The 72,089-nt window shown below is 41.4% G+C and overlaps 1 protein-coding gene across 1 annotated transcript; it reads left to right on the forward strand.

The window, feature by feature from the left end:
* Positions 1-21,752: 21,752 nt before the first annotated feature.
* Positions 21,753-47,066, forward strand: LOC148114000 (E3 ubiquitin-protein ligase TRIM39-like). Its single transcript, XM_087893606.1, has 10 exons — positions 21,753-21,957; positions 23,260-23,280; positions 26,229-26,249; positions 29,197-29,217; positions 32,166-32,186; positions 35,134-35,154; positions 36,677-36,697; positions 38,126-38,146; positions 45,087-45,119; positions 46,394-47,066. Exons 1-10 carry the CDS (start codon positions 21,753-21,755, stop codon positions 46,957-46,959), a joined length of 951 nt encoding a protein of 316 aa, XP_087749732.1. The 3' UTR covers positions 46,960-47,066.
* The last annotated feature ends 25,023 nt before the right edge of the window (positions 47,067-72,089 follow it).

Below are 72,089 nucleotides of genomic sequence, written 5' to 3' on the forward strand. Positions count from 1 at the left end.
TCGATCAGCACCGCTGCCAGTAAGTAACTGATCCTCCTATGTGTCTGGGCATGCAGGCAGCTCTCCATCTGGCTGACAACCTTCCCCAATGCCTAAGGGGTCTAGGACAGCATCGTCCTCAGCCCCTGGTATGCCTTCCTGTCAGACAGTCCCAAATCCTCCTCCTCCTCTTCTCTGAACTGGCCTCTTAAGGGGGGGCTTTCCTTTCTGCTTTGTGAGATTAAGAAAAAGAAATTGGATTGTAAATGACATTTTACAAAGGGAAAGTTAGACTTCTGGTTGAAGACCTATGCACAGACATAGATTTTAGGAATGTAAAAATATGGGAGGATTTAAATCAGTTCATCAGTAAGCTGCTAAGGAATGATAAATCTTACAAGGATTTCTGTGTACAATGAAGGTAATCCAAATTCGAAATGTAAATCAAATTGCTACAAAGTTATGCTTTTCCTTGAGGTAATTATTTTGATTTACTTTATTCCTATAATAATTGTAGATTTCTCTGTTTTTGTTTTCAGATCATTTAAGGGATGAAAATGGTAAGTCCAATAAAAGCTATTGGCAGTTTCAATTTGGATTCACTAAATTAACTATTTCTTTGCAGAAGTCTCTTACTTTGGCATAGGTAGACAAAATCCATGTGTTTGTTTGTGAAATTTCTAAGCAACTTGATGTCACTATTGAATCACTCAATACAGAAATGGATCTATGATTAAATTAAATTTTATTATTTCTGTGCATGGATTGCCACCCTTTACCCTTACCCCGTCTAAGGATAAACCACAGAAAGCTTCAGGATATAAAACCAACCAATATAATCCAAATCAATCAAACTAGAAAAGTATATTATTTGATCTTAAATTAGTTATAAGGGAAAGAAATGACAAATCTTACACGACAATAAAAAAATAGAATGGTGGGGAGGAGCTTTGTGGATCCCTGTATTTGGTGAAATATTGAATATAACACAGGAAAGAGTAACTCCTTAACCTAAGTTTTACATTTCTCCACTCATTTAGCCTTGCTTGCTTTTCATGCAAAATAAATCCCTATTTAGTTTGAAATGTGTGCTATGTGTAAAAATGATTCTACTTTCCTTTGCAGATCAGTTAAAGATAGAAAGGGGTAAGTATGCTGAAGATTCTCAGTATTTCAGATATGACATGCCTAATAAATTCATACTTTGAGGAACCTTCAAGCCTCAGAGTTTTCATTGCCTTGGGTCTGGTACTTGGAACTCTGACACTAACATGACTCTCTAAATAAAAAAAAATCAAGAAGTTCCCCATGCTTGTGGGACTGCTGTCTGGGGTCCTGAGCTCTGGATGCTTACCCGGGAGACTGGGTAGTGGGAAGAATCAGGGAAGATGGAGGAGAAGATGGAGGAGAAGTCTACAGACACCAGTGGAGCCATGGGAACTGGAGAAGCCTGTGGAGGCAGCTCCAGGAGCCTCGGTTTCCCCTTGGCAGGCATGTAGGTGCACAAGGCAGTGGCAGAGGTTGAACACCAGCTAGATGCCCGGCCCAAGGAGCATGTGCCCTTGCCATCAGCTCAGGAGCTCCACCAGTGGGGTGATGGCTCAGGAGGCAGCCCTGGATTCCCAACACACCAGGAATCAGTGAAATGGCCGATGGACCAGGAATAACTCAGGTGTTCCAGTCTTTCTGGAATCAAGGAGCCGCTCCTCAGAAACAGAAAATGTGTCAATCATACACCTCTACAAGAGGAAAGGGAATCGACAAGTCTGGGATAATCATAGAAGAATATCACTGCTTTCCATTGCAGGTAAGATCCAATGCGACAACTTCAGCCTCCTCATCAAGATAAAGAAGACCGAAGTGGTGCATCAGCTAACACTGAAAGCCCAACACTAAGAGCCCACCATTACAGGGAAGGGACAAAAGCTGCAAGCAGTGGACCAATTTACATATCTTGGCAGCACCCTTTCCCATGCAGTGACAACTGACATTAACTATAGAATCCCCAAGGCAAGCTCTGCATTTGGCAGACTACTGACCAATGTGTGGGACCGCCATGGAATAAGCCTTGCTGCAGAGCTCAAAGTCTACCGAGTAGTAGTGCTAACTTCCCTGATGTATGCCAGTGAGACTTGGACTGTATACAGGAGGCACATTAGGCAATAGAACCACTTCCACATGACCTGCCCCATAGAATTCTGGTGGCAGGACAAGGTGACAGACATAGAAGTACTCTCCAGAGCAGGCCTGTCATCAGTTCACACCCTGCTGGTGAAAGCCCAGATGCACTGGGCAGGCCATGCTGCAATGATGTCAGACCCTCACATCCCTAACAGCTCCTCTATGGTTGGTGAGCTGTCTCAAGGAAAGCAATTGCATGGGGGACAAAGGAAGCAATACAAAGACACATTGAAAGCCTCATTCTAGTCCCTGGATATCAACACCACTTCCTGGGAAACCCTGGCACAAGATTGATTGACATGGCGCAACTGATCCACCAAGGCTGCCAGACATCTGAGGACAGAAGAACTATCATAGCAAAAGAGAAGCAAACACTCAGTGAACACAAAGGCAAACCTGCAAATGCTGCAACAATGGTGCCCACATATGTCTGCCCAACATGTGGCAGAACATTTTGTGCCGTGTAGGCCTTACCAGCCACCTGTGGACACATCGTGGTCAGCCCACAACCTGTGAGATGTCAAGGTCCTATTCAAACACGATGGATGAACATCATCATCAATATGGAAAAAATTACAAAATACAAAGACACGTTGGGAATGGTAGAAGTAAAGAAGGTGAACAATGGATATGTGAATTGATTTATGTTAACCTAGTAGTCGGAAACTGCCCAAAATAAAATATTCCAGGATATATTTCTACATACTGGAAGCCAGATCAATTCTGTATTGTGAAAGTAAGTCTATAATCAATGTATGTTAAATCTGGCACATAATTTGATTAGATGTCAATTGTTATTTCCCAGGTGGTCAAGGCAAGTTAGGCCTCTACTTGGTGTAGAGTTTGTCTCCCAGTTGATGTCAGGGTAGTTAAAATTCCTCATTACTATTGTGATATGCTTCCTACATATCTTAGTTAGCTGACTAGAAAAAAGTTCATCTATTTGCTCTGTTTGGTTAGGTGGCCTATAGTATACACCCATGGCAATATCATTCCCCCACCCCTTTAATATTGACCCAAATGCATTCAAGATAATTTTTGTCATTGTTGTGCTCTCTTTCTGTAGAGATGTAGTTCTTTCTTATATACAGTGGAACTCGACCTCCTCTTTTATTTGGTCTATTTCTTTTAAATAATTTAAATCCCTCTAGCTGTATGTTCCATTTATGGGTTTCATCCCACCAAGTTTCCATAACGGCAACAATATCATATCTGCCTCATTTACTTGAATTTCTAATACAAATAATAATAATAATAATCAATCCTTTATTGTCACCGCACAACATATGTACAATAAAATTGCTCAGTTCCCCCTGTTTATTCCTCATACTCTTTGCATAGTTATAAAGGAAAGAAATGACAAATCTTACAAAACAATAAAAAAATAGAATGGCAGGGAGCAGCTTTGTGGATCTCTGTATTTGGTGAAATATTGCATATAACAGAGAAAACAGTTAAGGCTCCTTAACCCAAGTTTTACATTTCTCCACTCATTTAGCCTTGCTTGCATTTCATGCAAAATAAATCCTTATTTAGTTTGAATGTGTGCTATGTGTAAAAATGATTCTACTTTTTTGCAGAGCGGTTAAAGACAGAAAGCGGTAAGTATCCTGAAGATTCTCAGTATGTGAGTAACCGATTAATATACAAAATACACAGGAACAAAATGTATTTAACTGAAGTTTGAAAAAGAATAAAATCATTCAAAACTTAAAACAACTTTACATTACTGAGCATTACCACTCAGTGAAGGTAGCATTGCCAACTGGAGTTGTAAGCACATTTGGTTTTCTTCTTTCCCGATCAATATTCATGGGACATAAGGGGATGGAGCTAAGATAACAAAGAAGGAACAGATTCTCTGGCAGTGGAATTCTGGGAAGTGACTTGGAGTTTCAAAGGTTGAGAAACAGTGGAATAGTTCATAATTTAGCTACATGATTTATCTTTACCCTTCTTTATTTAACAAATCCTTTTGATTCTCCCAATGGACAAATTGCCATTTCAACTTATAAAGTTTTGATTTTCAGGTTAAATATTGCAAAACACAAGAAAGAGTAAGCAAATGCAATTCAAGGGTTAAAATAAGAGAAAAGAAAGGGAAATGCTGAGGAAAAATGTGCAATTTAATTAAGGGCTGAAATCAGATTATTTTACTCTAGAGAAATTTGGGAAAGAGTTGCTTTTAAGGCAATCACTTTCAAAGAACTGAAGGTAATCCAAATTAGACATGGAAATGAATTTCCTTAACAAATTATGCTTTCCTTGAGGTCAGAATAGAGCTGGAAGGGACATTGGAGGTCTTCTAGTCCAGCCCCCTGCTTAAGCAGGAGGTCCTGAATACCAATTCAGACAAATGACTCTCCACTCTCTTCTTAAAACCTCCAGTGATGAAGCACCCATAACTTCTGAAGGCAAACAGCCCCACTAGTTAATTGTCCTCACTGTTATGGAGTGCCTCCTTAATTCCAGGTTGCTTCTTCCCTTGATTAGTTTCCATCCATTATTCTGATTGGGTTTATTCATAAAAAACCTGAAGGAATCTCATTTTATTTTCAGATCACTCAAGGGAAGAAATTGGTAAGTCCTATAAGAATGAAAAAGCATCTTCAATTTGGTTCTCTACATAAACCAGTTCTTATGTTGGGAATGGTAGAAGTGAAGAGGGAGACCAGCGTCAAGGTGGATTGATTCGGTTAACCAAGTAGTCAAAAACTGATTAAAATAAAATATCCCAGGATATATTTCTACATACTAGAAGCCAGATCGGTTCTGTTATGTGAAGTATGTCTATAATCAATGTATGTTAAACCTAGTACATATTTGATTAGACTTCAATTGTTATGTTTCAGGTGGTCAAGGCAAGGCAGGCCTCTAGAAAGTTATTTATTTCTCTTAAGCAATGCTCTGGCCAATGGTCTTCCAACCACCAGTAAAACTCCACCCTCATTCTACCCTGAAGACAGCCATTCTCAATCCCAAAAACAACAGGCTGTATATTGTGCATAGAGTAGGAGTGTGTTCATAGGGCACACTCAAGGGTTCCAAGTCCAAAGCACTAGGCAGGGTCCCGGCACAACTCTAAGGCAGTCCTCAGGACAAGAAAAGGGTCCTAGAGAAGAAGCAGAAAAAATTCTTAAATTACTCCCTTATACAGGTGTTCCTTGTGAGAAGGGGTAGGGTGACCTCTTTCCGAGTAGCCTTGCAGCTCTTCCCTGGCCTTGTCTTCGCTCCACTCTCCTTGCCCTTGGATCAAGTGGAGTAGGTAGCTGTTCCTCATTAGAGGAGATTGGCTGCCTATGAACACCACTGACAGTAAGCAGCTGATTGTCCTCTGTGTCTGGGCCTGCAGGCAGCTCTCCAAATGCCTACAGGGTCTAGGACAGCATCATCCTCAGCCCTGGTGTTTTCCTCCTCCTCCTCCTCCTCCTCCTCCTCCTCCTCCTCCTCCTCCTCCTCCTCCTCCTCCTCCTCCTCCGCCAAACTGGCCTTTGAGCTTTTCTTTCTGCTTTGTGATCTTAAGAAAAAGAAATTGAATTGTAAATGACATTTTACAAAGGGAAAGTTAGACTTCTGGTTGAAGACCTATGCACAGATACAGATTTTAGGAATGTAAAAATGTGGGAGGATTTAAATCAGTTCATCAGTAAGCTGCTAAGGAATGATAAATCTTACAAGGATTTCTGTGTACAATGAATATAATCCAAATTCAAAATGTAATTCAAATCGCTACAAAGTTATGCTTTTTCTTGAGGTGATTATTTTGATAATTGTAGATTTCTCTGTTTTTGTTTTCAGATCACTTAAGGGAAGAAAATGGTAAGTCCAGTAAAAGTTATTGGCACCTTCAATTTGGATTCACTAAATTAACTATTTCTTTGCAGAAGGCTCTTATTTTGGCATAGGTAGACAAAATCCATGTATTTGTTTGTGAAATTTCTAAGCACTAGAATGTGACTTGATGTCACTATTGGATCACTCAATACAGAAATGGATCTATGATTAAATTACATTTTAATATTTCTGTGCACGGATTGCCACCCTTTACCCTTATCCTGTCTAAGGATAAACTGCAGAAACATTCAGTATAGAAGACCAATTAATGTAATCCAAATCAATCAAACTAGAAAAGTATATAATTTGATATTAAATTAGTTATGAGGGAAAGAAATGACAAATTTTAAGTAACAATTACAAAAAAATAGAATGGTGGGGAGGAGCTTTGTGGATCCCTGTATTTGGTGAAATATTGTATATAATGCAGAAAAGAGTAAGGCTCCTTAACCTAAGTTTTACATTTCTCCACTCATTTAGCCTTGCTTGCTTAAATGCAAAATGAATCCCTATTTAGTTTGAAATGTGTGCTATGTGTAAAAATGATTCTACTTTCCTTTGCAGATCAGTTAAAGACAGAAAGGGGTAAGTATGCTGAAGATTCTCACTATTTAAGTAACTGGTTAATTTACAAAATACACGGGAACAAAATATATTTAACTGATGTTTGAAAAAGAATAAAATTATTCAAAACTTAAAACAACTTTACAATACCTAGCATTACCACTCAATGAAGGTAGCATTGCCAACTGGAGTTGTAAGCACATTTGGTTTTCTTCTTTCCTGATCCATATTCATGGGTCATGAAGGGATGGAGCGAAGATAACGAAGGAGCAACAGAGTCTCTGGCAGTGGAATTCTGGGAATTGACTTGGAGTTTTGAAGGTTGAGAAACAGTGGAATAATTTATTTATTTTATTCATTTATTTATTTTCTCAAGTTTATAATAGATAATATAAATAAGTATAAGCAAGAATTGAATACATAAAATGAATACAATTAAAGGGAACATTAGGACAGGGACATTAGTAATGCTGGTTCTCTTATGCACGCCCCTTGCAGACCTCTTAGGAATGGGGTGAGGTCAATAATAGACAGTTTTAGGTTAAAGTTTTGGGGGGTTTGGGATGAGACCACAGAGTTTGGTAGTGCATTCCAGGTATTAACAACTCTGTTACTGAAGACATATTTTCTGCAATCGAGTTTGGAGCGGTTCACTTTAAGTTTGTATCTATTGTGTGCTTGTGTATTGTTGTGGTTGAAGCTGAAATAGTCATTGACAGGTAGGACATTGTAGCAGATGATTTTATGAGCTATGCTTTGGTCATACCGAAAGCGGCATAGTTCTACAGTTTCTAAACCCAGAATTTCAAGTCTAGTGGCATAGGGTATTTTGTTACGAGCAGAGGAGTAGAGGACTCTTCTTGTGAAATATTTCTGGACATGCAAAATTGTATTAATGTCTGATATGCAACGCGGGTTCCAGACAGATAAGCTGCATTTGAGAATTGGTCTAGCAAATGTTTTGTATGCTTTGTATGCTCTGGTTAATAGTGTAATATTACCAGAGAAGAAGCTATACAAGATTAGGGTTATAACCCTTAATGCCTTTTTGGAAATGTTGTTACAGTGGGCTCATTTGATATGAGTACTCCAAGGTCCTTGACAGAGTGAGGGTCATCTATAAGGTCATGTCCAGTTAGCTTGTAATTAGTGTTCTGATTTTTTTTGCCAATGTGTAAGACAGAGCATTTGTTGGTTGAGATTTGGAGTTGCCAATTTTTTGATCATTCCGGCACAAAGTCAAGGTCTTTTTGAAGAGTAACAGCATTGTTGGTAGTGTTAAATAGTTTAACATCATCGGCAAAGAGAACACAGTTACTTATAACATGATCACAAAGGTCATTTATGTATAATATGAAGAGTGTTGGTCTTAGACCACTTCATGTACCACTGAATCAAAGCTTTTACAGAAGTCTATGTAAATTGTGTCTATTGCTTTGCTCTGATCAAGATTTGTAGTCCATATGTTTTTGCAGTGTAGAAGTTATAGATTACAGGAAATTTTTTATCTGAAACCAAATTATTTATTAGAGAATAGATTGTTTGTTTCTAGGTGGAGGTAATGGAATGGTTGATGATTGATTCCATGATTTTACAGGTGATGCAGCATAAAGAGATTGGTCTGTAATTTTCAACTAGGCTAGGGTCTCCCTTTTTGAAGATAGGGATGACCATGGCTAGTGACCATAGGTTGGACAAGGAGCTGGTCCTGAAAGATTTTTCAAAGATTATGCTTAGGGGTTCTGCTATAACAGTGGAAAGCTTTTTAAAGAAATATGCACATAGTCCATCATGTCCAATAGATAGAGATGGTTTCAGTCTATGTAGTGCCTTTTCAACATTATCTTCTGTGAAATCTATTTGTGTTAGATTGTTGTAGTGATTAGTAGTACAACTAGGGAATGTTGGGCATGAGCCATTGCTGTTAACAAAGACTGAGCCGAAGAATGTGTTAAAGAGGTTTGCTTTAACTGCTTCATCATTGCATTCTTTACCGTTAGGTCCTTTTAGGGGTGGGATGGATCTTGAGTCTTTAAGTTTGTTGTTTACAAAATTATAGAAGGCAGGATTGGATTTCGTGCGCAGAAGGTTTTCTTCTTGTTTGATGTGGTGATTGGTGCACTCAGTCTTTATTTGGTGGCATATATTTTTGTAGCAGCTTTTAAAGTTAGCCAGTTTTGTTTTTTTGCCAAAGGGATTTTTTTTTTTTTGGATTGGAGCTTTCTTATTGATATGGGTAATTTTTTCCCCCTGGTTTTGGTGGTGATTAGTGGTACATATAGTTTAATAACTCTATTGACTTCAATCAAGAAAATATTATAATGGTCTTTGGCAGTGTTACAGTTAGAGAATAGAATTTGCCAATCAAGAGATGAGAGGTCGGTGTCTATGAGATCATAGTTGGCTTTTTTGAAGTTGTAGTTGGGTATCCCATTATTATTGTGATTTTTGTAAGGGCATATATTGAGACAAAAGTCTATCATGCTGTAGTCACTGTTGGAAAAGGGTTATTTCATTTGTAGTCCATCAATTGAGTTTAAGCTGTTGCAGAAGATGAGGTTGAGGCAATTGTTGAGTCTAGTGTTGTTAGTTACTAGTTGATCGAGGCCAGTGGTGGATTTCAAATTTTTTTACTACCGGTTCTGTGGGTGTGGCTTGGTGAGCATGGCTTGGTGGGCATGGCAGGGGAAGGTTACTGCAAAATCCCCATTTCCTCCTGATCAGCTGGGACTTGGGAGGCCAAGAATAGATGGGAGTGGGGCCAGTCAGAATTTTTACCATTGGTTCTCTGAACTACTCAAATTTTCTGCTACCGGTTCTCCAGAACTGGTTAGAACCTGCTGAAACCCACCTCTGATCAAGACCTAGATTAGTAACAACATTGTATAGGGTTGTATGGATGAATTCAGTTGTACATTCATTTATTGTCCAATTAATAAGAGGGTATGGGCAAGAGGCTGCACATGTTAGTAGTGTACTTAACTTGTTCACATGTGTGATGTCATAGTCAGGGGCTCTGTAACATAGTAACATAGTAAGAAATGAAGTGTGATGTTTAAGGACAGTTCACAGACGATGGTTTCTGGAAGAGCAAGTTCATGTGCAACTTGAATATTTTATATATATATATATATATATATACACATACATACACGTGTGTGTGTATGTGTGTGTGTGTTTTCTCAGGTTTTCGCAGGTGTTTGTATGTAGGTCTTTGGTTATTCGGGTCTTCTCCCATGTAAAATTGGAAGTGTCTTGGCGACGTTTATATAACTTATATATATATAAGTTTTCACGGGTATATATGTGTGTACAGTTAATATCTCGGGTTTCTTCCTGTGTAATTGTAAACATATCCCTAAAAGGGTAGTAGCGACATTTCGATGAAATCACATTCGTCATCTTCTGGCTGAAGTTCTCGGTTTGGTGCTTATGGGCAAACTGTGTGATCATAACTGACGTTTTTCTATGAAAAGAGGCAAAAGTGTATTCTGATTGGTCGACAGTGTTCTTGTATTCTGATTGGCTGATGACGTAGGTGTATTTTGATTGGGTGGAAGCGCTTTTCCTTGGTTGTGGGTTAATGGATAAGTTATGCTGAAAATGGTAGCAACACAGGCATTATGAGGAATCTTTGATCTATGGTTTATATTTTGTGTTAAGATTCGTCTGTCTATGAGAGCAGGTTTCCAAATAGTAGGCAAACGGGAAGTGTCATCACGTTTATTCATACAGTATGGTCTTTTCTCTATTTCAATGGCCTCTCTGATTATTCTGCCATTGAGATGTTCTATTTTTGCCACTATTTTTGTGTTATTAAAATTAATATTATGTCCTGTGGCATTTATGTGTTGTACTAATGATGATGTGTGTTCGTTTTTTTGTACTGAATTTTTTTATTCCTCGATGCACACACTCATTTTTCTGTTGGTCTGTCCAATATATGTTGAGGGGCAGGAAGCACACGGGATTTCGTATATGCCTTGATCTTCTAATTCTATTTTGTCTTTAGGGTTTCTCAGAATAGACGATTTTATTTCTACAGAACCCATTTGATGTCAGTACGTTAGTTAATGTATATAATTCTGTTTGTAAATGTGCTTCATCAGCCAGATGTTTAGTTCTTGTGGTTAATGTTTTGGCAATAGAGTTTATTTGTGCTGGATGGTGATGTGATTTAGCGTTGAGATAGCGGTTTGTATGTGTCTTCTTTTGATAGATGGTATGTCCTAACGTGCCATCAGATTTTTTATAAATTAATACATCAAGGAAAGGCAACTTATTTTCTGATTCTATCTCCATGGTGAACTTTATTTTGGGATGGAGACTGTTCAAATATACTAAGAAGTTTTCCAGTATATCTCTTCCATGCGGCCAGATCACAAAAGTGTCATCAACATATCTAAGCCACAATTTTGGCTTGTTAACAGTTTTTTCTAAGGCATTGGTTTTGAATTCTTCCATGAAAAGATTAGCGATAACCGGTGATAATGGTGATCTCATTGGTGCACCTTCTATTTGTTTATATCTCTGTCCTCTGTGTATGAAATATGTGTTGGATAAACTATATATATATATATATATATATATATATATATATATATATATATATATATATGTAGGTCTTTGGTTATTCGGGTCTTCTCCCACGTAAAATTGGAAGTGTCTTGGCGACGTTTCGACGAAGTCTCATTCGTCATCTTCAGGCTGGTGTTCTCGGCTTCGTGCTTCCAGGAGCAATGTGAGATCGCAGCTGTCTCTTCCTTTTAACTGCTAGTGGGGGTGTGAGCTGATTGGGTGGGAACTTGGCTGTGTTCTGATTGGGTGGAGGTGTGTTCTGATTGGTTAGGGGCTTGGCTGTGCTCTGTTTGGGTGGGGGCTTGGTTGTGCTCAGCTTAGTCTGAGTTGCAGGGGGATTTGAGCTGGTGAGCTGCGTTGTTGTTGTTTGGCTTCGTGTTTGTGGCCGTGCGAGCTCTTCATGGTGGGTGTCAGTCTGCTTCATGTATGGATTGGAGGGGTTTAAAGTGGCTAATGATGCAGCTGCGGTTTGGCTTCTGGTCCTTGGTCGTGGCTCATTATCAGTGTGGGTTTGAGTCTGCTTTCTGCGTGGATGTGTGGTGATGACATCCTGTGTGGCTCTCGTGAGTGTGGGTCTGGTGTCATTCGTCGTGTTAGGGACTCGTTTGTCAATAAGGGCGGGTTTCCAAATGGCTGGTAGGCGGGAGGTATCGTCTCGTTTGTTCATGCTGTGTGGGCGTTTTTCTATCTCGATGGCTTCTCTGATTATTCTGTTGTTAAAGTGTTCAGTTTTGGCGATAGTTCTGGTCTTTTTAAAGTCAATATCATGTCCTGTGGCTTTAAGGTGTTGGACCAGGGAAGAAGTTGGTTCCTCTTTTCTGACTGAGTTCTTGTGTTCTTCTATGCGTGCACTTATTCGTCTGTTGGTTTGTCCGATGTATGTGGTGGGGCAGGCGGTGCATGGGATTTCATATACTCCTTGATTTTCTAACTCAATTTTGTCTTTGGGGTTCCTTAGGATGGTGGATATTTTTCGGTTTGTGCAGAATGCTGTCTTGATGTTATGTTTGTGGAGGATTTTGCTTATTCTGTCTGTGGTGCCTTTTATGTATGGGAGGAGGGCTTTGCCGTTTTCTTGTTCTCTGTCTTGGATTTTAGTGGGGGTTTTCTTTTTGGATTAGGTTGGTGACCTTATTTCTTTGGAATCCATTGGATGTTAGTACGTTAGTGAGAGTGTGTAGTTCGGTTTTTAGGTGTTGTTCGTCAGCTAAGTGTTTTGTTCTGGAAATGAGTGTCTTGGCTACAGAGTTGATCTGGGCAGGGTGGTGGTGTGAGAGTGCGTGCAGATAGCGGTTTGTGTGTGTTTTCTTCTGGTAGATGGTGTGTCCTAGGGAGCCATTGGATTTTCTGTAGACTAAGACATCCAGGAAGGGAAGTTGGTTGTTCGCTTCTGTTTCCATGGTGAACTGTATTTTGGGGTGTAGGCTGTTGAGGTGTGTGAGGAAGTTGTCCAGTTTTTCTTTCCCATGTGGCCAGATTATGAAGGTGTCATCCACATATCTGAGCCAGAGTTTGGGTTTGTGATCAGATTTTTCTAGAGCTTGGGTTTCAAAGTATTCCATATAGAGGTTGGCAATGACAGGTGAGAGGGGTGATCCCATGGGTGCTCCTTCTGTTTGTTTGTATTTCTGTCCATTATAGATGAAGTATGTGTTGGATAGGCAGTGGTTGGTCAGATCTAAGATGTGCTTGGGAGGGTTATATTTGTTTTGGATAACTGTCAAGGCTTCTTTGATTGGTACTTGGGTGAAGAGGGATATGACATCGAAGCTCACGAGTAGGTCACTGGGCTGTAAGTTTTGTTGCTTTATGATGTCTATGAACTGGAATGAGTTTTTTACGTATGAGGTGATGGATTCTGCATAGGGCTGTAGTTGTTTGGCGAGAAATTTGGCTAGGTTTTGTAGAGGTGAGCCTATGGAGCTGACTATGGGTCTAAGTGGGGTTCCTTCTTTGTGTATCTTGGGGAGACCATAAAGCTTAGGGCATCTGGATGATTTCTCTCTGGGTATGATTCTTTGCTGAATCTCTTCGCTGATGGGAGAGGCTTTTATTTTGGATCTGGTGGTTTTTTCCAGGTAGGTGGTGGGGTCTGTGTTTAGGGGTTTGTATATGGAGTCTTGGAGTAGGTTGGTTAATTTGGTTTGGTAGTCAGATGTGTTCATAACCACCGTGGCATTGCCCTTGTCTGCTGGTAGGATTATTATGCTGGTGTCTTCTTTCAGGTTAAGTAGTGCTGTCTGTTCCTCTTTGGGTAAGTTACTTTTGGGTGGCTTGCTGGTGCAGAGGATGTTGGTGATTTCGAGTCTGATTCTGTTAGCGTCATCGGGGTTGATTTTGGTCAGGCTGGTTTCAACTCCGCATATAATGGTTTCAGTGGGGATGCTTTTGGGAGCGACTGCAAAGTTGAAGCCTTTGGAAAGGACATTGGTTTCGGCTTTGGTGAGGATCCTATCTGAGATGTTATGCACTGTTTGTTTCATGCGTGGCTGTGAGGGTGGAGGGGATTGTTTCTGGCGTTCTTGTAGTCTTCGGAGTTTGTTGGTGTGTGTGTCTGTCTTGAGGGTGGTCTGTGTTTCGGCTCTCCAGACGGCAAGTTGTTTGGATTTGTCCCAAAGTGCGGGGTGGATCTTGTTGCTGAGTTTGAGGTGAAGTGTGAGGAGATCCTTGTTGATTCGGTCTAGGAGGAATCTTTTTCTGTGGAGTTCATTTCTGATTAGGGCTAGTTCTGTTCTTTTCAGAAAAACTATATATATGCAAGTCTTGGTGTATTCGGGTCTTTTCCCGTGTAAGATTGAGAGTATCTTGGCAACGTTTCGGCAGAATCTCATCTGCCATCATCAGGCCTGTGCAAGGGTTCTTTAACAGCAACAGCCGTTACTGTTTCAAATCTGGTGCTGGCAGCATGCTTTGTTGGGATGGCCCCACCTCTTCATCCTGATTGGTTGGGAGTCCCAGTCTGTGTCTATTGGCTTGGCTTCGGGTATATGGTTGGCTGTTCTCCATCAGGTGGCAGGGCTTCATTTGTGGCTGGCTGGGGTATGTTTTGGCTGGAGGTCACAGGGTGTGTGTGTGCTTCTGGTATGTAGATTTTTCTGTCTGTGGGTGCTGGGACTCATTTGTTGACAAGAGTTAGTTCCAGATGTCTGGTAGGTGGGAGGTATCATCACGTTTATTCATGTTATGGGGGTGTTTTTCTATTTCGATGGCTTCCATAATTATTCTCTTGTTGAAGTGTTCAGTTTTGGAGATAAATTTGGTTCCTTCAAAATCAATTTCATGTCCTGTTGTCAAAATTCATGTCAAATTTGATTTGAGAATAAACTGCAGAAACCTTCAGCATAGAAGATCAATTAATGTAATCCAAATCAATCAAACTAGAATTGTATATAATTTGATCTTAAATTAGTTATAAGGGAAAGAAATGACCAATCTGACACAACAATAAAAAAAAATAGAATGATGGGGAGGAGCTTTGAAGATCCCTGTATTTGGTGAAATATTGTATATAACACAAAAAACAGTAAGTCTCCTTACCCTAAGTTTTACATTTCTCCACTCATTTAGCCTGCTTGCTTAAATGCAAAATAAATCCCTATTTAGTTTGAAATGTGTGCTATGCGTAAAAATGATTCTACTTTCCTTTGCAGATCAGTTAAAGTTAGAAAGAGGTAAGTATGCTGAAGATTCTCAGTATTTCAGTAACTGATTAATATACAGAACACTTTGAGAACAAAGTGTATTTAACTGATGTTTGAAAAAGAATAAAGTATTAAAAAAGTATGAAAAGTATTAAAATTAAAATGACTTTACAATACTGAGCATTACCACTCAGTGAAGGTAGCATTGCCAACTGAAGTTGTAAGCACATTAGGTTCTCCATTGTGAGGTGGAGACAGCAGCCAGAAGTGGGTTCAGCTCGTGCAATCAGAGGAAGGACTGAGCCTGTCAAAGCTAAATCCCGCCCCCACTGCTAGGGGCTCCCAGCTTTGCTCAGTCCTTCAGACTGGACTGCAGTGTGGAAATTTCTCTCTAGTCAATTTCTACCTTTCTGACAGATTTGTCTTGAATTTTGGCTTTTTTTGACTTTGGACTGTTACCTGACTATTCTCTGCCTCTTGGACGTCAGCTTCGTTTACCAGCAATTGCCCTCATCTTCGTCTAATTGCTCTCTCTTGGACTGTTCTTGACCCTGCCCTTCCTGGATCAGTAAGTGGGGCTTGCGGAGCTTCGTGCTCCCTTGAGGGAGACTCTGGTCGCTTTCCGGGCCAGTTTACTCGCTGCGGAGCTGCTGCGCTCCCCTTTGCCTGCCGCGCCGCCATTTCGAACTGCGGAGCTGTTTTTAGGCCTTTCTGGGACATGTTATCGCTGTGGAGTTGCCGCGCTCCCCTTTCAGCTTCTGGTCAGTGAGTGGGACTAGGGGAGCTTCGCGCCACTTCGAGGGAGCCGTGAATTAATTCTTCTGGTAGGCAGCGGCTGTGGGGGCGTCTTCTGAGCCGTTTGATCGCTGTGGAGCTGCTGCGCTCCCTTTTGCCTGGCACGCCGCCCGTTTGAGCCTCTAAGCTGAGGGGAAAGTTTTTTCCCATTTTAAAATTGCTGCTTGCCGTTTGTCCTCTGGCTCAGCTGATTGTCGGGCCTAGCATAATTAGCAGGTCCTTGGCCTTTTCGCTCGCCCTTGCCGGCTGGAGCAGTTCTGCCCCGTTGCTCATTACCACCTAATTAAATTCTGTTGTGGTGGAGTTTTTCATGCTCCCATTGCCTCTGGGGCTCAGCCGCCATTTTGTGGGTCAATTTGGTGTGCTTGCTGTGGCGGTTACTGGAGGCCTCCAGGTTGTAACATTTTCCTGTAGAGGCTTGGCCATTTCCATTGCTCCCAGGACATTATTGGCTCCTGCTTTAACGCCAGTCAGTAGGGTGCCTTAGTTAAGGACCCTTTACCTCTCGAAGGTTGGTAGCTATTTTATTGAAAGCTGTCCGGGAGCGGCCATATTGATTTATATATTCAACCCATCATACCTAAAGCAGTGGGGAAGAGTAAACATGGCCGTAGGGCCACAGTGCGGCAACAGTCCCTGGCCATTCATAGGGATGTGGGGACTGATCCCTTGGCAGTTTCCGCCAGCCCAGCTACCCATGAGTCCACAGGGTCCCAATCGCATCATAAGGGTTCCTCATCGGACCCTCCACGGGCCCCCCACCGCAAGGAAAAAAGTTCAAAACAGCCAAGTGAGAGGGCCAACAAACATCCAGCTATGATCCCTAATTCTTCCTTATCTGGGGTCAGTGTCCATCGGTCTCCTCCTACACCGGATCAAATTTCACTACAAGACTGTCCTCTGGACTATCATAGTTCGGATTTGTGGGGTGCTGTTCCAGTTCCTTCTCCTCTGGCTCCTGTTGCTCCGGCTCCAGCTCCTCCCACGCAGCTGCCGCTGACCTTATCTTCTGTTCCGGTCCGTACTTCTTCGGAAGTCGGACCGGCTTCTGGCCAGATACAATCAGTGCTTAATACTGAGGACATTCAAAAAATGATTGCGGCTGCAGTACAGCAATCTTTGGCTGCCCATAAATCCTATCGATCCAAACGCCCTAGGAATTGGTCCGTTCCATCTGATTCCTCTGTATCCTCGGATGGGGATGAAGAAAATGAGTTATTATCTAGAACCGATTCTCATTCTCCTGCTCCTTCCTGTGTGAGCCGTCCTTCCGCCTGTGAAGATGTTGAGTTTCAAGAGCCGGAGTTGTCGGAAGATGAGGGACTTCCACCGGACCAACCCCCTTTTACGGGTCTTTTCCCTCAGGCTCTAATTAAGTCCCTACTATTTAAGGCAGTTAATGCGGCTCAACTTGGGACCTCCGCTCAATCTGTTCCTCCTATGTCCGAGAATGCGCTAAATCCCTTGTTTACGGAGCCTCCTAAGCCTGTGACGACAGTTCCTACTCCTCCTCTCTTTTTGGATGTTATTAAAAAGCAATGGTCCTCTCCTGCTTCGGCTCCTGTACCATCTACTACAGACAGGAAAAACTTCTCTGTTTCTTCAGAGTTGTCCTCACTGCTTCAGATCCCCACAGTAGATGCTCCTGTTGCGGCCTTGCTTTCCCACTCTACGGTTCCTGGTGATCCTGAGGCGAACCTTCGTCCTGAAGAGCGTCGATCCGAGCAGGTTCTTCAACGAGCTCATCTTGCAGCATCCTGGGCCATCCAATCAGCCACTACGGCCTCCTTTTTTAATCGTTCAACCCTCCTTTGGCTCTGCCAACTTCAAGACAAGCTCGCCAATGAGGATTCCAATTTCAAACAAGACGTCAATAAAATCGTGGCGGCAGTACAGTTTTCTGCGGATGCAACATTAAATGCAGTTCGCTTCGCTTCGAAGTCCCTGGCGTCAACTGTAGCAGCCCGGCGCCTGGTTTGGCTGAGACATTAGCCAGCTGATGCCTGCCATAAGTGGCGTCTGGCCTCAGTTCCCTTCCTGGGGAGGAAGTTGTTTGGGGACCTGTTGGAGGCTTTCCTGATAGAAAGTAAGGACAAAAAGAAAATCTTGCCCACTGTTTTCCGTAGAGGGGAATCCAGATACTCTCCGTTTCCCTCTCGTGCCCAATTTCGCCCAGTGGACGGGGGTTCGGGATCTTCCCGTGGTATGGATAATTTTGTTCCTAGACAGAGGGGGTTTCAGGACAGGCCCGGGAGAGGCAGGCCCTTTATGTCTAGATGGCCCTTTTGAGGGGGAGGGGTCATTCCATCCGTCGCCATCGTTAGTAGTGTCCCTAACTTTCCCGTGGGCGGCAGATTGGGCCGTTTTGCTGCCATTTGGGAACGCACTACTTCAGATTGCTGGATCCGAGCCTCCATCCGATCGGGGCTGTCCATTGAATTTGTCTCCACCCCTCCTTCTGTTTTCCTCCGCTGCCCCCGCTCCGGTTGCCCTGAGCGTAGAGCCCTCATGGATTCAGCCATTAACCACCTCCTCGCCATTAAGGCCATCCAACCTGTGCCTTTGGATCAATTGGGGCATGGTTTCTACTCTCGGGTCTTCCTTGTACCTAAGTCCTCGGGTGGGTGGAGACCGATTCTGGACCTAAAACGTTTGAACCGATTTGTAGTTTATAGAAGGTTCAAAATGCAATCTTTACCCTCTATTCTTGACGGCGTTCGGAGGGGCGATCTCCTCTGTTCAATTGATTTAACTGAAGCATACTTACATATACCCATTTGATCTTCCTACAGGAAGTTTTTACGTTTCTACTATGCTGGAAAGCTTTGCCATTTGGTCTTTCCTCAGCTCCCCGTAGCTTCACTAAAATATTGGCGGCTTTAGCCGCTTCTCTCAGACTTAAGTCAATTCATCTCCAGTGTTATCTGGATGATATCCTTATCATGTCTACGTCTCTGTCTCGAGCCTACTCTGACCTTCACCTCACCATTCGGACCCTAGCTGCCCATGGTTTTTCCATTAACGTGGAAAAGAGCGACCTCGTCCCTTCTACTAGGATCATCCACTTAGGGACGGTCATAGATTCGGTCGAGGGTAAGGTTTATCTGTCTAGGGAGCGGCAGGAGGGACTGAGGGCCCTAGTGACTCAAGTCATGTGAGAGAAGAGGGTCTCGCCCTTGTTTCTCTCTAGATTATTGGGGAAAATGGTTTCTGTTATTGATATTGTTCCCTGGGCCAGATTCCACCTGAGAAGCCTTCAGTGGTTTCTTTTGCCTTTGCAGAAGGCGGGGAAGGGTACCTCGTCGACCAGAGTTACCATCCCCAGGGAGGTGTTAGCGTCCCTTCGTTGGTGGCGCTCCCCATCCATCTCCAAGGGCAGTTTTTTCCTGGACCGTCACTGGGTCGTCATCACAACCAATGCCAGCAAATTCGGCTGGGGCGCTCACTGCGAGACTCAAGTGGCTCAGGGCACATGGTCGGCCACCGATGCCTCCTGCAGCATAAACTGGCTGGAACTATGAGCCGTCGTTCTCGCTCTCCAGGCTTTTCGTCATCTGGTGGCCGGAGCGCATGTGTTGGTTCTCACCGACAACGTTTCAACAAAAGCCCACATAAATCGCCAGGGGGGCACCAGGTCCAGGTTGCTGATGTTGGAAGCCAGACGACTTTGTCTTTGGTCGGAACACCACTTGATCTCCCTGAAGGCGGAACATATTTCGGGGGAGGCGAATGTACGAGCGGATTGGCTCAGTCGCCAGTCGATAGACCAATCTGAGTGGCATCTGAATCCCTGTATCTTCCAGAAGTTGGTGAGTCACTTCGGCAAACCTATTGTGGACCTATTCGCTTCTCCTCTGAATGCACAGCTCCCCAGGTTTTTCTCCTGCTTCCGGACACCTCAGGCGGAGGCAGTGGATGCTCTACGCTCCCCCTGGCCCCCGGGTCTGCTCTTCGCATTCCCACCGATTCCCCTCCTTCCAAGGGTCCTTCGGAAGGTTGTTCTGGAACGGGCGGAGATCATCCTCATCGCCCCCCATTGGCCACGGAGGTCATGGTTCGCCGACCTAATGCACTTATCAGTAGCTCCTCCCTGGACACTTCCGTGCCCCACCGATTGCCTCAGTCAAGGGCAGATCCTCCATCCAGACCCACTATGGCTGAGACTGACCGCTTGGAGATTGAGCGGGGTGATCTTCAACGAGACAACGTCCCTCCTTCCATAATCCAAACTATCCAAGCGTCACGCCGGCCCTCCACTAATAGGATCTATTCATTGACGTGGCGGGCGTTTTGTACTTGGTGCTTCTCCCAGAACATCTCTCCACTGGAAGCTTCCGTGTTGCAGGTCCTGAGGTTTCTTCAGGCAGGCTTGGACAAAGGGCTCTCACCCAATACCTTACGGAGACAGGTGGCGGCGATTTCGTCCGTTTTGACTCCTAACTCTCTCCAACCTTTGTCTCAACGACCCATTATATGGCATTTTCTGCGAGGAGCCACCAACTTGTCACCCCCGGTCATTCATAGATATCCCACTTGGGACCTTTCCCTTGTGTTGAACTCTCTTACTGAGTCACCATATGAACCGTTACGCACGGTCAATCTACGCCTTTTATCATACAAGGTTGCCTTTCTGGTGGCCATAAGGTCTGCTCGACGTATTTCGGAGATCGCTGCTCTTTCTATGAGACACGATTTGTGTGTCTTCCATGTGGACCAGGTTGTGCTTCCACTCGACCCCACATTTGTACCTAAGATTAACTCTCCTTTTCACCGTTTACAGGAACTGGTTCTCCCAGACTTCTGCCCTCATCCGTCTTATCAGTTAGAGTGTCGATGGCACATGCTGGACGTCCGGAGGGCTCTGCGGATCTACTTGACAAGGACTGCAGACATTCGTCGGTCTGAGTCATTATTTGTGTCCTTTCTTCCCGCTTCGCTAGGTACTAAGGTGTCGTCGTCGACGATTGGACGTTGGATTCGGTGCACGATCGCTATGGCGTATGAACTGCGTTCCTTAACACCTCCTGCCACGGTGACAGCTCACTCGACGAGGAGTGCGTTGACCTCTGCAGCCTGGTCTTTCCAGGCTTCGTTACTCGAAATCTGCAGAGCGGCTACCTGGACCTCTCCTTCCCCCTTTGTTCTGCATTATAAAATAGACAAGTATGCTTCGGCAGAGGCGGCCTTCGGGCGGAGAGTTCTCCAAAGAGTGCGGGGTAACGGGGAGTTGCTTGCCCAGACTGTTCCCTCCCTAGACCTGGGACACTGATCTTGGGTATGTCCCACTTCTGGCTGCTGTCTCCACCTCACAATGGAGAAGGGGCATTGGTCCTACCTGACACGCACCTTCTCGTTGGGTGGAGACAGCAGCCAGTCCCACCCTGTCAGTCTGGATATTGATATGTTTGTTCTTCTCTTTTTGTTGTTCCACACGTTAAGCCTGTCTTCGTCCTTCACAAAGCTGGGAGCCCCTAGCAGCGGGGGTGGGATTTAGCTTTGACAGGCTCAGTCCTTCCTCTGATTGCACGAGCTGAACCCACTTCTGGCTGCTGTCTCCACCCAACGAGAAGGTGCGTGTCAGGTAGGACCAACGCCCCTTTTCTTCTTTCCCTATATATGTTCATGGTGTCAGCCCTAAAGCCATTTTTAACTGAAGCCATTTTGGGTGCATCTTCAGGGCTGTCACAGCAAGGCCATAGCAAGGCTGGTTAGAGCAGTGGGAATGTGAGGGGGAAGATAGAGATAGCTGTAGGATATGTAGCCAATATAACATTCTTTCCTGTGGGAGCCAAGGACTCTCTATCAGATGTTGGAGAAGCATGAAGAAAAGCCAGCCGGAACTGGGACTGTGACCTGATTGGACCATGTGGTGGATGTATGACCTGGTGGGGGGGCAAAGATCTTTGAGTTTTGATTGGGTGGGGAAAACCTTGGGTCCTTCAGAGTTAGGTTTTCTCCAAATGTGCCAATATGACATTCCTAATAAATTTATACTTTGAGGAACCTTCAAGCCTCAGAGTTTTGATTGCCTTGGGTCTGGTACTTGGAACTCTGATACTAACATGACTCTCTAAATAAAAAAAAAATCAAGAAGTTCCCCATGCTTGTGGGGCTGCTATCTGGGGTCCTGATCTCTGGATGCTTACCCAGTAGAACGGGTAGTGGGAAGAATCAGGGAAGATGGAGGAGAAGATGGAGGAGAAGTCTACAGACACCAGTGGAGCCATGGGAACTGGAGGAGCCTGTGGAGACAGCTCCAGGATCCTCAGTTTCCCCTTGGCAGTCACGCAGGTGCACGAGGCAGTGGCGGAGGTTGAACACCAGCTAGATGCCCAGTCCAAGGAGCATGTGCCCTTGCCATCAGCTCAGGAGCTCCATCAGTGGGGTGATGGCTCAGGAGGCAGCCCCGGATTCCCAACACACCAGGAACCAGTGAAATGGCCGATGGACCAGGAATAACTCAGGTGTTCCAGTCTTTCTGGAATCAAGGAGCCGCTCCTCAGGAATAGAAATGCGTCAATCATACACCTCTACAAGAGGAAAGGGAATCGACAAGTCTGGGATAATCATAGAAGAATATCACTGCTTTCCATTGCAGGTAAGATCCAACTGATCCACCAAGGCTGCCAGACATCTGAGGACAGAAGAACTATCATAGCAAAGAGAAGCAAACACTCAGTGAACACAAAGGCAAAGCTGCAAATGCTGCAACAATGGTGCCCACATATGTCTGCCCAACGTGTGGCAGAACATTTCATGCCCATGTAGGCCTTACCAGCCACCTGCGGACACATCGTGGTCAGCCCACAACCTGTTAGATGTCAAAGTCCTATTCAAACACAATGGATGAACATCATCATCAATATAGAAAAAAATACAAAATACAAAGACATGTTGGGAATGGTAGAAGTAAAGGTGAACAGTGGCAAGGTGGATTGATTCAGTTAACCTAGTAGTCGGAAACGGCCCAAAATAAAATATCCCAGGATATATTTCTACATGCTGGAAGCCAGATCAATTCTGTTATGTGAAAGTATAACTATAATCAATGTATGTTAAACCTAGTGCATAAACTGATTAGATTCTATTGTTATTTCCCAGGTAGTCAAGGCAAGTTAGGCCTCTACTTGGTGTAGAGTTTGTCTCCCAGTTGATGTCAGGGTAGTTAAAATTCCTCATTACTATTGTAGTTCTTTCTTATATACAGTGGAACTCGACCTCCTCTTTTATTTGGTCTATTTCTTTTAAATAATATAAATCCCTCTAGCTGTATGTTCCATTTGGAGTTTCATCCCACCAAGTTTTCATAACGGCAACAATATCATATCTGCCCTCATTTGCTTCAATTTCTAATTCAAAGAAATTCAATCCTTTATTGTCACCGCACAACATATGTACAATGAGATTGTTCAGTTCACCCTGTTTATTCTTCATACTCTCTGCATAGTTACAAAGGAAAGAAATGACAAATCTTACAAAACAATAAAAAAATAGAATGGCAGGGAGCAGCTTTGTAGATCCCTGTATTTGGTGAAATATTGTATATACCGCAGAAAACAGTAAGGCTCCTTAACCCAAATTTTACATTTCTCCACTTATTTAGCCTTGCTTGCTTAAATGCAAAATAAATCCCTATTTAGTTTGAAATGTGTGCTATGTGTAAAAATGATTCTACTTTCCTTTGCAGATCAGTTAAAGATAGAAAGCGGTAAGTATGCTGAAGATTCTCACTACTTAAGTAACCAATTAATATACAAAATACACGGGAACAAAATGTATTTAACTGAAGTTTGAAAAAGAATAAAATTATTCAAAACTTAAAACAACTTTACGATACTGAGCATTACCGGTCAGTGAAGGTAGCATTGCCAAACTGGAGTTGTAAACACATTTGGTTTTCTTCTTTCGTGATTCATATTCATGGGACATAAGGGGATGGAGCTAAAATAATGAAGGAGCAACAGATTCTCTGGCAGTGGAATTCTGGGAAGTGACTTGGAGTTCCGAAGGTTGAGAAACAGTGGAATAGTTCATAATTTAGCTACATGATTTATCTTTATCCTTCTTTATTTAACAAATCCTTTTGATTCTCCTAATGGACAAATTGCCATTTCAACTCATGAAGTTTTGATTTTCAGGTTAAATATTGCAAAACACAAGAAAGAGTAAGCAAACACAATTCAAAGGTTAAAAAAAGGGAAAAGAAAGGAAAATGCTGAGGAAAAATATGCAATTTAATTAAGCTCTAAAGACAGATTATTTTACTCCAGAGAAATTTGGGACAGAGTGTTTTTAAGGCACTCACTTTCAAAGAACTGAAGGTAATCCAAATTAGACATGGAAATGAATTTTCTTAACAAATTATGCTTTCCTTGAGGTCAATCAGAATAGAGCTGGAAGGGACATTGGAGGTCTTCTAGTCCAGCCCACTGCTCAAGCAGGAGGCCCTATACCCGTGATGACGTACCTATGGCATGCATGCCACAGGTGGCACGCAGAGCCATATTACTGGGCACTCCAGCTCAGCTCTGGGGTGCATGTACGCACCGGCCAGCTGATTTTTGGGCATTCTGTGCCCACCAGAAGTAGGGAAACAGGCTGTTTCCTGCCTCTGGAGGGCCTGGGAGTTGGTGGGGAAGGCCCATTTTTCTTTCTGACCTGGCTCAAGATCCTCTCTATTTATCTGGGAAGGGCGAAAACAGCCTTTCCCACTCCCTTGGAGGCCCTACAGAGGCTGAAAGGGGCCATTTCCCAACTCCCAGTGGGACAGGAAGTGACATTTTGTGCTGTCCCCATCCTCCAGAGACTCCTAGAGAGGCCCCTAGAGACTCCTAGAGAAGATCTGGAACCAGGTAAGAAAGAAAAATGGGCCTACCAGGCCATCATGTGCCAGGAGTGGGGGGGAGAAAGGGGGAGGTTGCGCACGCATGCACTTGGGCACGTGCCCGTGTGACCCTCCCCTGCCCCCCCTCTCCTGGCACGCGATGGCAAAAAGGTTAGCCATCACTGCCCTATACCACTTCAGACAAATGACTCTCCACTCTCTTCTTAAAACCTCCAGTGATGAAGCACCCACAACTTCTGAAGGCAAACAGCCCACTAGTTAATTGTCCTCAATGTTATGGAATGTCTCCTTAATTCCAGGTTGCTTCTTCCCTTGATTAGTTTCCATCCATTATTCTGATTGGGTTTATTCATAGAAAAACCTGAAGGAATCTCATTTTGTTTTCAGATCACTCAAGGGAACAAATTGGTAAGTCCTATAAGAATGAAAAAGCATCTTCAATTTGATTCTCTACATAAACCAGTTCTTTTTTTAAAAAAATATTTTATTGCGTTTGTACACGAATATAAAATAACATTTCCATTAATATCGGATGTGCAGTGTTTATACATATATACAAAATATATACCTGGTGTCACTTAGGCTACTTTTTCCTTTTATTTAACACACCCTTTTCTCTTTCTTTCATTTTATCATTCATCCATTCATACCACCTTCCCCACACAGTATTATATTCTGAATTCTCATCATCGTTTATTTCATGGGTTAGTTTACTCATCTCTGCGCACTCCAGTATTTTGCTAATTATAAGTTCTTCTGGTGGCAGAGCTTTCTCTTTCCAATATTGTGCGTAGGCCAGTCTAGCAGCTGTGATTATATGTAAACCAGTTCTTATGTTGGGAATAGTAGAAGTGAAGAGGGCAACCAGCGGCATGGTAGATTGATTCGGTTAACCTAGTAGTCGGAAACTGATCAAAATAAAATATCCCAGGATATATTTCTACATGCTGGAAGCCAGATCAATTCTGTTATGTGAAAGTATGACTATAATCAATGTATGTTAAACCTAGTGCATAATTTGATTAGATGTCTATTGTTATTTCCCAGATTGTCAAGGCAAGTTAGGCCTCTACTTGGTGTAGAGTTTGTCTCCCAGTTGATGTCAGGGTAGTTAAAATCCCCCATTACTATTGTGACGTGCTTCCTACATACCTTAGTTAGTTGACTAGAAAAAAGTTCATCTATTTGCTCTGTTTGGTTAGGTGGCCTATAGTATACACCTATGGCAATATCATTCCCTCCCCTTTAATATTGACCCAAATGCATTCAAGATAATTTTTGTCATTGTTGTGCTCTCTTTCTGTAGAGATGTAGTTCTTTCTTATATACAGTGGAACTCGACTTTCTCTTTTATTTAGTCTATTTCTTTTAAATAATTTAAATTCCTCTAGCTGTATGTACCATTTGTGGGTTTCATCCCACCAAGTTTTCATAACGGCAACAATATCATATCTGCCTCATTTGCTTCAATTTCTAATTCAAAGAAATTCAATCCTTTATTGTCACCGCACAATATATGTACAATCAGATTGTTCAGTTCACCCTGTTTATTCCTCATACTCTTTGCATAGTTATAAAGGAAAGAAATGACAAATCTTACAAAACAATAAAAAAATAGAATGGCAGGGAGCAGCTTTGTGGATCCCTGTATTTGGTGAAATATTGTATATACCGCAGAAAACAGTAAGGCTCCTTAACCCAAGTTTTACATTTCTCCACTCATTTAGCCTTGCTTGCTTAAATGCAAAATAAATCCCTATTTAGTTTGAAATGTGTGCTATGTGTAAAAATGATTCTACTTTCCTTTGCAGATCAGTTAAAGATAGAAAGCGGTAAGTATGCTGAAGATTCTCACTATTTAAGTAACCAATTAATATACAAAATACACGGGAACAAAATGTATTTAATTGAAGTTTGAAAAAGAATAAAATTATTCAAATCTTAAAACAACTTTACAATACCGAGCATTACCACTCAGTGAAGGTAGCATTGCCAACTGGAGTTGTAAGCACATTTGGTTTTCTTCTTTCGCGATCCATATTCATGGGACATAAGGGGATGGAGCTAAGATAACGAAGGAGCAACAGATTCTCTGGCAGTGGAATTCTGGGAAGTGACTTGGAGTTTCAAAGGTTGAGAAACAGTGGAATAGTTCATAATTTAGTGGCATGATTTATCTTTATCCTTCTTTATTTAACGAATCCTTTTGATTCTCATAATGGACAAATTGCCATTTCAACTCATGAAGTTTTGATTTTCAGGTTAAATATTGCAAAACACAAGAAAGAGTAAGCAAACGCAATTCAAGGGTTAAAATAAGAGAAAAGAAAGGAAAATGCTGAGGAAAAATGTGCAATTTAATTAAGGGCTTAAGACAGATTATTTTACTCTAGTGAAATTTGGGACAGAGTTGCTTTTAAGGCAATCACTTTCAAAGAACTGAAGGTAATCCAAATTAGACATGGAGATGAATTTTCTTAACAAATTATGCTTTCCTTGAGGTCAATCGGAATAGAGCTGGAAGGGACATTGGAAGTTTTCTAGTTCAGCCCCCTGCTCAAGCAGGAGGCCCTATACCCATAATGACGAACCTATGGCATGCATGCCACCGGTGGCACACAGAGCCATATTAGTGGGCACTCCAGCTCAGCTCTGGGGTGCATGCACGCACCGGCCAGCTGATTTTTGGGCATTCTGTGCCCACCAGAAGTAGGGAAACAGGCTGTTTCCTGCCTCTGAGGGCCTGGGAGTTGGTGGGGAAGGCCCATTTTTCTTTCTGACCTGGCTCAAGATCCTCTCTATTTATCTGGGTAGGGTGAAAACAGTCTTTCCCACTCCCTTGGAGGCCCTACAGAGGCTGAAAGGGGCCATTTCCCAACTCCCAGTGGGACAGGAAGTGACATTTTGTGCTGTCCCCATCCTCCAGAGACTCCTAGAGAGGCTCCTAGAGACTCCTAGAGAAGATCTAGAACCAGGTAAGAAAGAAAAACGGGCCTACCAGGCCATCATGTGCCAGGAGTGGGGGGGAGAAAGGGGGAGGTTGCGCACGCATGCACTTGGGCACGTGCCCGTGTGACCCTCCCCTGCCCCCCCTCTCCTGGCACGCGATGGCAAAAAGGTTAGCCATCACTGCCCTATACCACTTCAGACAAATGACTCTCCACTCTCTTCTTAAAACCTCCAGTGATGAAGCACCCACAACTTCTGAAGGCAAACAGCCCACTAGTTAATTGTCCTCAATGTTATGGAATGTCTCCTTAATTCCAGGTTGCTTCTTCCCTTGATTAGTTTCCATCCATTATTCTGATTGGGTTTATTCATAGAAAAACCTGAAGGAATCTCATTTTATTTTCAGATCACTCAAGGGAACAAATTGGTAAGTCCTATAAGAATGAAAAAGCATCTTCAATTTGATTCTCTACATAAACCAGTTCTTTTTTTAAAAAAATATTTTATTGCGTTTGTACACGAATATAAAATAACATTTCCATTAATATCGGATGTGCAGTGTTTATACATATATACAAAATATATACCTGGTGTCACTTAGGCTACTTTTTCCTTTTATTTAACACACCCTTTTCTCTTTCTTTCATTTTATCATTCATCCATTCATACCACCTTCCCCACACAGTATTATATTCTGAATTCTCATCATCGTTTATTTCATGGGTTAGTTTACTCATCTCTGCGCACTCCAGTATTTTGCTAATTATAAGTTCTTCTGGTGGCAGAGCTTTCTCTTTCCAATATTGTGCGTAGGCCAGTCTAGCAGCTGTGATTATATGTAAACCAGTTCTTATGTTGGGAATAGTAGAAGTGAAGAGGGCAACCAGCGGCATGGTAGATTGATTCGGTTAACCTAGTAGTCGGAAACTGATCAAAATAAAATATCCCAGGATATATTTCTACATGCTGGAAGCCAGATCAATTCTGTTATGTGAAAGTATGACTATAATCAATGTATGTTAAACCTAGTGCATAATTTGATTAGATGTCTATTGTTATTTCCCAGATTGTCAAGGCAAGTTAGGCCTCTACTTGGTGTAGAGTTTGTCTCCCAGTTGATGTCAGGGTAGTTAAAATCCCCCATTACTATTGTGACGTGCTTCCTACATACCTTAGTTAGTTGACTAGAAAAAAGTTCATCTATTTGCTCTGTTTGGTTAGGTGGCCTATAGTATACACCTATGGCAATATCATTCCCTCCCCTTTAATATTGACCCAAATGCATTCAAGATAATTTTTGTCATTGTTGTGCTCTCTTTCTGTAGAGATGTAGTTCTTTCTTATATACAGTGGAACTCGACTTTCTCTTTTATTTAGTCTATTTCTTTTAAATAATTTAAATTCCTCTAGCTGTATGTACCATTTGTGGGTTTCATCCCACCAAGTTTTCATAACGGCAACAATATCATATCTGCCTCATTTGCTTCAATTTCTAATTCAAAGAAATTCAATCCTTTATTGTCACCGCACAATATATGTACAATCAGATTGTTCAGTTCACCCTGTTTATTCCTCATACTCTTTGCATAGTTATAAAGGAAAGAAATGACAAATCTTACAAAACAATAAAAAAATAGAATGGCAGGGAGCAGCTTTGTGGATCCCTGTATTTGGTGAAATATTGTATATACCGCAGAAAACAGTAAGGCTCCTTAACCCAAATTTTACATTTCTCCACTTATTTAGCCTTGCTTGCTTAAATGCAAAATAAATCCCTATTTAGTTTGAAATGTGTGCTATGTGTAAAAATGATTCTACTTTCCTTTGCAGATCAGTTAAAGATAGAAAGCGGTAAGTATGCTGAAGATTCTCACTACTTAAGTAACCAATTAATATACAAAATACACGGGAACAAAATGTATTTAACTGAAGTTTGAAAAAGAATAAAATTATTCAAAACTTAAAACAACTTTACGATACTGAGCATTACCGGTCAGTGAAGGTAGCATTGCCAAACTGGAGTTGTAAACACATTTGGTTTTCTTCTTTCGTGATTCATATTCATGGGACATAAGGGGATGGAGCTAAAATAATGAAGGAGCAACAGATTCTCTGGCAGTGGAATTCTGGGAAGTGACTTGGAGTTCCGAAGGTTGAGAAACAGTGGAATAGTTCATAATTTAGCTACATGATTTATCTTTATCCTTCTTTATTTAACAAATCCTTTTGATTCTCCTAATGGACAAATTGCCATTTCAACTCATGAAGTTTTGATTTTCAGGTTAAATATTGCAAAACACAAGAAAGAGTAAGCAAACACAATTCAAAGGTTAAAAAAAGGGAAAAGAAAGGAAAATGCTGAGGAAAAATATGCAATTTAATTAAGCTCTAAAGACAGATTATTTTACTCCAGAGAAATTTGGGACAGAGTGTTTTTAAGGCACTCACTTTCAAAGAACTGAAGGTAATCCAAATTAGACATGGAAATGAATTTTCTTAACAAATTATGCTTTCCTTGAGGTCAATCAGAATAGAGCTGGAAGGGACATTGGAGGTCTTCTAGTCCAGCCCACTGCTCAAGCAGGAGGCCCTATACCCGTGATGACGTACCTATGGCATGCATGCCACAGGTGGCACGCAGAGCCATATTACTGGGCACTCCAGCTCAGCTCTGGGGTGCATGTACGCACCGGCCAGCTGATTTTTGGGCATTCTGTGCCCACCAGAAGTAGGGAAACAGGCTGTTTCCTGCCTCTGGAGGGCCTGGGAGTTGGTGGGGAAGGCCCATTTTTCTTTCTGACCTGGCTCAAGATCCTCTCTATTTATCTGGGAAGGGCGAAAACAGCCTTTCCCACTCCCTTGGAGGCCCTACAGAGGCTGAAAGGGGCCATTTCCCAACTCCCAGTGGGACAGGAAGTGACATTTTGTGCTGTCCCCATCCTCCAGAGACTCCTAGAGAGGCCCCTAGAGACTCCTAGAGAAGATCTGGAACCAGGTAAGAAAGAAAAATGGGCCTACCAGGCCATCATGTGCCAGGAGTGGGGGGGAGAAAGGGGGAGGTTGCGCACGCATGCACTTGGGCACGTGCCCGTGTGACCCTCCCCTGCCCCCCCTCTCCTGGCACGCGATGGCAAAAAGGTTAGCCATCACTGCCCTATACCACTTCAGACAAATGACTCTCCACTCTCTTCTTAAAACCTCCAGTGATGAAGCACCCACAACTTCTGAAGGCAAACAGCCCACTAGTTAATTGTCCTCAATGTTATGGAATGTCTCCTTAATTCCAGGTTGCTTCTTCCCTTGATTAGTTTCCATCCATTATTCTGATTGGGTTTATTCATAGAAAAACCTGAAGGAATCTCATTTTGTTTTCAGATCACTCAAGGGAACAAATTGGTAAGTCCTATAAGAATGAAAAAGCATCTTCAATTTGATTCTCTACATAAACCAGTTCTTTTTTTAAAAAAATATTTTATTGCGTTTGTACACGAATATAAAATAACATTTCCATTAATATCGGATGTGCAGTGTTTATACATATATACAAAATATATACCTGGTGTCACTTAGGCTACTTTTTCCTTTTATTTAACACACCCTTTTCTCTTTCTTTCATTTTATCATTCATCCATTCATACCACCTTCCCCACACAGTATTATATTCTGAATTCTCATCATCGTTTATTTCATGGGTTAGTTTACTCATCTCTGCGCACTCCAGTATTTTGCTAATTATAAGTTCTTCTGGTGGCAGAGCTTTCTCTTTCCAATATTGTGCGTAGGCCAGTCTAGCAGCTGTGATTATATGTAAACCAGTTCTTATGTTGGGAATAGTAGAAGTGAAGAGGGCAACCAGCGGCATGGTAGATTGATTCGGTTAACCTAGTAGTCGGAAACTGATCAAAATAAAATATCCCAGGATATATTTCTACATGCTGGAAGCCAGATCAATTCTGTTATGTGAAAGTATGACTATAATCAATGTATGTTAAACCTAGTGCATAATTTGATTAGATGTCTATTGTTATTTCCCAGATTGTCAAGGCAAGTTAGGCCTCTACTTGGTGTAGAGTTTGTCTCCCAGTTGATGTCAGGGTAGTTAAAATCCCCCATTACTATTGTGACGTGCTTCCTACATACCTTAGTTAGTTGACTAGAAAAAAGTTCATCTATTTGCTCTGTTTGGTTAGGTGGCCTATAGTATACACCTATGGCAATATCATTCCCTCCCCTTTAATATTGACCCAAATGCATTCAAGATAATTTTTGTCATTGTTGTGCTCTCTTTCTGTAGAGATGTAGTTCTTTCTTATATACAGTGGAACTCGACTTTCTCTTTTATTTAGTCTATTTCTTTTAAATAATTTAAATTCCTCTAGCTGTATGTACCATTTGTGGGTTTCATCCCACCAAGTTTTCATAACGGCAACAATATCATATCTGCCTCATTTGCTTCAATTTCTAATTCAAAGAAATTCAATCCTTTATTGTCACCGCACAATATATGTACAATCAGATTGTTCAGTTCACCCTGTTTATTCCTCATACTCTTTGCATAGTTATAAAGGAAAGAAATGACAAATCTTACAAAACAATAAAAAAATAGAATGGCAGGGAGCAGCTTTGTGGATCCCTGTATTTGGTGAAATATTGTATATACCGCAGAAAACAGTAAGGCTCCTTAACCCAAGTTTTACATTTCTCCACTCATTTAGCCTTGCTTGCTTAAATGCAAAATAAATCCCTATTTAGTTTGAAATGTGTGCTATGTGTAAAAATGATTCTACTTTCCTTTGCAGATCAGTTAAAGATAGAAAGCGGTAAGTATGCTGAAGATTCTCACTATTTAAGTAACCAATTAATATACAAAATACACGGGAACAAAATGTATTTAATTGAAGTTTGAAAAAGAATAAAATTATTCAAATCTTAAAACAACTTTACAATACCGAGCATTACCACTCAGTGAAGGTAGCATTGCCAACTGGAGTTGTAAGCACATTTGGTTTTCTTCTTTCGCGATCCATATTCATGGGACATAAGGGGATGGAGCTAAGATAACGAAGGAGCAACAGATTCTCTGGCAGTGGAATTCTGGGAAGTGACTTGGAGTTTCAAAGGTTGAGAAACAGTGGAATAGTTCATAATTTAGTGGCATGATTTATCTTTATCCTTCTTTATTTAACGAATCCTTTTGATTCTCATAATGGACAAATTGCCATTTCAACTCATGAAGTTTTGATTTTCAGGTTAAATATTGCAAAACACAAGAAAGAGTAAGCAAACGCAATTCAAGGGTTAAAATAAGAGAAAAGAAAGGAAAATGCTGAGGAAAAATGTGCAATTTAATTAAGGGCTTAAGACAGATTATTTTACTCTAGTGAAATTTGGGACAGAGTTGCTTTTAAGGCAATCACTTTCAAAGAACTGAAGGTAATCCAAATTAGACATGGAGATGAATTTTCTTAACAAATTATGCTTTCCTTGAGGTCAATCGGAATAGAGCTGGAAGGGACATTGGAAGTTTTCTAGTTCAGCCCCCTGCTCAAGCAGGAGGCCCTATACCCATAATGACGAACCTATGGCATGCATGCCACCGGTGGCACACAGAGCCATATTAGTGGGCACTCCAGCTCAGCTCTGGGGTGCATGCACGCACCGGCCAGCTGATTTTTGGGCATTCTGTGCCCACCAGAAGTAGGGAAACAGGCTGTTTCCTGCCTCTGAGGGCCTGGGAGTTGGTGGGGAAGGCCCATTTTTCTTTCTGACCTGGCTCAAGATCCTCTCTATTTATCTGGGTAGGGTGAAAACAGTCTTTCCCACTCCCTTGGAGGCCCTACAGAGGCTGAAAGGGGCCATTTCCCAACTCCCAGTGGGACAGGAAGTGACATTTTGTGCTGTCCCCATCCTCCAGAGACTCCTAGAGAGGCTCCTAGAGACTCCTAGAGAAGATCTAGAACCAGGTAAGAAAGAAAAACGGGCCTACCAGGCCATCATGTGCCAGGAGTGGGGGGGAGAAAGGGGGAGGTTGCGCACGCATGCACTTGGGCACGTGCCCGTGTGACCCTCCCCTGCCCCCCCTCTCCTGGCACGCGATGGCAAAAAGGTTAGCCATCACTGCCCTATACCACTTCAGACAAATGACTCTCCACTCTCTTCTTAAAACCTCCAGTGATGAAGCACCCACAACTTCTGAAGGCAAACAGCCCACTAGTTAATTGTCCTCAATGTTATGGAATGTCTCCTTAATTCCAGGTTGCTTCTTCCCTTGATTAGTTTCCATCCATTATTCTGATTGGGTTTATTCATAGAAAAACCTGAAGGAATCTCATTTTATTTTCAGATCACTCAAGGGAACAAATTGGTAAGTCCTATAAGAATGAAAAAGCATCTTCAATTTGATTCTCTACATAAACCAGTTCTTTTTTTAAAAAAATATTTTATTGCGTTTGTACACGAATATAAAATAACATTTCCATTAATATCGGATGTGCAGTGTTTATACATATATACAAAATATATACCTGGTGTCACTTAGGCTACTTTTTCCTTTTATTTAACACACCCTTTTCTCTTTCTTTCATTTTATCATTCATCCATTCATACCACCTTCCCCACACAGTATTATATTCTGAATTCTCATCATCGTTTATTTCATGGGTTAGTTTACTCATCTCTGCGCACTCCAGTATTTTGCTAATTATAAGTTCTTCTGGTGGCAGAGCTTTCTCTTTCCAATATTGTGCGTAGGCCAGTCTAGCAGCTGTGATTATATGTAAACCAGTTCTTATGTTGGGAATAGTAGAAGTGAAGAGGGCAACCAGCGGCATGGTAGATTGATTCGGTTAACCTAGTAGTCAGAAACTGATCAAAATAAAATATCCCAGGATATATTTCTACATGCTGGAAGCCAGATCAATTCTGTTATGTGAAAGTATGACTATAATCAATGTATGTTAAACCTAGTGCATAATTTGATTAGATGTCTATTGTTATTTCCCAGATTGTCAAGGCAAGTTAGGCCTCTACTTGGTGTAGAGTTTGTCTCCCAGTTGATGTCAGGGTAGTTAAAATCCCCCATTACTATTGTGACGTGCTTCCTACATACCTTAGTTAGTTGACTAGAAAAAAGTTCATCTATTTGCTCTGTTTGGTTAGGTGGCCTATAGTATACACCTATGGCAATATCATTCCCTCCCCTTTAATATTGACCCAAATGCATTCAAGATAATTTTTGTCATTGTTGTGCTCTCTTTCTGTAGAGATGTAGTTCTTTCTTATATACAGTGGAACTCGACTTTCTCTTTTATTTAGTCTATTTCTTTTAAATAATTTAAATTCCTCTAGCTGTATGTACCATTTGTGGGTTTCATCCCACCAAGTTTTCATAACGGCAACAATATCATATCTGCCTCATTTGCTTCAATTTCTAATTCAAAGAAATTCAATCCTTTATTGTCACCGCACAATATATGTACAATCAGATTGTTCAGTTCACCCTGTTTATTCCTCATACTCTTTGCATAGTTATAAAGGAAAGAAATGACAAATCTTACAAAACAATAAAAAAATAGAATGGCAGGGAGCAGCTTTGTGGATCCCTGTATTTGGTGAAATATTGTATATACCGCAGAAAACAGTAAGGCTCCTTAACCCAAGTTTTACATTTCTCCACTCATTTAGCCTTGCTTGCTTAAATGCAAAATAAATCCCTATTTAGTTTGAAATGTGTGCTATGTGTAAAAATGATTCTACTTTCCTTTGCAGATCAGTTAAAGATAGAAAGCGGTAAGTATGCTGAAGATTCTCACTATTTAAGTAACCAATTAATATACAAAATACACGGGAACAAAATGTATTTAATTGAAGTTTGAAAAAGAATAAAATTATTCAAATCTTAAAACAACTTTACAATACCGAGCATTACCACTCAGTGAAGGTAGCATTGCCAACTGGAGTTGTAAGCACATTTGGTTTTCTTCTTTCGTGATTCATATTCATGGGACATAAGGGGATGGAGCTAAGATAACGAAGGAGCAACAGATTCTCTGGCAGTGGAATTCTGGGAAGTGACTTGGAGTTTCAAAGGTTGAGAAACAGTGGAATAGTTCATAATTTAGTGGCATGATTTATCTTTATCCTTCTTTATTTAACGAATCCTTTTGATTCTCCTAATGGACAAATTGCCATTTCAACTCATGAAGTTTTGATTTTCAGTTTAATATTGCAAAACACAAGAAAGAGTAAGCAAACGCAATTCAAGGGTTAAAATAAGAGAAAAGAAAGGAAAATGCTGAGGAAAAATGTGCAATTTAATTAAGGGCTTAAGACAGATTATTTTACTCTAGTGAAATTTGGGACAGAGTTGCTTTTAAGGCAATCACTTTCAAAGAACTGAAGGTAATCCAAATTAGACATGGAGATGAATTTTCTTAACAAATTATGCTTTCCTTGAGGTCAATCGGAATAGAGCTGGAAGGGACATTGGAAGTTTTCTAGTTCAGCCCCCTGCTCAAGCAGGAGGCCCTATACCCATAATGACGAACCTATGGCATGCATGCCACCGGTGGCACACAGAGCCATATTAGTGGGCACTCCAGCTCAGCTCTGGGGTGCATGCACGCACCGGCCAGCTGATTTTTGGGCATTCTGTGCCCACCAGAAGTAGGGAAACAGGCTGTTTCCTGCCTCTGAGGGCCTGGGAGTTGGTGGGGAAGGCCCATTTTTCTTTCTGACCTGGCTCAAGATCCTCTCTATTTATCTGGGAAGGGTGAAAACAGTCTTTCCCACTCCCTTGGAGGCCCTACAGAGGCTGAAAGGGGCCATTTCCCAACTCCCAGTGGGACAGGAAGTGACATTTTGTGCTGTCCCCATCCTCCAGAGACTCCTAGAGAGGCTCCTAGAGACTCCTAGAGAAGATCTAGAACCAGGTAAGAAAGAAAAACGGGCCTACCAGGCCATCATGTGCCAGGAGTGGGGGGGAGAAAGGGGGAGGTTGCGCACGCATGCACTTGGGCACGTGCCCGTGTGACCCTCCCCTGCCCCCCCTCTCCTGGCACGCGATGGCAAAAAGGTTAGCCATCACTGCCCTATACCACTTCAGACAAATGACTCTCCACTCTCTTCTTAAAACCTCCAGTGATGAAGCACCCACAACTTCTGAAGGCAAACAGCCCACTAGTTAATTGTCCTCAATGTTATGGAATGTCTCCTTAATTCCAGGTTGCTTCTTCCCTTGATTAGTTTCCATCCATTATTCTGATTGGGTTTATTCATAGAAAAACCTGAAGGAATCTCATTTTGTTTTCAGATCACTCAAGGGAACAAATTGGTAAGTCCTATAAGAATAAAAAAGCATCTTCAATTTGATTCTCTACATAAACCAGTTCTTTTTTTAAAAAAATATTTTATTGCGTTTGTACACGAATATAAAATAACATTTCCATTAATATCGGATGTGCAGTGTTTATACATATATACAAAATATATACCTGGTGTCACTTAGGCTACTTTTTCCTTTTATTTAACACACCCTTTTCTCTTTCTTTCATTTTATCATTCATCCATTCATACCACCTTCCCCACACAGTATTATATTCTGAATTATCATCATCGTTTATTTCATGGGTTAGTTTACTCATCTCTGCGCACTCCAGTATTTTGCTAATTATAAGTTCTTCTGGTGGCAGAGCTTTCTCTTTCCAATATTGTGCGTAGGCCAGTCTAGCAGCTGTGATTATATGTAAACCAGTTCTTATGTTGGGAATGGTAGAAGTGAAGAGAGCAACCAGCAGCATGGTAGATTGATTCGGTTAACCTAGTAGTCGGAAACTGATCAAAATAAAATATGCCAGGATATATTTCTACATACTGGAAGCCAGATCAGTTCCATTATGTGAAAGTATGTCTATAATCAATGTATGTTAAACCTAGTATATAGTTTGATCAGACATCAATTGTTATGCCCCAGGTGGTCAAGGCAAGGCAGGCCTCTAGAGAGTTATTTATTTCTTTTAACCAATGCTCCAGCCAATGGTCATCCAACAACCAGTAAAACTCCACCCTCATCTTACCCTAAAGATAGCCATTCTCAATCCCCCAAACAACAGGCCCTATAGTGCCCATAAAGTCGGAGCACGTTTATAGGGCATGCTCAAGGGTTCCAAGTTGAAAGTACTAAGCAGGTTCCTGGCACAACTCTAGGGCAGTCCTCAGGCAAGAAAAAAGTCCTAGAGAAGAAGCAGTTCCATAGCTCCAGTAAAGCAAAGGCCAAATGTGACACTGACAATAAGCAACTTATCTTCCTCTGTGTCCAGGCCTGTAGGCAGCTCTCCATCTGGTTGACAATCTTCCCCAATGCCTAAGGGGTTTAGGACAGCATCATCCTCAGCCCTGGTGTGCCTTGCTTTCAGATAGCCCCTAACTCCTCCTCCTCCTCCTCTGAACTGGCCTCTGAGCTTTTCTTTCTGCTGTGTGATCTTAAGAAAAAGAAATTGGATTGAAAATGACATTTTACAAAGGGAAAGTTAGACTTCTGGTTGAAGACCTATGCACAGATGTAGATTTTAGGAATGTAAAAATGTGGGAGGATTTAAATCAGTTCATCAGTAAGCTGTTTAGGAATGATAAATCTTACAAGGATTTCTGTGTACAATGAATATAATCCAAATTCAAAATGTAATTCAAATCGCTACAAAGTTATGCTTTTTCTTGAGGTGATTATTTTGATAATTGTAGATTTCTCTGTTTTTGTTTTTAGATCACTTAAGGGAAGAAAATGGTAAGTCCAGTAAAAGTTATTGGCACCTTCAATTTGGATTCACTAAATTAACTATTTCTTTGCAGAAGGCTCTTACTTTGGCATAGGTAGACAAAATCCATGTATTTGTTTGTGAAATTTCTAAGCACTAGAAAGTGACTTGATGTCACTATTGGATCACTCAATACAGAAATAGATCTATGATTAAATTAAATGTTAATATTTCTGTGCACAGATTGCCACCCTTTACCCTTACCCTGTCTAAGGATAAACTGCAGAAACCTTCAGCATGGAAGCATGAGCATCTTTAATTTGGTTCTCTACATAAACCAGTTCTTATGTTGGGAATGGTAGAAGTAAAGAGGGTGACCAGCGGCAATGTGCATTGATTCAGTTAACCTAGTCATCGGAAACTGCCCAAAATATAATATGCCAAGGGATATTTCTATATATTCCGACTTCTAGCTTTGCTCACTGATGATATAAAGAGGCACATCTGTCATGTTATGTAAACATATTCTCTTTTGTATTCATGAGTTTTCCTTTTTTTAAAAATAAAGTTTATTTTCATTTTTAAAAATACAATACTTTACATATATACATACAAGGTTATTGCAACTAACGTACACAAATCTGCACCTATACCACTAATACAATCCATTTCATTTCCCTCTCTTTTCTTTCTCCGGCATGCTGAAGTGTGGAAATGGTTGTGGGACATAGTACCACCAATGGTGGACGTGCCCCAAAGCAGGCAAATATTGGTCCAAGGTTTGGAACTGGATAGTGGAAATTACAGGATATAATATAGAGCTGAAACCAGAGATTTTTTTATTAGGAATGAAACCAGACAAAATAACTAAGGAAAAATGGTATTTGATCCTCCACATCACTATTGCAGCTAGCATACTATATGCACAAGAATGGAAAAATGAATTAATACCCACAGAAAATAAATTGATTTGGAAAATTAAAGAATGCGTAGAGGCAGACTGGTTAATGAAATTACTTAGGAACCAAAAAGATTCTGATTATTACAAATGTTGGAATTTATGGTATAATTGGGCGAAAGAAAAGTATTCATGAGTTTTCCATGCCTCTTGAATTGTTTTTCCCTTTGGGATTTTCATTTATGGAATCTTTGCTTGGCTTTGTCTGAGTTTGTTAAAATCATGTTTTGAAGACATTGGTTGGATTATGTTCTATTTGTTTTGTTTGCATTGTATTGAATTCCAATATGATGTGTCCATTCTCACCCAAAGTTCTGGCAATTTCAACCTCCTTGAGTCTTCGGAGAAAGGCGGCATACAAGTTGAACAAATAATAATAAGTCCTTCTATGACTTTTTCTCTATAAGTGGGAATCAGTCCAACGCACTGCATAATCTTCCTTCTCCTATATTGCCCATCTCTATTCAGTCTTGGTAAGCTTTTTGGAGGTTTATGTGCATTGTTGTAGCAAGCCTTAGGCATTTTTTTGCAATAAGACAATCACCCACAGCCACATCACTTACGTCCACCTGAATCACAACTGCAACAGCTGGGTCAAGATGCTTCAGAACGGGCTATGCTGCAAATAGACGTTTGAGTTTTTCAAATATCACTTGGCACTCCATGGTCCACTTAAGCGGATAACTTGGCTTTGGCTTGCCCTCACCCTTAGTTTTTAAGTGGTTGGTGATCGGCACTGCAATCTTTGCAAATGAGGGGATAAGCTACCTGTAGAAATTGGAAAGCCTAGGAAGCTGTGCAACTGCTTCCTACTGCGGGAAGAGGCCCCTCTACTGCCTTTAGCTTTTCTGGATCCATTTCCACTCCTTGATTTGATATGCAGTAGCCCAGGTAATTGATTTTCTTTTGGTGAAATGCAGATTTAGAAAATTTTGTGTACAGCTCGGTGTCTCAGAGCCTTTTTGGACTGTCTAACCAATTTCACATATTCCTCCATAGTTTCAGTATATATTAATATGTTGTTGAAATACACCAACATCCTTTGTACAAATAATCATTGAGCACCTCATTGATCTGTTGCATTAATACCACTGGGGGCTCTTGGAGCCCTTCTCACTAAACACATCTTGTAGATTCCAATACTCCTTCCCAATTCTGGACTTGCTTCTGTGTTGCTAACCCCAGCCAACTTTCTTTATTGGCTTTCCTACCCCTGGGCTTTGGAATCTTTTCATCTTTCTTGATCTCTTTAGGCTGAATCTTTAAAACCCCTCTCCTCCAGTTCAGATAAGGTTTCAATTTCTGGAGCCAAAATAGTCCAAATAGGAAGGCCTCTCCAACCCCAGTGCCACTATGAAACTCAGAATTTCTTTGTGCTTTTCCATTCTCATCTCCAGTGGCTTGGAGAATGGGCTTATACAATGAGCCACACCCCTACCTACAGTCCTATCTTTATATGAAAATGATATGGGTACCCTCATCGATTTGAGTCTCAGCCCCAGCTTTTTGACAACGTCAGAACTAACCATGTATCTAGTTCAATAAAGCCAACATCCTCCTCTGAGTCCCTGAGGTGGGAACAACTAGTTCCACTGGAACAGTTATGGGGATCACATGTTGATTTACCAAGGGGTCATTATCATAGTCACTTCCACTCTCACCCAAGCTGGTCAGAGCTCCTAGTCCCTCAGATCCAAGAGAGACAAACTCTACAACCACCAAGTCTTTCAGCATTGTCTCCTGGATTCTCTGCCTTCTTCCCCAGAGTTGTCATGGCTTTGAGGTTGGGCTTTGTGGGTCTGCAGTTTGCAGTTCTGTGCCTCTCCTTCCTGGACTTGACTTCAGTCTAGGTCTGAGGTCACTTTTTGTTGACCTTGAGGTTTCTTTACATGCAGGAAGGAAGGATCCATAGCCCTCACACTGTTGGCCCCAGGCAAAGTCAATCTCCACCTCTTCTGCCAATACATACCAGTGTTGTAGGGTGCATGGGGCCTCACGTGAAATAAAGTTGTGGTAGACATCATCATTGAGGCCATCTTTGAAGCAGTCAATCAGGATGTCTTCAGGCCATATGGTTAACTGTCATACCAACTCTTGGAACTTCTGGGTATACACGTCCAACTGCCCTTGGGTGAGGGTCTTCTGCCCGTGGGTCCTTGTCTTGTCTTGGGGTGACCTGGGAAGCCTGGGTAGTTGTCTGCAAGAGAGTTTCCTGGGTTCTTTGGCTCTCCTTTGCCTTCTTTATCAGGAACAGGACCTGGTTCAGCACAGCATCCTCTGGGCTTTTATCAGAAATGAGTCTTCCTTTTTCCCTATGCCTAGTGACCATCTGGGTCTGACAGTTTCTTGCTGAGGTCCAGCTTCTCTTACCATTTTGATGTAGGAGGTGGTCTGGGGGGGAGCTGGCCATATTTCTGGTTTCCTCCAGCTCATTCCTGTAGCTGGACATTAGATGCTGATCTCCACAGTAGACTGCTGTCTCTGGGTTGACCATTAAAGCAGATCTTGCATAAAGTCAGGGTTGCGTCTCTTCAATCCCTAGGAAAGAAAAACCCTTGGTCCCATGGATTTAGAGAACAGGTACTTTTACTAGGAAAGAACTGAATACAGCAGAAGTCAGGCAAGATCTGGACCAAAACTGCACGAAGTATCAAATTGAAACAAATCATAGGGCCCACTCCCTTGTGACTAGGCAACCAAATTTCAATAATTGGTCAGAATATGTTTTGGAAAAGTCTCTGAGTTAGGCACATTATCTCTGCCTTCTGCATTCTGAAGCCAGATGAAATGGCCTTGAAGAGATAAGCAAAGTCCGAGTTGGCTATTGCAAAGCTTCATGAAAATTTTCCACCTGTATGCCTCCCCTCTCAAAGGCTTCCCCTTTCCCCCCATTGATTTGGCTGACAGGAAGCAAGTGAAGATGGAGGCTGACATTGCAGCCTCCGCCAAAAAAGTTAATACAACTCTTGGTTGTATAAAAAGAGGCATCGAATCAAAATCATCTGAAGTATTAGCAACACTTCATAAATCCTTAATAAGACCATACCTGGAATACTTCATCCAGTTTTGGTCACCACATTACAAAAAAGATGTTGAAACTTTGGAAAAAAATGCAAAGAGAAACAACTAAGATGATTAAGGGCCTGGAGACAAAAATGGATGAAGAATGGTTGCAGGGATTGGGAATGGTCAGTCTAGAGAAAATAAGGACTAGGGTTGACATTAAAGCAGTATTCCAGTATTTGAGGGGCTGCCATAAAGAAGAGGGAGTCAGCTTATTTTCCAAAGCTCCAGAATGCAAGACAAGAAACAATGGATCGAAATTAATCAAGGATAGAAGCAGCTGGAATTTTAAAGAAAACTTTCTTTCTTTCTTTCTTTTTATAAATTTTATTTCTTTAAAAAAGTACAAACAAAAGATTTATTGACAAACAGATCATGGTAAGAGCATTACACAATACATAACATTCAATCTAAATAAACAGATAAGAAATAAAGTCTAGTCTAGCATTGTTCTCTTTTTATTCTTTTATCTAACCATACATACAATAGGTCCCAGCATTGGAAATATGCAGTCTTTTTGATCTCTTAAAATTTTAGTTAGCCTATCAGCTTCTGCACATTCCATGATTTTCTAATAGTATGGACAATTAACCACTGGAACAGCTTGCCTTCAGTAGTTGTAGGTGCTTCATCACTGGATGTTTTTAAGAAAAGACTGGACAGCCAGCTATCAGAAATGGTATAGGGTCTCATGTTTGAGCAGAGGGTTGGACTAGAAGGCCTCCAAGGCCCTTCCAGCTGTATTCTGATTTAAGCTTCTCCTCTAGTTTCCTCTTCTACCTTTCGGATGTCAAAGTTATCAGCAAGGGTTGGTTAGGAATTTGTTCTATCTCCCACTTGCTGCAGAGTTTGTCTCCCAGTTGATATCAGGGTAGTTAAAGGTGCCCATTACTTTTGTTATAAGTTTTCTACATACATTTGTTAATTGATTATGAAAAAAATCACCTGTTTCTTCTGCTTGGTTGGATGGGCTGCAGTATATATGCCTATAACAATATCATTCTTTTTTCCTTTTATATTGACCCATATGGATTTTAGGAGGGTTTCGTTTCTTGTTTTTGTGCATTTCTGTAGAGATGTAATGATCTTTTATATTCTTTGTTTCCTCATTGGATGTTGATCTTTTGTTGGAAGTATAGATGAAAACACACTTGTGCTCCTAATTCTTTAACTCCCGCCCCCAGATGTTTGTAATCTCTTGTTATTGTTTTTAGATTCATTGCTGTGGTACTCATCCCCACATGTAGGAAAAGAAAGAATGAACAGCAGCAAGCTGGATCAATTCAGTTAACCTATTAATCAGAAAGGAAAATATCCCATGTGATATTTTTACTTATTTTGACTTCCAGCTTACTTTCCCCAGTGATTTAAGGAAGCCACAACTGTAATGTTATGTCTGTAATCAACTTATGCTAAACCTAGTACATGGTTTGATGAGACATCAACATCCTCAATACTCAATAATCAACTCAATACCAACCACTACTGACCTTAAATGCAAGCAACTTTACTCAAGAAGCCTCATAAATAAAATACCTGAATTCCTCCTCTTACTAAATACAGCTATATTTGACATTATATCCCTCCCTGACTCCATTACCATAGTAAGACACTATCATGTTTACCAGTCTGATCATGAAATCCGAGGAGGAGGTGGAATTGCTATCTTCTATTAAAAGTCCTTAAATCTAAAAAATATTCAAGTTACACAGGAACTCACTCTTCCTGAGACCATCATCTGCGAGCTATCCTTAAATATCACATTTCACTTCTTACAGAGCCCCTGATTATGACATCGAACATGCAAATAAGTTAATTTCACTACTAATGTGGGCAGCCTTCTGCCCACACCCTCTTATCTTTCTTGGTGACCTCAATCTACCTCTTATTAATTGGACCCTAAACAAATGTACAACTAAACCCATACATGCAACCCTGTACAATACCGTTACTAATCTTGGACTGGATCAACTAGTAACGAACAACACTAGACTCAACAACTGCCTTGATCTCATCTTCTGCAACAGTTTAAACTCAATTTATGGACAACAAATAAAAGAACCCTTTTTCAACAGTGACCAAAGCATGACTGACTTTTGTCTCAACATATGTCCTCACAAAAATCATCATAATGATGGGATCCCCAATTATAACTTTAAAAAAGACAACTATGATCTCATAAACACCGACCTCTTGATTGGCAAATTCTATTCACTGGCTGCAATACTGCCGAAGACCATTACAATATTTCTTTGCTCAAAGTCAAAAGAGTCATTAAACCAGGCCTCAGTCAGTCCACCATTATATTAAAAGACCTTTCCTTTCTATCCAATATCTCTTGCCCATTTTAATGCTTCAATTCTTATTCATTTTTTGGGTTGCCTCCCATACTTCTCTCTTGGATCTTTGTCTCTAGCGACCTCTACATCTTTACTATTCAGTCTATATATTTCTCCCATCTCTCCCATCTTATACTGCCAGGCCTCTAGAGTGTCTGCCCAAGCTTCTCTCTCTCCTGTCTCCCTTTCAAAAGTATCATCATGCTTATCCCAATCCATTTTTAAATCTCTTAAAATACTTTTCCTTGTTTTATTTCATCAGTCATTTTTATCTTTATTGTCTTCTCCTTTTTGTCTTCTTGCTTTATTTGCTGATTTGTCTGTTCTATTTTTTCCTCCATTCTTTCTGTTGTCTCCTCCCTTTCCTGGACATAGTGATCTTTATTCATTGTCCCTTGTTGAATGTTTTCTATTTTCCCATCTGTGCCATGCATTAGGTTCTTTATCTCCCTACTGTTCTTTGTCATAATGTCCTTAATATTTGAAACATCAACATCATTCCAAAAATCCACCCATTTCCCCCTGATGAAGTATTTCTCTTAAGAGGATGATTATCAGAAAAGAATTATATTTCTCTATACTTAGCTTTTTCTATTCTTTTATTCACAGAATTCCTGTGGCAAGTTACCTATTCCTGCAAAGGTGAGAATAATCGAGTAAAATTTAGTAAGGGGAGATAAAAATGGTGAACAGTGAAGGAAAAGTGAAGAAAGAAAACAAAGGCATATGAGAGAGGAAGAAGTGGGAAGCATGAAGAATTCATGGAACACACAGAGAAAAAGACAAGAAAAGATAGAAAATAAGGCTGATGAGAGATGTATTTATGTTTGCATTCTAAAAAAATGAGCCAAAAAAATAATAATTCTGCATAAAATAGCAACAGAATGTGAAGCATTGATTAGTAATAATCACTGATATTATTATTCTTTACTCTTCTTTTGCTAACATCATAATTGTCATTCCTCCTGCCTGAAGGAAGAAGAAGGATTTAGTTCTCATCATAATTAATTAAGAATACATAACTAATAGGTCCATCTACATGAACCAATCCAGTCCTCATTTATGGTAATCCTGTTTCATCGTACATCTTGTGGAAGCAAATTCTTTTTATCTGTGCTGAATTTTGCAAGCAATATCTGGATTTTATTTTCATAAACAAATGTTCAAATATGCCTCCCAAATAGCCATTTAGATTAAGCATCATTTTCACATAGAAAAAAATCTCCGTAGATTTTCAGTCAGTGTGAAAGTTTGGAAAAATAGTTTAACTATTTTTTGAAAGAATTTGGATCACTGAGGTTCATCATTTGATTCTCAGGACATAAACATGTCAATTTTACTGATAAAAATGACTAAAAAGTTAGTGCTAATTAGGATAACATAATATCTGCAATAACAATTTTTGCTTTAAAAAATACAATGCTATATCCATGTAATCAATCAGAAAAAAATAAAATAATTCGAAAGGTATAAGAAGGCTGGAGACTTGAATATTGATCAGCACACTTTGTGTATGAAATATGAAATAAATAAAATGAAACGATTCATGGATATCTATATTAAATAAATTATAAAGACATATCACCTATTATAGTAACGTACTACAGTGTTCTGCTACACACACATAAAATCTCAAACATGAAGTGTACTTTGGTTCTAAGTTAGTCATAGTTTCTGTTAGGGCAGTGTAGTTTTTTTCAAAATCATTCATAAAAGTTGCTTCATAGCATACAAGCTCACATAGTATCTCTCTGCTACTTTTTGAGGCAGCTGCATCCCTAAAGTAACTTTCCAATTTATATCTAAAGTAATACAGTCCACATTGTCCATCATAGACACCTCCATTTTCAAAAATTGATGGAAAATTTGCAAGACTGTCTACAAATCTTAATTAAGAAATTTTCTTTTCTTTGCAGTTGATCTTACCTTGGACCCCAAAACAGCTAATCCAAGACTGGAAGTGTCTAAAGACAGGAAAAGTGTGAAAGATACTGGAAATATTCATCATGTTTCTATGACTAAAGATAGATTTGAATTCCATCCATTTGTCTTGGCAGAACAAGGATTTTCTGAAGGAAGCTATTACTGGGAAGTGGAGGTTGGCCAGAAAAATATGTGGGATGTAGGTGTTGCATCTGAATCTGCTCTTAGAACAGGGAAGATCACTTTGTCACCCCAGAATGGCTACTGGGTCATAGGGCGTGATAATAGAAAAAATTACTGGGTTCGGACAGACCCCTCGACACACCTGAATATACCACATAAACTACCAAGGATAGGGATATTCTTAAATTTGAAAAGCCAGGAAATTTCTTTTTATGATGCTCAGAGAAAGCATAAACTATATACCTTTCTCCATGTTGCTTCTGGGAAATTTTATCCCTTCTTCTCAACAGGCCCTTTAACAGGAGAAGAATGTGATAATGGGGAACTGATAATCCCACCATTGTTTGGAGAAAAAGAGGTAGTGAAAGAAAAATAAATAAATGTCTCTCTAGTGAACACAATCTGGAATATATATTACTACACAACCTGTAGTAATTTCATTTAAATTTTAACTCATACATAAAGTATTAAAATGTGATAATAAATATAGATTGTGTGATAGGCTATATTCTTTTCTGATACATTAATGTATCAAGTTTGGTTTATCTAATGCATGGGTCCTCAAACTACAGCCCGTGGGCCGCATGAGGCCCGCTGAACCAATTAATCCAGCCGGCAGAGCACCACGAGTTTGCCCCACCCACATCACCCCACCCAAGTGCAGGACTTGCCTTCGGGAGACCTGCAGGCTGGAACCAAAAGGTAAGCTCAACAATTTTAGCCAGCAGAATGCTTGTGGAGGGGAGGAGGTGTTTTGAAGAGGCAAAAAACCAGGCAAAAATGGCCCATTTTTGCCCCCAAAATGAGCCATTTTTGCCTGGTTTTAGTCTGCAGAATGCTTGTGGAGATGGGGGGGTGGGTTGGTGGGTTAGAAGAGGCAAAAAAACCAGGCAAAAATGGCCTGTTTTTGCCCCCAAAACGAGCCATTTTGCCTGGTTTTACCTTGCAGTATGCTTCTGGAGGTGGGGGGAGTGAAAGGAGGCAAAACCAGGCAAAAATGGCTCATTTTTGGCCAAAAAACAAGCCATTTTTGCCTGGTTTTAGCCTGCAGAATGCTTGTGGGGGTGGGGGGTGAAAAGGCAAAAAACCAGGCAAAAACAGCCCATTTTTCACCTTTACCGCCTCCACAAGATAGATAGAGAGAGAGAGGCAGAAAGAGAGAGGGAGGGAGGGAGGGAAGGAAAGAGAGAGAAAGAGAAAGAAAGAGAGAGAGAGAAATAGAGAGAGAGAAAGAAAAAGAAAGAGAGAAAGAATGAAAGAGAGAATGAGGGGGAGAGAGAGAGAAAGAGAGAGGGAAAGAGAAGGAGAGAGAGACAGAAAGAGATAGAGGGAGAGAGACAAAGAAAGAGAGGGAGAGAGAGAAAGAGAGGGGGGAGAGAGAGAAAGAAAGAGAAAGAGTATGAAAGAGAGAAAGAGGAAGAGAGAGGGGGACAGAGAGAAAGAGAGGGAGAGGGAGAGAGAGAAAGAGAGTGAGAGAGACAGAAAGAGAGAGGAAGAGGGGGAGAGAAAGAGAGGGAGAGAGAGAGGAAGAGAGAGGAAGAGGAAGAAAGAGAGAAAGAGAGGCGAGAGAGAGAGGAGAGAGAAGGAGAGAGAGGAGAGAGAGAAAGGAAGAGGGAGAGAGAGATAGACAGAGAAAGAGAGAGAAAGGGAGAGAGAGAGACAAAGAGAAAGAGAGAGAGAGAAAGAGAGAGAGAGACAAAGAGATAGAGAGAGACAGAGAGAGATTTCTCAAGCTCCTTGGGGCTGAGAAGAATTGCAGCAAAATTGAGTTTCCTGAAGTGGAACACTAGACTCCTAAACAACTGAAAAAAAGATCTAGTAAAAAGAAAAGGCAAACAAAAGAGCAACATGCAAACAAAAGCAAATAAAACACCTCCAGGAGCAAAACAAATTAAAGTTTAATTTGTGTGCATTGTTCAATGGACTGCTAAATTGGCCATGCCCACCCAGTCATATGACCTAGCCATGCCCATTTAGTCACATGACCATTTAGCCACACCCTCCCAGCCGACCTGGCCCCCCAACAGTTTGAGGGACCATGAATTGGCCCCCTGTTTAAAAAGTTTGAGGACCCCTGATCTAATGCAAAAGTATGTTCGGTTTTTATTTCAGTTAGTAGTGAATTACAGTGTTACAAAGTACAATTTTGATACTGGGATATTGAGTTAGAACAATTAAATAATAGAACAAAATTACTACTATATCAATGCTGACTTTGTATAACTTTTTCCATCTCCTAAAAATGTTAACTGTAATATTAAACACTGGTTCTGAAAAAAAAAACTGTTATGTTTATCTACTGGTTTTTGAAGTGGAAGGAATAAATAGGAATATATATATATATATATATTTGTTTTCGTAGATTTTTACGGGTACAAGTATGCAAGTCTTGGTGTATTTGGGTCTTTTCCCATGTAAGATTGAGAGCACTTTGGCAACATTTCGGCAGAATCTCATCTGCCATCATCAGGCTTATGCATAAGGTTTATTACATGGGAGAAGACCCGAATACACCAAGACTTGCATATATATATACATACATACATACATACATACATACATACATACATACATACATATACTGTTGCAATCATCTTGGCGGGCTTTCCATGAGAGGTCCAGATTAGAGAAGACACAGGGACAGGTGTTTCTCAGGATGAGAGAGCTCAGAGCTGACTCTGTGACCCTCTTTTATTATACAAGGGTATAGGGCATGATCAGAAGGCATGATTACAGCTATACATTCTCATATTACATCCGTGATACAAAGGATTTTCTCCATATCTGGACATAACTTTCACATCCTACCATATTACAGTAAATCACATGAATTCTAGGAAAGCGATACCTAAGGTAAAAACAAAACTTAACTCTTGCTATGTTATCATATTTGGCTTCGTTCCCAGCATCCCATCACCTGCCAACTGAGAGGCCCCGTTACCAGAGATCTACCTCAGTTGTCAGGAATGTTAGTTCAAAGGGATTGCTACACAGTTTATGTTCTACAATATTATGAACAAAGAGAGAACGAATAGGACCCTTCAGTGATCATCTAGCTGAACCCGCTTTTCCCATTTTACTCTTCTTCCATAGCCAAGCTCCGCATATGTATTCCAACGAGTTAGACTGGTCTACACATACATTATGGCCACCGGATTCCCACAATATACACACATATATACATACATATGTGTGTGTGTGTGTATGTATATATGTATATATATCGTATGTACGTACTGTATATATAGTTTTGGATATATATATATATATATATATATATATATATATATATATATATATATAATATAGGATATTATATAGGATATATATAGGATATATATATATATATATAACTATATAAACTATATAAATAACTATGTAAGTAAAATACCTGAATTCCTCCTCTTACTAAATATGACTGTATTTGACATTATATTTGTCTGTGAAACTTGGCTGAATACATCCCTCCTTGACTCCATTACTACAGTAAGAGACTATCATGTTTACTGGTCAGATCGTGAAATCCGTAGAGGAGGTGGTGTTGCTATCTTCTACAAAAAGTCCCTACATCTAAAAAATATTCAAGCTACACGTGAAATTGCTCTTCCTGAGACCATCGTCTGTGACCTGTCCTTAAATACCACATTTTGATTCTTACTTTGTTAAAGAGCCCCAGATTATGACATCGAACATGCAAAAAAGTTAACTTCACTACTAACTTCCTGCCCAAGGTTAGTAGTGAATAATCCAATAATCTTTCTTGATGACCTTAACTTGCCACTTATTAATTGGACCCTAAATGAATGTACAACTGAACCTATACATGCAATCCTGTACAATCCTGTAACTAATCTGGGACTTGATCAACTAGTAACTAACAACACTAGATTCAACAACTGCCTTGATCTCATCTTCTGCAACGGTTTAAATTCTATTTATGGACTACAAATAAAAGATCCATTCTCCAATAGCGACCACAGCATGATTGACTTTTGTCTCAACTTACGCCCTCTCAAAAATCATCATAATGAGGAGAGTCCCAGTTATAACTTTAAAAATGCCAACTATGATCTCATAGACAATTAACTCTCATATCTTGATTGGCAAATTCTATTCTCTGGCTGTAATATTGCTGATGACCATTACAATATTTTCTTGCACGAAGTCAAAAAATCATTAAACTTTATGTACCACTAATATCCTACAAAACCAGAAAAAATAAACTACCAATAACAATAAGAAAATTACAATCCAGAAAAAAAATCTCTTTGGTGAAAAATCAAAACTAACTACATACCTAACTTCAAAAACCACTACAAAAATGTATGCCAGCAAATAAAGACTGAATGCACCAATTATCACATCAAGCAAGAAGAAAACCTTCTACGCACAAAATCCACCCGTGCCTTCTATAATTTTGTAAACAACAAACTTAAAGACTCAAGATCCATCCCACCCCTAAAAGGACCAAACAATGAAGACTGTATTGACAAAACCGTTAAAGCCAATCTCTTTAACAGGTTCTTCATCTCAGTCTTTGTAAACAGCAACAATACATACCCAATATTTCCGAGTCATACTACAAACAATTACAACGATTACAGTGATTTTATACATATTGATTTTACAGAAGACAATGTTGAAACAGCACTATGCAATCTAAAACCATCTCTATCTATTGGACCTGATGGACTATGAGCATACTTCTTAAAAAAGCTTTCCACTGCAATTGCAGAACCTCTAATAATTTTTGAAAAATCTTTCAGTACCAGCACTTTGCCCTAGTAATGGTCACAAGCCAAGGTCATCCCTATCTTCAAAAAGGGAGACCCTAGCCTAGTTGAAAATTACAGACCAATCTCTTTATGTTGTGTCACCTGCAAAGTCATGGAATCAATCATTAACCAATCTATTACCCTCCACCTAGAGACAAAAAACCTATTTTCTAATAAACAATTTGGTTTCAGAAAACAATTATCCTGTAATTTACAACTACTACATTGCAAAAATATATGGATTACACACCTTGACCGGGGCAAAGCAATAGATGCAGTTTACATAGACTTCTGTAAAGCTTTTGATTCAGTGGTACACAACAAATTCATTCCAAAACTAAAATCCTATGGCATTTCTGGACTCCTACATAAATGGATAGCTGCCTTCCTATCAACCAGACAACAAGTGGTCAAAATAGGAAGTGCTCTATCAAATCCTGTACATGTTAATAGTGGTATTCTCCAAGGCAGTATTTTAGGTCCAACACTCTTCATCCTTTACATAAATGACCTTTGCGATCATATTAAAAGCAACTGTGTTCTCTTTGCTGATGATGTTAAACTATTCAACACCACCGACAATGCAACTACCCTTCAAAAAGACCTTGACTATGCATCAGATTGGTCTAACAAGTGGCAACTTCAAATCTCAACCAACAAATGCTCTGTCTTGCACACTGGCAAAACAAAACAAAACAAAAACAAAAAAAAAACAAAACATAAAATACAAATTAGATGGACATGACCTTGTAGATGACCCTCACTATCTGGCTCATTGCCAGAGTTTACAGCCCCAGGCCAGATCAAGTGGAAACACTTGAGAGTAGCCTAACCACAAGAATGCAGTCTAGGGCAAGAATGTTGCAAGCAGAGGAAACAAGCCAACTAATGGCAGTTAAGCCAATCACCAAAACAAAACACACAGAAGATAGCCGGATTTCTTAGCTTTGCTTCCTTTCAGGAACATAAATTAACCTTTTCCTTTCCCAGCAAAGCTGAATAGGAAAAATTATCCCATCAATAGGCACAGAATTAAAATGTCACCAAAACTCAGAAAGAGTATATAAACTGATGTTTGCGCGTCAATCTTCCTAGCTAGCCAAGAAGCCTTGGTTCCTTGTCATTAAAAGCTTCTGCTTCATTATTCAATTATTTCTTCAAAGTGCTGATCGTTGTGTCCTGGCTGGAAGAATCCCAATAGGGGAGTATTTCCTCCCAACATCAGTCACAATGAAGATGAGACCAGAATGGTCTTCTGCAGACAGAAATGCTTAGAGGTAGGTGAAGTTGCAAAGCATTCATTGTAACAGAATTTCAAAGTTTCAGAAAAAGCCAGTTCTATAAAAATTAGTAGCCAAGGAAATGCAAATTTATGGCTATTGTTTAAAAAAAGGTGGCAAGAAGAATAAAGTACAAGATAAGTAGCAGATTTACAAATGAATAGTTCAAAATACTTGCACTTGTAAAGTTATATTCATACGTATTGCATTTTGCCTGCTTTGTGAGGTTAACATTCCTCTTAACTATGTTTGAAATGTAGCTGTCAGCTTGTCTCAGGAACTGAGAGAGGGAAAAATGAAACTGGTTTGGACTCAATCAGAGGAGAAAGAGTTGTCTGTTTCAACTAATTCTTAGACTCAAGATTTGCATTAACATCAGAGCTTGAGAATCTCAGAAAGAAGCTGAGATTCCATGATGGATGAGCTCATCCTACTATCAAATTAATGCTGATGTTAAGACGATTCATTCATATGATATCTTAGTAGGATGCTTTGGGAGCATTGAAATAGACCATTCTATTTCATTTAATGATTTAGCAATTTATTTAATTATTCTGTTTTGCTTCTGGCCTTTCCCTATATCAGAAACCCTCCCAATCAAAAAGGGAAGTGGGAGGGGTCATACTTCCTTCACTCCTCTGCTGGTCACTGATATCTGATATCTCAAAAAGACTATGCAAACAGCCATGTTGTGTTCAGCCAAATACAATTTCATCCTAGATTTCCCCCCCCCCATGATGCCCTAAAGGTTTTTCTCTTTCCCCCCAGAAAAATATAGTTGAAAATAAGGGATTAAAAAAATCCAAGCAGTTTTCAAAAGAGAAACTACTTTATTTTGAATAATTATCACAAGACAGAACTGAGATTCTGTTAGTAGTGTATATATCTTATAATTCTTTCTGCTTGCTTGGTTAAAATGAGACAAGTGGAATTTTAGATTTCAATAGTTATTCATATGTTGATTGTTGAAGGCACTAAAATTATTTGGAGTAGGTTGGGGTTTCACTGAGTATGAAGCCAAATAACCCTGTCTCAAATTTTATTGAATCAATGCAAATGCAATATTATAGATTATATCAGATTTTTATATATGAGTAGGAAACAGTAATTTGTAGGATACTTTTCAGTATGCCGATTGCTGATCCAGGTCCTGATCATCTGGATTACATACATTTCTGAATAGATTTGAACTACATATTTTCTTACATCTCTGCTGAAACTATTTCTATTTTAATCGAAATTAAGAATTTGAATAGTTTCCAACCATCTAAGAAATGTTCTTATCCCATCATAATCTTCTCTTTGAAATGAAGAAATGCTTTAGAAAATTAATATCAATAATTACTACTCTACAATAAACCAGAGTTTTAAACTGTTCTGTGGGGTTGCAGGAGAGACCAAGCCATTCTATCTCCCCTCCCCCACCCAAAAATGCTTCAAATGCAGCAAGATGTATGAATAGCAGTTTTTTTTTTCAGGAAGAGCGGAAATATCATTGCTCTGACAGCAAAGATTAAGATGCTCATAACTCCGGGGAGGAGGGAAGAGTAATCATGACACTCCAACTCTGTGTTTATCTGAAATACAAGCAGTGCGTTTAAAAATTATTTAAACAGACATGTTCCACAGCTGGAAAAAGTTCAAAAGTCTCTAGTGTAGATTTACTTCTTTGGTAATCTAAGGAAAGGAAGAGAATAAAAGCGTTGCATGACTGAAGAAAGGGCAAAGACTATTTGGCTACAGGAAAGCAAAACACCTGTACAGGAACATGTAGGCATATATAAGCATACATATTTTGCTTATAATAATCTTTGTGGTTAATATGTAACTTTTGTTACTTGTTTATCTTACCAAAGTACAGCTATTTCTTTCACTTTTGTCTTACACTTCCTAAAATAATGAGGATATAGAGATCATCATTGGAGTACATGTAATTGGTATTTTCATAAATACTTATGAATTGTGTCTACTTTGTGAGATTAATATTTCTCTTAAACATATTTGGAAAGTAGCTGTCATCTTCTCTACATTCAGCACCCACAGTTACCGCCACAGCACAGTGTAAAGGCTTATGGTGAATCTCTCAGGGAAATCAGGTTCTGCACATTATTGACTATAACCACATCTTGAGAAAAACATAAGAATTACCCCTTGGCTCCTGTAAGGTTTCTCTGAATAGAATGTTGAATAGCAAACAAGAATTGTTCACTTTGTGTTTATGCAAATAATCCCTCCATCAAAACCATCAAACATTGTGCACTTAGAAATTCCTCTTTGCTCTTTAATTCCATTCTCAAATTCTCATGTTGTGCCTTTTTCAGCCATATCATAGATATTATGAACTGTGTAGAACATTCATTTTAATTGAGGCAACTTTTCCCAAAAGAGATAATTGTAATTTTTTCCAAATTTCTAAATCTTTTTTAACTTGTTTTGCCAATTTATCATAATTATCCTCTCTAATTATTGAACATTTTTTGGTGAGCCATATTCCTAGATATTTTACCTTCTTTGTCATTTGTATATTTAATTGGTCTTCTAATTCTTTTTCTTGTTGTTTAGTGAGATTTTTCGTTAGTATCTTTGTTTTTTGTTTATTGATTTTGAGTCCAGCTACACTCCCGTATTTTTCTATTTTGTCTAATAATTTAGTGCCCGTTGTTATCAGTTGTTCTATGATAAATACCATGTCATCGGCGAAGGCTTGAAGCTTATATTCTTCCCTTTGATTTTCAGACCTTTTATTTCTTTATCCCTTCTGATCTCCTTTAAGAGAGTGTCTAAGGCTATTGTGAATAATAGTGGAGACATAGGACACCCCTTTCTCACTCCTTTTGATATCAAAAATTGTTCTGTCAAATCACTGTTTATTATTATTTTTGCCGTTTGGGATAAGTAAATTTTCTTTATCATATTTATGAATTTGTCGCCGAATTTCATATTTTCCAGTTGCAGTGCAAGAAATGTCCAATTTAGGTTGTCAAATGCCTTCTGTGCATCTAAAAAAATTAGGGCCACTTGTTTATCTGAGTTTATTTCATAATATTCTAATACGTCCATTATTAATCTCGTATTATTTTTTGTCTGTCTTTTTGGGATAAAGCCATTTTGATCGGAGTGAATATATTCATTAATTATTTTATTGAGATGTTCTGTGATAATCAATGTAAATAATTTGTAGTCCACATTTAAAAGTGATATCGGTCTGTAATTTTTAATATGCATATGATCTGTCTCTTCTTTTGGTATCAGTGTAATAATAGCCTCTGTCCAGGAGTTAGGAATTGTAGCTTCCAGAAGTGCATCATTCAAGACTGCAAGTAAAATTTCATCTGTTACGTGTTGACAAGATTTGTAAAACTCTGCAGGTATACCATCCGGTCCCGGAGTTTTATTTGTTTTTTGTTTTTTCTTCGCCTCTATTAGTTCTGTCATCGTAATTGGTCTGTCCAATAGATCCCTATGTGTTTCCTCTAGTTCTTTGATATCAGCTTCATTTAAATATTTTAAAATTTTCTTTCAAAGTCTTCACATTTTTATAGTTTTTCTATAATGACATTTCCCACTTAATCATAAAATCTATTAACAATTCCTGTTAATATTCAAAGCTTCATTCATGTTTTCTTATTTTCTATAAAGGACAATATTTTAAACCATTTTAGAGAAACAATTTTCTATATTCATTAAATCCATCAGCAATTCTTATTAGTAATCAAAAATTCATTCATAATCTTCATATTTCTGAAAACCTCAGGTGGGACAGAAGCTCGTAAAGAGACTTAGTCACCAAGGGACATGGCAGGGCTGATTGGATCTCTACATCAGAAATAGAGAGACATGGGAAGCTCTAGCTCAAGGGTCAAACCACTAAGAGACTTGCTCAAGGCTTGGGATGAATGGCAGATGCCTGTCCTGGCTGGTAAGAAGAAGATGTGAGCAAGGAAATTATCTAAAGAATGGGCTTTGCTCAGGGATGAAGATGGAAAACCAATTTGGCTAAATAAAGGTACTTAAAAGAAAAGGAAACTATATAAAAAGGAACATTGGGGTTGTTTGTTTGTTTTTTCCTCTCTTTCTCTCTGCCTTCCATGCAACCACGTGACATGTTTAAGATTTGTGCCTTCCCTAATTTAACTGAGATTTATGGTGGAAATGACCAAGGTGTAAACCTGAGAGTTCTGTTTTCCTCTCTTTTTCTTTTTTCCTTTTCCTTGTCTTTGTATGTATATGTGTGTATAATTCTTTGTGTGCCTTTGAGGTAATTGTGACTGTTAAATGTCTCTAATCCAAAAAAAATAATAATAAGATTTTTAAATTGCTAGGAAAAGAAAAAAGTTAAAAAAAATGAAAGAAAATACCTTCACCCTATTTTGTTTGGCCAGACTAGGGTGAAGAGAAAACTATTAATCCCCCCCCCTCTTCCTTCTCTGTACCTTTAAGAACAGCCCAAAGTTATGAGGGAATGTTTTAAGTTCATCTACAGAAAAGTTTCATTCTTGCATTTACTGTATGTGTTTAAGTGGTTTTATCTGTCCATCTTTTTTCTGAAGCATGTGAATCCAGCTTCTTTTTCTCATCTGTGGTGTCACCATTTTGTTATCTGTTTAATAATTGTAGTACTGATGTTTCCCCCTCTCAAACTCCGGTTGCAAGCTATCTATCCACCCCCACTCCACCTCTCCATCTCTTATCCGTCAACAATACCTTTCCTGGGAGGATCACCCACAAAGGGGGGAGGGCTCTCTGTACTCATGTCTTTCTGCCCTGTACAGAGGGCTCCACATAGCAGATCACACTGACCCAGATGCTACCTCCAGAGGAGACCTCCCATCCATTTGAGCCAGGAATTGGGTTTGGGTCCAGCCATCCACTAGAAAGTGTTATGTCCTTATAAGGACATCCACCCGGATTGGCTGCGAGCCATCGGGCGGGAGATTTGAATCCCTGTCAAGGGGCGGTGCGTCTGCCGGGAGCGAATATAAGGAGAGCCCCGGCAGCGCGCCTGCAGTCTTGTCTTGTTACTTTTGTAACTAATAAAGTTACTTAATGTATCGAGCTGGTCACGTCTTCATTTCCTGCACCTGATCTAACACTGGCGACGAAGGACTAGAGAGAAGAACCTGAACAAGACTCGTGGCACGATCGCCCACCGAGCTGAAGGCATGAAACCACAGCGACCCTCAGAATGGCAACTCCACAAGCTCCGATTGCCACACTGACCCCATTCGACCCATCCCGAGAGAAGTGGAGGTTGTACATGGTCCGATTTCGGCAGTTCCTGCGAGGCAATGGCTACCAGAACCTCGATGATGAGCGGAAAAGAGCCCTCTTCCTGGCTCACTGCGGATCGGACGTCTTGGAAATGGCGATTGACCTCGTGGCACCCAGGGACATTGAGGAGATGTCCTGGAACGACCTGCAAGAAGCCCTGCAGGAGCATTATGCACCCACAGGCACTCCAATCGCAAACAGGTTCACCTTCCAGCAGAGAAACCAGCGGGAAGGTGAATCCATCAAAGAATTCGTGGCAGCGCTTCGCCAAATCGCTGCCAACTGCGAGTTCGATAATGTGGACAACGCCATCCGAGACCGCGTTGTGTTTGGAATGCGAGATGTGGGTCTGCAAAAGAAGTTCTTCAGCCGAAAGAGGATACCACTCAAAGACGTCCTCGACGAAGCAACAGCGGCTGAAACATCCAAGAAGGCAGCCGCCGCGATGGTAAAAGCTAGAGGGATCCATAAGATCCACAAGTCGGGCCTGACCTCATCAGACGACTCAACCACGCAATCCGAGTCTGATGAGGAAAGGGCCGTCCACAAGGTTTCCCGTCCCCCCAGGCGGGAAAACCCACAGCAGGGCGACCGGGGAGAACAATGCGGCAGCTGCAAAGGCGACCATCCCAGGGCAACCTGCAGATGGAGGGACGCGACCTGCCACCGATGCCTGAAGAGGGGGCACATTGCCGAGGCCTGCAGAGCAGCAGATCCAGCCCCGGAACCGCCCAGACCACGATTCCGTGAGAATCGCAAAGATAACCAGAGGACATCCAAACGGTCCTCGAACCAGTCCCGGCGCGGGGAGGATGACTATCCCCGCAGCAGAACGGTGCACCAGACAACCATCGCTCACACAAGTGACGAGGGGACCACCAAGTTCCACGTGACGCTGATGGCGGAAGGGTCACCGTGCAAGATGGAGGTAGACTCCGGATCCGCCTACTCCATCATGGACTGGCAGCACCTACAGCAGCTGAAGCCATCCTGCAAGAAGACCCAGCTGAAAACTCCGAAGTCAAGGCTTGTGGACTTCAATGGAAATCCCATTGGAATCCTGGGCAGAACCACCATCCACATCAAATACAAGGACTTTAACGGAGAGCTGCCCATCACCATCATGGAGAACAGCCGACCGAACCTGTTAGGAGTGGAGTGGTTTAAGCCGCTGGGGCTTTCCATTCAGGGCATCCACGAAATCCATAGGGACGAACTCGACACCATCCTCGAAGAGTTCAAAGAAGTCTTCGATGGTAAGCTGGGGAAATTTGTGGGGAGGCCAATTTCCTTCAATCTGGACAAGGGAGTCACCCCAATTAGGCTTAAGCCCCGCCGAGTTCCGTTTGCCCTGCGGCCCAAAGTAGATGAGCAGCTGGATAAGCTGATCGCCCAGGGCGTCCTGGAACTGATCAATCATGCCTCATGGGAGACTCCCATTGTGACCCCACTGAAGCATGATGGGTCTGTGCGCATCTGCACCGACTACCGTTGTACCATCAACAAGGCGTTGGCACAGAGCGCATACCCAGTCCCAGTAGTGCAACACCTACTGCATTCCCTGGGATCTGGCTCAATTTTCGCGAAACTGGACCTGGCCCAGGCTTACCAGCAACTGCCAGTGGATGAAAAAACGGCGGAGGCACAAACAATTGTCACGCACAGGGGGGCATTCAAATGTAACCGCCTCCAATTTGGAGTCAGTGCTGCCCCCGGCATTTTCCAATCTATGATGGAACGCCTTCTCCAAGGCGTTCCAGGGGTGGTGCCTTACTTCGACGATGTGCTCATCTCAGGTGACTCAAGAGCTCAACTCCTTGAGCGGCTCAGGCTTGTCCTGCAGTGGTTCAAGGCCAAGGGCTTGAGAGTCAGGCGGGACAAGTGCACCATAGGAGTACAGGAAGTCGAGTTCCTGGGCTATCTCATTGATAGCACTGGCATCCACCCCACCAAATCAAAAGTGGAAGCAATCCATGAAGCTCCAAGCCCAAAAAACAAAACGGAGCTTCAGGCTTTCCTTGGGTTGCTCAACTTCTACGCCATTTTCTTAAAACAGAAAGCCACAGTTGCTGAGCCACTCCACCGCCTGCTGGGGAAAGCGGCTTCCTGGAAGTGGGGCCAGGAAGAGGAAGCAGCATTCCGGGCCATCAAAGGACTATTGACGTCCAAGAGCGTTCTCATCCAATACAGCGAGACGCTCCCCATCAAGCTGACCTGTGATGCGTCGCCTTACGGGGTGGGGGCAGTCCTCAGCCACGAACTGCCCAACGGCTCGGAAGCCCCGATCGCTTACTTCTCGAAGACCATGTCCGGCGCAGAACGGAACTACAGCCAGCTGGACAAAGAAGCCCTGGCCATCGTGGCAGGGGTGAAGCGCTTCCACGAATACCTCTACGGAAGACGCTTCACCGTAGTCACCGACCACAAGCCACTCCTGGGACTCCTCGCAGGCGACCAACCCACCCCGACCTTCATGTCCCCGCGGATGACGAGATGGGCCATCTTCCTAGCTGGCTACTCCTACAGGCTCGTGCACCAGCCAGGCACAGCCATAGGAAATGCCGACACACTCAGCAGATGCCCATCGAAGAGTCCAGTCAAAGACCCAGCCCCCACGCTCCACCTATGCCATATAGATGACGACGCCAGCTGTCCGGTGTCGTCCGCAGATGTGGCCGTCCACACCCAAAAGGACCCCACACTCCGCCAAGTGAAATCCTGGATCCTCAGAGGGTGGCCATCGGAAAAGACAGAGGAAAGGTTCAGCCCGTTCGCCAGGAAACAGAAGGAGCTGTCCACCATAAAGGGCTGCCTGCTATGGGGAGACAGGGTGCTGATTCCAAGCACTCTGCAACGGCGGACATTAGAGACTCTGCACAAAGGGCATCCGGGCATCGTCCGCATGAAGGCTCTGGCACGGAGTTACATCTGGTGGCCCTCCATGGACAGAGACATTGAGCAATGGGTCTCTAGATGTGACCCATGCCAAGAAGTTCGCCCAGCGCTGCCACAATCCGAAGTCGTGAAGTGGGAGACCCCCACAACCCCTGGTCGAGGATCCACATCGACTTCGCGGGTCCGATGCAGGGGCGACACCTCCTCATCGTGGTAGACGCCTTCTCCAAATGGCTCGAGGTGGTGCCCATGGCATCTACCACAACAGAAGCGACGATCCGAGCCCTGCACCGTCTGTTCGCCACACATGGACTACCGGACGTGCTGGTCTCGGACAACGGCCCCCAGCTCACATCCCTGGCCATGGAGTCCTTCCTGGCAGGACTGGGCATCCGCCACGCCCTGTCCACCCCGTACAGGCCGGCCGGAAACGGACAAGCTGAACACATGGTCAGAATCACCAAAGAAGCCCTCACCAAGATGGGCCCGGGAGACTGGCAAGAACGCATAGACAACTTCCTCCTCACCCAGCACATCACGCCACATGCCACCACCCACAAGAGCCCGGCCGAACTACTAATGGGCAGAAGGTTGAGGTCACCCCTGGACCGGCTGCACCCCCAATACAGCCCGGAAGTGACCGCAACCGCCAGCCGCCCGCTTCGCGCCTTCAGCAAGGGAGATTCAGTTTTCGCGCTGAATTTCAACGGCTCTCCTAAGTGGCTGAAGGGGAAGATTGCCAGCACAACCGGCCCCAAATCCTACACCGTCGAGTTGGAAGATGGACAGGTCTGTAGACGTCACATCGACCAACTCCGGAAAAGGTGGGGGGGAGCACACGAAAACCAGCCTGACGTGGGAGGCCTACAACACCCAGACGAGGTAGGCCTCCAACACCCCGGTGAGGTAGACCTACCACACCCAGACGAGGGAGGCCTACGACACCCCGGCGAGGTAGGCCTACGACACCCTGACGAGGTAGGCCTACCACACCCCTGCGAGGCAGAGCAACGCCATTCCGACGAGGTCGGCCCGGCTCACTACCAGGTACTGTTACGTCGGCAGTCCAGCGAGGTAGACCGGGGCCAACCGCACGGGAGATGGCAACACCAATCCAGCCAGGTGGGCACCCGGCACAGCAGGGCCAGGGACCACCAACCCAGCCCGCAAGTAGACCGGGACCTGCCCAGAGGAGGAGCAGCGCACCCCACCAGTGATGGCAGCCTACACCAGCCCAGCCAGCGAGACCGCAGTTCCAGGCGAGTAGACCAGGACCCAGCCAAGACGGGCACCCCACTACCCATGGGCGAGGGTGGCGCACGACTCCCCGGCGAGAGGGACCCCCGCCCATCTCAGAGAACAGCCAGCGAACAACAACCCGACCCGGATGACCCCAGGCACCACCCGACGGTAGACCAGGGACTAGGGGAAAGGGAAAGCCGACAACAACCCGGCCAGGGAGACCTACACCACCCCGGCAGGGGAGACCGCCGCCGCCCCGCAGAGGTAGTCCCGCAACAACATCCCGACCTGGTCGACCACCACCAACCAGACGGGGTAGACCAACGCCAGCCCAACCGAGGGGACCAATGCCACCCCTGTGAGGTCGGACAGCACAACGCAAGCCAGCACCACCCGCGACCGGCGGACCGGACTCGAGGGCACCGAGCGGAACCACCACCCAACCGGCAGCAGACCGAACCGCGACCGAACCGCAGCACCCGGGAGACCAGGGAAGAGCAGATGACAGACTTACCAAGACTCAGACGCTCTTCCCGGGTCGGAACCGAGCAATTGAGACGAGGCGATAGATCCACAGGCCAGGAGGAAGACCAACAGAACCAGCCATCCAAGGTCTGCGGTCCGGCCGGAGGCGCTGGGGGTGACCCCGCTCACTTGACAGCCGAACCGAGCCCGGTTCCAGAGAGGGAACCAGGAGACGAAGGAGCCCCGCCCATCCAGGCTGGAGACGGAGAAGAAGTGAGACTGCGCAGGTCAGCTAGGGTGCCGAGGCGTCCTACGTACCTGCGCGATTACGTGACTTTTGTGGACGAGATTGACAGTTCGGACTAAGGGGGGAGGAGTGTTATGTCCTTATAAGGACATCCGCCCGGATTGGCTGCGAGCCATCGGGCGGGAGATTTGAATCCCTGTCAAGGGGCGGTGCGTCTGCCGGGAGCGAATATAAGGAGAGCCCCGGCAGCGCGCCTGCAGTCTTGTCTTGTTACTTTTGTAGCTAATAAAGTTACTTAATGTATCGAGCTGGTCACGTCTTCATTTCCTGCACCTGATCTAACAGAAGGTCATTACAGCAACCAGAATGAAGCAGACTTTCCAAGCCTGACTGACCAGCCTTACCACCAAGCGAAGCCTAATGCCATTCATCAGACATGAAAGAGAGGACCCTGAGATTAACCAGTGAAAACTGAAGACTCTTTTCAACCCACAAAAGATAGCTGTAAAGACTATGGTGGGGGGAGGGTGGAAATTCATTGTAAGGTTTTCTTTCTTGTCTCATTTATGTTGTAATCAGTTAAATGGATTCATGGAGGGATATCATTTGGGAGTAGTTGGCACACAAGTTCTGAACACCTTAGATTTCTATCTGATGAGAGGGAAATTTGTCCAGCATGCTTGTATTGCCTGTTTTGTAGAAAGTAGCTGCACACACAGACACACATACCCCATTGAGAATCAGACTGAAGTTATTCCACTCATCTACCTCCACACAAAGCTTCTCCTGGGTTGGGTTTTGCTCTGTGGCAGTAAGACCCAAGCAATCATATCTCCCTGCCAATTCCATGAGGGAGGGGCATCCCCCTCAGACAATTCCTTCACTGAAGACATAGCAGAAAAGATCTACAGGATCTGTTGCATTGGTGGTCTCATTAGTAGGAGTCCCAGGGCTCATTATAATTTTAAAAATATTAATAGCTTGGATTGCACACTGGCTAACCTCAATTTGGCCTCTAAAGCATGATGCACTAAACTAAGAGTTAAGGAAGATCCAAAAGCAGCCCTTGAAATAGGCAGCCTGTAGTTATTTAAAGCAAAACCATGGCTGTGAAGAATTTGGGTTCTTGTGCTTTCTTTGAACCTGATTGGAAGCTCACAGAAAGTGACATCAAACATCTGAAAATAATTGGCAGAATTGGATAATGTAGATTTCTTTCAAGAACTTTTGCCCTGGTTGCTAGATCTTCATGGGTTGAAAGCTCTCCTTTTGAGACCAAAGGATACTTTTCTGATACCTCTATCAATGCCTTTCCCTTTGTATCTATAATCTGATCAATTTTTAATATTTTGCCAGTAAAATATGTGTGCCACCCACATATTATGGAAATGTAGAAAGTTAGCACCTAGCCCTCTCCTAGAAGAGTGAAATGTTTTGGGAAATGTTAAGGAAGGCAGAAAATTGTATTGCCTTGGATGATAAAAGAAGAAACATGTTTTAAAGAAAACACCTTCCTGTCCCCAACAGATATTTGGTGCCATTCAGAGAATGAGGTGGCTGGATAGAGTCACTGAAGCAGTAGGTGTGAGCTTAAATGGACTCCAGAGGATGGTAGAGGACAGGAAGACCTGGAGGAACGTTTTCCATAAAGTTGCAATGGGTTGGACATGACTTCACAACTAACAACAAAAAGAAAGACTGGGCCAGCCTATCTACAAAACAAAAGACCTTCAGCTCCAGGATGATGGGATTATTCTTCAGGACAAAGCCATTCAGCCACAATAGGAACTGCACAACAAGCAACTTCATTGCATCACACAGCAAGCTTTAACCAGACAATCTCAACTATGACTCCTGCGTAGCCCCATGGGAGTCTGACAGCATCCAATATAATACATATTATTGCACAGGAACAGGAAGCTCAAGTTCAAAGCCCAATAGTGGGTATAAATACCTCTCTCTCTCAACTCCATGTGGTCAGCTGCACCAGGACCATGTGCTTGATGGTTCTGCTTCATTAAACCATCTTTCCAATCAGCCTCTATTTTTCCAGTGTCTTTCTTCCCACTTGGAACTGAACCAGATGGACATTTCTTCCAACAATAGGAAGCTTTCCTTGACTAACAAGCAAATATTGGAGAATGTAACACCAGACATGTCACTGGAAGGCAAAAATCACAAACAATTTACTTTGGCCATGTCATGTGGGGGAATTAATTGAGAAAGCAATTATGTTTAGAAAAGTTAATGGTAAAAGGAAACCAGGACATCAAGGAATATGGTGCTTGGACACCATTAAAACTGACATCAGACAGAGAAGAGAACAACTCAAAGAAGTAGTACAAGATCAGAAGATGTGGAGAGGCCCATGATCTCATCCAGAATTGGGCACAACTGAATGGGTAAAATCATTATCGGCAAATCCAGGAGACTTTTGCTGAGAGGAAGTCACAAGGAAGTTGTGAAATGTTCCTGACAATTTATTCAGGCATCATGCTCATTTATTAATATCTTATTAGCACTGTTACTTACAGAGAAAAATTTGATGTACATTAATGTTACTATAGATTCTATATTTGAATATACAAATATTCAAATTTAAATGTGAAATGCTGCAGCATTAGTTTGTTATGCATTTTAAAAAATCTAATTGTAATGATTTTTTTCCAGACAACTTTCAGTTGACTTCCTTGTCATTTGTCACTGGAATGTGAGACAAGAGGCCATCCTACCATGACATGTCAATTTTAAGTCTCATGCTAAACTTACAGAAATTAAATGGTACAAAATGGTACATCTATCAGTTCAGACTACCTATTGGTTAAGCAAGTTATAGGCATGACTTTAAGGTCAGAGCAGTCATTTTCAAAGAAGGATTGGGCAAGGCAAATGTTTCCTTGAAGCTGAAAAATGAACAGATGTCTTATGAAAGAAACTATATTTGCTCGGTCAAGTCAACTGCTTACTGGTATAGAAACAGTGTTTGAAAGGCCATGTATGCCCAAACATTTCCCATTTTAGCTCCTCATTTAGAGGAGGAGCTACCATAGGTTTTAGAATTTGTAAGTAATTCTGAGGGCCCCTTGCTGCTCTCTGAGCTTGGTTGTTTTCTTGCAGACATTTCATTATCCAAAGCAGATAACATCATCAGTGCTAGTGATATTAGCACTAGCAATGATGATGTTACCTAGCTCAGAGAGCACTGAGGACCTGATATTTCAATGTTGAGCTACAAATATTCTCCTCTACTGGTAAGTAATTCTGTTTTATAATTCTGAAATTATGGCTATTATTCTAATAACAATGTCTCCTAAAATGGAGGAAAAATAAATTATTACATATTGTGTTCTAAAGAAAAATGTTTTCAAAATATGATAGGAAAAATCAATTTCTCAATTATTCAGCAAACAAAATACATCAAGGAAAGCTAGCATTCTGAAATTCAGCATTTATACTAGCTTTTTGAAGAAATAGCCCAGATTTGAGGAAACCATAAACTTCCATGCTGAAAGGATTTCCTTAGAACTCTCTAATTATGGATACTATATTGTACACAAATTAATATACATATTCATTCAATATATTTGTGACAGAAAAAAATCTTATTCTTCTTCAAGAAGTTTTTATCATCAATACCATATACCCTTAAACTATATGATTTATTAACTAAGTTATCTGCAATTGATAGAAAATTAGGATATTTAGAAATACAGAATCAGATCCGAATGGAATATTTAGGCCATGAAGTTCAATCTTCAACTGATGAAAAGAGTGAAAATTAAATAATGCTAGACGAGTCAGAAGCCAGAAAGAATCCCTTTAGGACCTGGGCCTCTGTTATCCTGTATTATCGTTTAGGCAAGAAAAACAGAAGGTACCATATATGAGGTACCTCACTCAATAGTAGTAACTGTGAGAGGGATCTTGGAGTCCTAGTGGACAACCATTTAAAAATGAGCCAGCAGTGTGCAGCAGCTGCAAAAAAAAGCCAACACAGTTCTAGGCTGCATAGACAGAGAGGTAGAATCAAGATCATGTGAAGTGTAAATACCACTTTATATTGCCTTGGTAAGGCCACACTTGGAATATTGCATTCAGTTTTGGTTGCCATGATGTAAAAAAGATGTTGAGACTCTAGAAAGAGTGCAGAGAAGAGCAACAAAGATGATTAGGGGACTGGAGGCTAAAACATGCTGCAGGAACTGGGTATGTTTAGTTTGATGAAAAGAAGGACTGGGACAGTCCTGATAGCAGTGTTCCAATATCTCAGGGGCTGCCACAAAGAAGAGGGAGTCAAGCTATTCTCCAAAGCATGTGAGGGCAAAACAAGAAGCAATAGGTAGAAACTAATCAAGGAGAAAAGCAACCTAGAACTAAGGGGAACTTTCCTGACAGTTAATTAATCAGTGGAACAACTTGCCTCCAGAAGTTGTGAATTCTCCAACACTGGAAGTTTTTAAGATAACCATTTGTCTGATGTGGTGTAGGGTTTCTTCCTAAGCAGGGGGTTGGACTAGAAGACCTCCAAGGTCCCTTCCAACTCTGTTATTCTGTTTTCTGTTCTTACTGTTAGGAAGTTTTTCCTAGCATTCAACCAAAAGTTGCTTTTTTGAAACTTAGAAATCTTGTAATCACCCCTGTACTTTAATAATATAGAAAGCAAATCTTAAGAATCTATTTTGTATCACCCCTAAAAAAAGTGTTCCCATATTCTCAAGGGAAATGTGACCCCAGTTCCCCTTGTAGTTTTCAGTCCTCTGATCATTCTTCTTGTCCTTTTCTGAATCTGTTCCTATTTCCCTGAAGTTTTAAAAATATTGGTAGGCTGATTTTACAGCTGACATGGAGCTACAGCTTCATATGATCACATAGCTGCCAAGACCAAAATTCCCTGGATTGCACATATTTAATTATCTTTTTCTTTATAATGTTAATATGGCAGAGGCAACCATCACTGGTACCTTAGTATTTGAAACATTCCTTTAGATCATATGGTCTTTCAGCCCTGTAACAATATAATATCTTCTTTGGCCAGTAGATGGCACCAACTTTAGTTCTCAGTACTAAAATAAGTCTAGCTCAGGGATGGGTTCCAATTTTTTTTACTACCTGTTCTGTGGGCAAGGCTTATTTTGTGGGCATGGCTTGAGGGTAATGTAATTGGGTGGGCGTGGCCAACTTTTTTTTTTTTTTACTTTTAAAAGCATTTTTTCTACAACCTTAACAGGCAACTCAGCTGGGATCGCCAAAGGCTTTTAAAGACATTTTTTCCCCCTACAACCTCTTCAACTGAACAGATTGCAGAAAAAATGCTTTTAGAAGCTTCTGACAATCAGGCAAATCTGCTGGGATCGCCAGAGGCTTTAAAGGGATTTTTTTTCCCTACCTCTTCGGCTGATCCCACAATCGTCAGAGGCTTTTTTTTTTAACTTTTAAAAGCATTTTTTCAGCCAAAGAGGTTGTAGTAAAAGTGCTTTTAAAAGTAAAAAAAAACAAAGCCTCTGATGAGGTGGGTGGGGTAAGCGAGCAGCGACCAGGCTGGGGACCGGTTCAGGAGCATGGCCAGCCAAAGTTATTACCAGTTTCCCGAACTACTAAATTTTTTTTACTACTGGTTCTTGCAAACCAGTGTGAACCGGGAGCAACCCACCACTGGTCTAGCTGATTGTCAAAGTTTGATAATAAGAGCAAAATAACCCTTTTTCATTATACAATTTCTTCCAATAGTCAAAACTGTTGTGGATTTAATAAGACAAACACAACTGTTGGGTTAATCAGAGACAAATTTATATATTGCGCAATAGGTTCAAGGCTCTGTACATGAAGCGTTGAACAAAGACAGAAATTAGGTACAATGGTTTTATACCCTTCTAGACAAAGGATTCTGTTAACTCAGCAATTCATATGGTCATATATATTTATCATTTTTAATTGACATTTCCTAATTACAGAGTTTCTTTGCAAAACAGTCATAATTCTTTTTGTAGATTACTGAAGCATAGATTCAAATCATCTTTTGACGATAGACAACTTTTAACTCATGTGGATCCCCTTGACCTAACCAACCTTTAAGCTGTATGTCATTAGAATGTTCCTTTCTTCTGACAACTTAGAGGCCTCCTAGAGGAACCAAAAGGATTTTGGCTGAGTTGTACTTTTTCCAGCCGGATGCATTGCTTTTTAGAATAGAGTGAATAGAAAGTTATCCAGTGGTCATCTATCAGAGCCCGCTTCATTACATTATTCCCCCCTCTGAAAGTTTTTCAATGCAGAAACTTTCACTATTCTCATATAAGTTTAACTTCTTAGTATACAAGGTTCCAATAAACAAATCTACCATATATAGGGTCTAACAAAAGATAATTAATAAAAGTAAAGGATAGGTAGTTCTTTATTGTTTTTGTTTTTTTTTACTCTCTTGATTCTTGGGGAGATTCTCTACCTCTTTCTACAGGTTCCATTTCCTCATATGGGTCTGCCTCAGAATCTTTATGTTCTCCCACAGGATAGGGACCAAGTTGATTAAGAAAATGTTCTGTCAAAGCTAGTTCCTTTTCAACTTGAATCTCCTTTACTGCTCTTATTGATAGCTGTTTCAGCATAGGGATTGCACAAGGAATAAAAGCTAGGCCTGCCACAGCCATATTAATCCACCCGGATCCAGGCAACCAAGAAAACCACATGTCAGTTGTTTATAACCTCTGACCTATCTTGGAAGCCCTATCTTGCAATTCCTTGGCAATTTCTCTGACCACACCTGATTTGTTACATGTTCCTGTCCAGTTTGTTGGTAAACACAAATATGCATCCTTTCCACATAAGAAGATTTATGGAAAAGGCATGCGCTCAGTAGTTCCTTGCATTAGTCCAGACCCCTAAGTCCCTGCCACAAACATTCCTGCCAGTGGTTGCAATGGGACTTCCAGTGAGGGGTCCTTCTGTTTATCTCTGAGAATTGGTCTTTCAAAAAACATATCGAGAGATAGAAAAAGGAGGTGGAAAAAGGATACACAAACCTAATTTGGACTTCAAGTTGAACCAGAGCGGAAATTCTGAAGGTTGAAATGGTCTTGGACAGATTCCATCCACCCCACTTTCCCTTCTTAAAGTTTATTTCTGGTAGCCTTTGTTCTAACCCAGAGTTGTGGTTTGACAGGAACAGCATGATAAGATGCAGGGCTAGCAGATAAACATAAGCAGCAGTTCTGACCTAGGGTAGGGTCATACTGTTCAACAAGATCTTGACTTTATTCCAAAATCCGTGATATATAGTCTCCTCTATGCAATTGTTGTAGAGGCCCATTTTCCTTATCTATTCCCCCCTCAGCTGGGAATGTCAATAGTGCAACCTTAAGTGGTGGAGTTGACTAAGGTCAAAGTAAGAACCCCGTGCATAGACAATGCGTTTTTAGCGGTAGCGAACTTGACCTAAAGTGTCTCTACTTGGGGAATCAATGTTCATCTTATGTTCACTTGAGAGTCCTAGTGCGAATAATGTCCAAAGCCATAAACAAATCATAATCAACCATGGTGTGAAGCTCACTACGTCAGGGAGAGGGTTAGTGGTGTATGTGGTTTGGGAAACAGGAGTAGCAATAAAAATCCTAGGTCTACCACAAAAACATTCTTTATTTATTTATTTATTTATTTATTTATTTATTTATTTATTTATTTATTTATTTATTAGATTTCTATACCGCCCTACTCCCGAAGGACTCAGGGTGGTGCACAGCCAAACAATAAAAACACATACAATACAAAATTTAAAAAATAGAATAAAATCAAATTAAATAATTTTGGCCCCGACAAATTTAAAACCCCACACTTATATATGTAAAACAAAATTACTAGCAAGATTAAAAAAACAAGTACCCACAAAACGCACTCCCAAACTTCTAATAACATTAGCATGTGTAAGAAAGTGTTATATTAAAGCTAATAATATGTATATGTACAATGTGAAGGCAGTTGTCCTCTTTACAAATCTTCCACCGTGCGTTGAGAATCAGCTTCCGGAGTGATTCAGGAAGGCTGATGATCACCACCGTGCGTAGAGAGCCCATTGCCGGTAGGACTCAGCAGGGTGTATTAAACTTCCGCACCAATGGTCTGTCAGTTTTTTGTTACCTGGTATCAGTCTCATCCAGTGGATCCAGGATCGTCCTCCTAAGATCTTAAAAACACAATTACAAAACCAATACATCTGGGCGAGTGCGTAAAGGAATCCGAGCAGTTGTAGTCCTTTTCAGTTGGGAAACAGCATAGGCAACCACTGAATCCTAAGAAAGAAAAAATACAAAAATAGTCCAGATGATGAAGAACGCTATTCCCACTGGTGGCTGGATCCTTTGGATCATCAACTTCAATGGATTTCCTTGATGAGATTGGGCCCGTTCACTTGGGGTCTAACTTCCATCCAGTTTGGATTAACATCCAATCATCGTGGTGGAATTTGTGGACTAGAAACTTCAAAGGTGATGTTTGGGCTAATAGTCCTTGTTTCCTAAAAACTTCAAAATATCTGGACAGGTTATACACATATTGTTTCAATACTTTGTCTCTGGTTTCCAAGGAAGTAATGCATATGCTTCCTGTAGTGAAAACTATTCCAAACAATAGTTCATATGATGATAATCTGTCTAGGTTGGGTAAAACTCTTGACACCACTGTTGCTGTAGCATTACTGCAGATAAAAGCTCCAACCCACATTTGTTTATAATTGATGTTACTAAAGGATATATCCCAATACAACCATAGCTTAGTTTAAAAGTTCATGTACAATAGCTTGAAGTCCCCAATGACTCCACCCATATTTTGCCAAATGATGTCCAGAGACTAAGGGTTACAATGCATTAAGCAATAGCTGTCATAAAGTCAGCTTATTGCCCCCCACAAACTGGGTCCTCAATTCACCTACCTTAGAAAGGATGGAAGGCTGAGTCAACCTTGAGCCTGGTGAGATTCGAATTTACAGTAATTGCAGACAGCTGGTGTTAAATTACAATGCATTTATCCACTGAGCTATCCAGGCTCCCTGTCCATAGAGCTTAATTTAATGAATACAATTCAAAGGCTTGAGCAGACCAATTTCGAGGCAATTTGTCTCCAGGGGGTGTCCTTCCAAATCAGGTCTCGTTTTTGTATGGAAACCAATTATTTCAACACCATAATGTTCTCATCCAAGGTGATCCATTGATCTGGTGTTGGTTAAGAACTGTGCTTGATTCAAATTGTGAACTGTAGGTAAAATCAAATCTGTCTGCTGCATTAAAATTGTTTTATTTTTGTTTAGAATCTTGAATCAGATAACCACCACTGAAGAATAGTTCTG

Source organism: Pantherophis guttatus, chromosome 4 (genome assembly GCF_059756535.1).
Source record: "Pantherophis guttatus breed Tessera chromosome 4, ASM5975653v1, whole genome shotgun sequence".
Classification (NCBI taxonomy): Eukaryota; Metazoa; Chordata; class Lepidosauria; order Squamata; family Colubridae; genus Pantherophis; species Pantherophis guttatus.

Bases quoted from the DNA above. Each gene is read 5' to 3' on its own strand.
- LOC148114000 (XM_087893606.1), top strand. From the start codon at position 21,753: ATGGAGGAGAAGATGGAGGAGAAGTCTACAGACACCAGTGGAGCCATG. The intron at 26,250-29,196 runs GTAAGTATGCTG...TTTCCTTTGCAG, and splicing joins TCAGTTAAAGATAGAAAGCG to ATCAGTTAAAGATAGAAAGC. The intron at 35,155-36,676 runs GTAAGTATGCTG...TTTTGTTTTCAG, and splicing joins TCAGTTAAAGATAGAAAGCG to ATCACTCAAGGGAACAAATT.